Source organism: Nothobranchius furzeri, chromosome 9 (genome assembly GCF_043380555.1).
Source record: "Nothobranchius furzeri strain GRZ-AD chromosome 9, NfurGRZ-RIMD1, whole genome shotgun sequence".
NCBI lineage: Eukaryota > Metazoa > Chordata > Actinopteri > Cyprinodontiformes > Nothobranchiidae > Nothobranchius > Nothobranchius furzeri.
Window position 1 is genome coordinate 60,822,780 of NC_091749.1, and position 70,759 is coordinate 60,893,538.

Here is a 70,759-nt window from a genome sequence, read left to right on the forward strand (position 1 = left end):
GATTATCTTTTTTTTTATTATTATTCATGTTGATTCATGTAGCTTTATTAGCTTTAAATGACATGTTTAGTTTAATTTGTAATTAGGCATTTTAAACATCTTGGGAGGTACTTTCACTAATAATAAAACACAGAATTTCTCAGGAACAAAAAAAATCACAAACTTTCAAAGCTCTGGATGTTTTTTGTAAGGAAAACATCAAACAGGCCCACAGCTGTGCTGCCATTCATTCTATCAAACACTGCAACACAAAAGTTTAACAAGAAATAAAACTTTATTTAAACACTAAAAATTAACGAGACGAGAAGACGCGAAGCCAGTAAAGGCGTGGTAATAAACAACAAAAGGAACTAAATAGAGGAGACTGATCGCCAAGACAGGAGGAGACTGGAAAAGATTCTTTGGATAAATATTCCTGTCAGTTCGGATGCCTGTTCGGGGAATATGTCGTGTTTGGGAATCTTTGATAAATTAGACAAGTTCACCTTCTTAAGCAACAGATCTGATTGCAGATCCTTTAGGGTGAAGTTATTAAATCAGTCTCCTTATGGTGTAGTGCTCAGCGGTCAGCCATCAGAACCAGGTCCCTGACAGAAGACCTGGAGGAGACCCGTCAGCTGCTGAAAGAGGCTCAGGAGAGAGCTGGTCACACTCAGAGACGCTTCACAAAACTGGTAGCAAACATCAGAGAAGTTCACAAAATAACACAGCTGCATTTCTATTTTGAGCTTCTATTTACCTGCTTTTTGTTTTTTAGACCAGTGAAATCGATGATCTAAAGGGTCATGTCAGAAGACTTGAAGACAAAGTAATGTAGATCTTTATTATTAGATCTATGTTTGCCTTTGAAACGTTAAAACTTATTGAATTTTATGTCACGTTGAAGTTATTTTTTATTCACACAGAACAGAAAACTCGCCTTTGAAAGATCACTGATGGACGAGAGTCTGAACAACCTGAGGAGGGTCAACTCTGAGTTGAGGGTATGATGGAACGAGCATCTGCGTGTTTGTATGGAAGAGCCTGATTTCCCTGTGTTTGCAGGCCGAACGTGAGAGAGCCCTGCTTACATTAATGCTGAGAAACAGAGAAGTAACCAAGGTCAAATTTTTTTTATAATTTAAAGAAAAACATACGCACTCATAAGTGTCATTTGTGTTTAGTTTTATAAGAAATGTTGTTGTTCAGAGAGACATTGTGATGGAGAAGATGAAAACCTCCCACATGGAGAATCACAAAATGATTAAGGTACGTCTGCTCATTACAGAAGTTTGCTGTTGTTTTGTGTAACAGCTGATTCACAACTGCGTTGTTGTGTTACAGGGTCTGCAGTCGGAGCTGACGAGGTTACAGGAACATTCACGCCAGATTCTCTTCAGGTACGTTCTTAAGCGTGGTCTCACTGCGCTGTGGGGCTTTTCATTAAAGCACATTTCTTTCAGAAGTATCTGAAATTAACCAGTTTGTTAATATTGTACCAACTGTCAAAATCAGTAGCCAAAACACAAAATGTATTCATTCATTTATTTGTTTATCATTAACCCTCCCACTGTCTTCACGGGTGATCCCGCGAGGAAAGTGTACCATTGAGCAGGATGGATGGTTTATCCCTTGAGGTCCACGTGGCAGGGGTGAGGAGTGAGCACCACCTCACCCCTGCCACGTGGACCTCAAGGGATAAACCATCCATCCTGCTCAATGGTCATCTTTCCTCGCGGGATCGCCCTTGAAGACAGTGGGAGGGTTAAATGCTTGTGGATATGAAGAACAACTAAAACATCTTAAAGGCACACTTGGCAGTTTTGGCTTGCTTTAACCACCCCCTAGTGTCTGTTTAATGCAGGCCCCCCTAGTGTCTCTGGAGGTTTCTTCCTGTTAAAAGGGAGTTTTCCTCTCCACTGTCGCTTTATGCTTGCTTAGTATGAGGATTGCTGTAAAGTCACTGACACTAGTCAGTGACTTGATGCAATTTGCTGGGTTCCTTACATAGGAAACATTATTTCTGATTGGCTTAATGAACTGACCTGAATTGGAATGTTTATTATGTGAAGTGCCTTGAGACGACTTGTCATGATTTGGCGCTATATAAATAAACTTGAATTGAAAACTTGAATTGAAGTTTAGTAGAACCAAAAGTGAAACTCATCTCCTTGCTGTGCGTTCATCTTTTTAACGCCTTAATCTGAAAGCTGGAAGTCTCCACAGCCTTCATTAGTGTCTACAGGAGCGATTCATCACTAAATTAAACATATCAACTGTGCTCATTATCTAAAACATGCAGGAAACATGCTGGAAGCAAACTACAGAGCCTAGTATTTCAGCTCCATTTATTCTAGATCCAACAGGTGGTGGCCTGTCACTCTGAAGTTGCAAGTGCAATATTCTGGCCACGGTGGTGGTCCCACAGACATTTCATTAACCCTGTAAAGGGTTATTTTAGCACATACTGGCTCAATAAAATGATTTAAAAATAAGAAAAAGTTACGTAGTATGCCTTTAAAGGTGTGGAGCACTAGAAAAACCATTTTGAAACGATTATTTCAGAAATATAATAGCTCTCCGAGTTTGTCATTCAGACTGAACATGAATAGCTCCAACACCCATCTCCTGCATTGGCTTCTGATAGAAAAAAGTCGGTGAAACTCTAGGACTAGAAAAGCCTGACAGATCTACGTCACACTGTCACTTTACATTCGAGGACTCACCCATCTTGACTTGCGATGGGGAAGGCTGTTGGTTTACCATCCAGGAAACAGCAGAGAACGTCTCAGCTAGTAGAAGCTAACCGCACTCCACAAAACAGCAGAACTCCTTCAGGCTTGATTTAGTTGTGAAGATAAAACATCAATGTTACAGAGTAGAGTCAGTGGTAGATGTTTTGGTCAGCAGTTTCAGAAAGTATCACATGTAGACCTTTACTGAGCTTTATTCAAACCTGTGTCACATGCAGGCCCCCACAATGCGGCTTTAAAATTGAGTCAAACCTGGAAGTAAGAAAAATTGCAGTTCCACCCTCATCCACTAGGGGCTGGTGTCAGAAGCGAGCAAATCCTCATTGACTCCCATGTTAAAAATGTCAATTTCACAGCAGAAATAAACATGTTTACAGCCTGGTACCAGAACATGTTTTTGTTTAAATGATCTAGTTAACACTCATGACAACTCTGGGGGGGGGGGTGAATTTTTTCTCACTCTTCTGTTTAAGTGTATTAAAAGCCTAAAATTCTGTATAATTAATGAGCATCCGACACACGTGACCGCCGCCTCAGACCCACGTGACCAGCTCCGTAAAGGCCTCAGTAGAGCCTCGGCCTGGCTTGGAAACTGCTCCGGGATTTTGAGTCTCTGTGTTTGTGTATTCTTGTTTGGATATTTTTTGTGCAATTGTTGGACAAAATGACTTGCTGTGGCATTAATTGCACTAATAGAGCGTCCAAGGAGTCTCCACTTCATTTTTTTCGGTAAGTAAAATTACATTTATGTATTTCAGGTCACTGCCGAGCTGAGCTTAGATTTTAACATGTACTGTTTAACCATGAAACTTAAATGCAATAGGGTGAAACCCAGTGCATTTAACATAATGCTGCACTTTAGAAAATAGGTTGAAATATAACATGTTGGTGGAGCTGGGTTCCGACTATCGGCTTGTGGAGCTCTCGGGAGACCAATGTTTTCCACCTGGAATGCCGGCTGTTTCTCCCCGCAGCCCGGTCCATCTCTGTCTGATCGCGGCTCCTTAGCTCCGCGGGCTGACGGCTGGTTCTCCCAGCAGCTCAGCGCATCGCTGTCTGATCGCGGCTTCTGTGTGCTGCGCGGGCTGACGGATGGTTCTCCCAGCAGCTCGGCGCATCGCTGTCTGATCGCGGCTTCTGTGTGACCAGGTCTCCGAGACCTCTGTGTTCCACCCGGTTTTACCCAGCGGTGAGCCCGGCGTATCTCTGACTCAGAAGCTCTGGTGTTGTGCACAGTTAACTCCGGTTGTAGCTAGGTTGCTACCTCCGTTAGCTTAGCTCCCACCTCCGTATTAGCTTTGGGTTAGCTTCAGGTTAGCTTGTAGCTAGTTCGACTGGGTGTCGTCAGTCGATCCCAGCCTTACAGCCCCACCCTCAGCCCCACCCTCAGCTCCTCCTCTCTTTCCTTTTTTGGAATTGTCTGGGCTTGATGGAACCTGAGACACGGTCAAAATGGCGGTGGTGGCCACCTCCCATTTGGCCTCAAAAAACTGATATTGGAGCCTATGGAAATTAATTGTCCAGTATATATGTCGATGGTCACATGTAGCAGTCTCAGGCATCCATCTTAACTCCCTACACTTCTTCTGCTTACATTTTCCAATCCTATACTGCCCCCTTGTGGTAGACACAAAAGTAGAGTTGCATTGCTGTTAGCCAATCAGAGGCAAGATATTCTAATATCAGTAAATAAGTCTCCAAAACCTTAAGCTACTTTCTCCTCCAGCTGAATCCTCTGTGCTGATTCAGGCACTTCTGGGCAATTTTTCCTCCGAGTTCGACTTACAAGGCATTCATTCCTACTTGGAGACCACTGTGTTTAGACTAATTACTGCTCTGTTTTCCTTAGTGCATATAAAACAAACAAGCAAGAAATCACAAAGTAAATAGGCAAAACACGACAGACAAAGATAGCACAGTAAACTGTTGGAGTTCATTATTAGACTACACAGACTTAGTCTTGTGTATCAATCAGAAACATCAAAATTCCCAAACATTGGTAAAGAAACGTATTTGCATCAGTAGAACTTTAATCAGTTAGTGTTCTGTTTTGAGGTTGACGTCTTGATTTTTTAAAAACATAATTTTTCATCCATCTTGGTTTTCAACACCTGTTCTTATTATGGTTCCTCTGGTTCCAGTCCACAAACTCATGGATTGCTCTCCACAGAACAAACATCAACATATTTATAGAAGCTCAAAAGGTGTTTCTGATGAGTGCAAACACGTACAGAGGAGACAATAATCATAATAATTGGTGCTGAATTCTAACAGGTACGACAGAGAGCTTGTCAACCCTCAGAGTCGTCCCTGTCGCTCTCTGCTCAGTGAGCTGCTGGACGTGCAGCAGGTTGGTTTTGCAACCTGGGCACAATTTACTCATGTACGTGAATGCTTCTTTAATAGCTGTTTCTTTTTCTGCAGCAGCGTGACAGAGCTCTGGATGACAAAAGTATCCTGTCCCTTCACAACAACACCAGTGATGTTCAGAGCACCAGTCTCAAGATTAGGAGCGATGGATGTGGTCTGCACACCAAACGTCTTGGGAGGGTGAGGAGGCCGTGCACATAAGAGCAGAGCAGTGTTTACATACTGTAACAAATATGAGCCCTACCTGGTGGGTCTCGTGTCTCACACAGGACTCCTCTGCTGCTCTGAGGCCCTTTTCTCGCGCCCAGCAGCAACACCAGTTTTCTAACACGTACGTGAGTTTTTACCTCTCGTTCTCCTGTTATGGTAACAGAAAGGAAACGGCTGATGTTAACCTCCTTTTTCTTCTCATAAGCTAATAAACCACTGTCTGGCTTTGACAGAGTATTTATGATCATTTCCATTAGGAGTTACTACCTTCTTTGAAGGAAACTCTACAAGGGATAAGTGCACTTTTAGTGCCCCATGGTAACTACATAACAGTGTGTGAAGCAGATGTTTATGACGTTGTGGTGCTGGTTTTAGGCAGAAGGAGCAGGCCAAGGGTGTGTGGGAGGAGAAAGTGGAGGAGCAGCCGAGAACCTGGGAGAAGGAGGAAAAGGAGAGCCAAAGTGGAAGCCAGAATCAGAGCCAGGGGGCCCAGGAGGTGACTGTGGTGAACCGGGGGAGTCTTCACATCACTGATGAGGGAAAGACCTGTACAGATGTGTCACAGGAGCTCTCTGAGAAACAACCAGGGCTGCTGCAAGCAGAGGATGCGATGAAAAAGCAAGCTCATCACCGAAGAGGCTCTATGAGAACTGGACAGGAATGTTCATGTGAAGCTCCTCACACTGAAGAAGACACAAAGAGACAGGAATCAGAAACTAATGTGGAGAAGGATGCAATCGTGATTTCAGAGTCAGGCTCAGAAACGCAGCTCCTGGTGACCCTCGGGAGGATCGAGGCGATGGTCAGCAACGCCCTGGAAACAGCCGAACGAGTTAGGCAGGGCGAGCATAAGGTAAGCCAGGTGAAGCAGAGGATGGAGAGCATCACTGAGAGGGTGGAGGAGGCTGTGGGGCGAGGAGACAACACCGATGAGAAAAATCTAAAGGTCAGTTTCTGTTAAAAATCATAATCTGTTTATAATAAAATCATTTCAATTACAATTTTTTATGAAAAATCTATATACACTGAACAAAAATATAAACGCAACACTTTTGTTTTTGCTCCCATTTTTCATGAGATGGACTTAAAGATCTAAAATTCATTCCAGATACACAATATCACCATTTCTCTCAAACATTGTTCACAAATCAGTTTAAATGTGTGATAGTGAGCACCTGCGCTTTGCTGAGATAATCCATCCCACCTCACAGGTGTGCCACATCAAGATGCTGATCTGAAATCATGAGTAGTGCACAGGTGTACCTTAGACTGCCCACAATAAAAGGCCACCCTGGAATGTGCAGTTTTGTCTCACAGCAAAATGCCACAGATGCCACAAGCATTGAGGGAGTGTGCAATTGGCATGCTGACAGCAGGAATGTCAACCAGATCTGTTGCTCGTGCATTGAATGTTCATTTCTCCACCATAAGCCGTCTCCAAAGGCATTTCAGAGAATATGGCAGTACATCCAACCGGCCTCAAAACCGCAGACGACGTGTAACCACACCAGCCCAGGACCTCCACATCCAGCAGGTTCACCTCCAAGATCGTCTGAGCCCAGCCACTCCGACAGCTGTGGAAACAATTGGTTTGCATAACCAAACAATTTCTGCACAAACTGTCAGAAACCGTCTCAGGGAAGCTCAACTGCATGCTCGTCATCCTCATCGGGGTCTTGACCTGACTCCAGCTCGTCGCCGTAACAGACGTGAGTGGGCAGATGCTCACATTCGATGGCGTCTGGCACGTTGGAGAGGTGTTCTCTTCACGGATGAATCTTGGTTTACATTGGTCAGGGCAGATGGCAGAAAGCGTGTGTGGTGTCATGTGGGTGAGCGCTTTGCTGATGTCAATGTTGTGGATCGAGTAGTCCATGATGGTGGTGGGTTTATGGTATGGGCAGGCATCTGTTATGGATGAAGAACACAGGTGCATTTTATTGATGGCATTTTGAAAGCACAGAGATACCGTGATGAGATCCTGAGGCCCATTGTTGTGCCGTACATCCATGAACATCACCTCATGTTTCAGCAAGATAATGCACGGCCCCATGTTGCAAGGATCTGTACACAATTCTTGGAAGCTGAAAATGTCTCAGTTCTTGCATGGCCAGCATACTCACCAGACATGTCACCTGTTGAGCATGTTTGAGATGTGCTTGACCGGCGTATATGACAGCGTGTACCAGTTCTCACTAATATCCAACAACTTCGCACAGCCATTGAAGAGGAGTGGACCAACATCCCACAGGCCACAATTGACAATCTGATAAACTCTATGCGAAGAAGATGTATTGCACTGCATGAGGCAAATGGTGGTCACACCAGATACTGACCGGTTCTGAGTCCCCAGACCCCCAATAAAGCAAAAAACTGCACATTCCAGGGTGGCCTTTTATTGTGGGCAGTCTAAGGTACACCTGTGCACTACTCATGATGTCAGATCAGCATCTTGATGTGGCACACCTGTGAGGTGGGATGGATTATCTCAGCAAAGCACAGGTGCTCACTATCACACATTTAGACTGATTTGTGAACAATGTTTGAGAGAAATGATGATATTGTGTATCTGGAATGAATTTTAGATCTTTAAGTCCATCTCATGAAAAATGGGAGCAAAAACAAAAGTGTTGCATTTATATTTTTGCTCAGTGTATGTAGAAGACTTTTACTTAGAAAAAAATGCACAAAACAAATGTTTGTATAACGTGAGATCTAAAGTCTTGGCATTGGGTTTAAACACTTGTTGCCAGTGTTTAAACATTTTCCACTTGGGAACCTCAAATGTTTTCCAAATTTGGCAGCCTTGCTGTGACTCAGAGGACCAAACATTAGGTTGGCAGGTTGCCCCCCCGATCTATAATGTCCTTGAGCATGACAGTCATACCAATGTTTTTTTTTTTTTTTTTTTTTTAGAAAATATTAGTTTTCCATTGTTTAACTGAAATGTCCTCTGTTCCTTAAGTCACTAGTGCTGCCAGCTGTTCCTGGGTCAGCCACTGCAGGCCTCAAGGAGACAGATAGCTTGGAGCGTCCCCCTCTGTTTCCAGATTTCCCAGAAGTCACAAAGCCTCCACAGCAACCCATGAAATGTACGACCACTGCATGACAGAAACACATCAGTATCATGGTAATGGGGTACACGGCGGGCAGCGGTTTTATATATAGCTGCTTCCTTTTCTAGTGGTAATCTCGGGGGATGTCTGAAAATAGACAGATGTTTGCGTTGCACACAACAGCTGGAACAGAGAAAAGTTAGTGTGTGTGTTTTTATCTGACTGGGCCGTTGGGAATATTAGTGTGGTTTAGAGTGATTTTTATATCACAAACAAAAGAAGGCATTTCCAGCTAGATGCACTTTTATAGTAAAGGGTAAAAATATTTGGGATTTTTAAAAGCTCGTTTTTCTCCGTTCTTAGTTATTCGTCCTGTTTTAAAGAGAAGTCAAGATCTCATTTAGGCACTACATAAGTTGTAATGATTCAGGAAACTTAGTTAATCATTTATTTTTCTTTTTACATGTTCCAATGCGATGGTTGAAATTGTTAAAATATGTTATTTCTTACAACTATGTCCATTAAAAGTAGTAGGAATTTTTTTTGTTAGTATTGAAAATAAGAAGCTAATGTAAATTAAGAATAGATTAGAGGAGATAAAATGAGACTAGGCAAGACATGAGAAGTCAAGGCAAGTTACACAGCATGATAAGTGAAGACAAGAAAAAACTAAAGACTACAAAACATAAAACAAGACAGGAAACAATACGATACGATGGATGCGATACAATATAATACATTACGGTTTGGTACAGTATTTTATAGTACGATATGGTAAAATACGACATGATACAATATGATACAATGCGTTATAATATGACGATATGATAAGATACAGTACGATACAATATGATACGATGTAATACAATATGTGATAGTATGGTATGGTACAATACTATATGACAAGACGAGAAACACTACGATACAATACAGTACGGTTCCGTATGGTATGGCATGGTATGGTATGGTATGGTATGGTATGGTATGGTACGGCATGGTATGGTATGGTACGGTACGGCATGGTATGGTATGGTATGGTATGGTATGGTACGGTACGGCATGGTATGGTATGGTACGGTATGGCATGGTATGGTATGGTATGGTAAATGACAACATAATACTGTGGTGTGGTAAATGACGACATAATACAATATTATATGATGCAATGTAATGTGTTAATGCATGGTATGGTAATTTATGGTATGGTAAAATATGACATGATACAATACAATACACTAAAATATGATACGATACGATACAGTACGGTTCCGTATGGTATGGAATGGTATGGTACGGTATGGTAAATTACGACATTATACAATACGATACAATGCACTATATTATGATACGATAAGATATGGTACAATACGATGTAATACAATATGTTACAGTATGGTACGGTACAATACTATATAACAAGACAAGAAACAATAAGATACCATACAATACGGTTCTGTATGGTTTGGTATGGTATGGTACGGTATGGTAAATTATGACATAATACAATATTATATGATGAGATGTCATGTGTTACGGTATGGTATGGTATTTTATGGTATGGTAAAATACGACGTGATACAATACAATACAATATGCTACAATATGATACGATGCGATACAGTATGGTATGGTACGGTACGATACGATACAATATGTTACGGTATAGTACGGTACAATATTATATGACAAGATGAAATGAGATGAGTAAAGTTAAAATAAGATGGGACAAGGCAAGATACAATGAAATACAGTCCAGTACGTTACGATATCATACAAAGCGTAAGAAAAAAATCATGGAAATCAGTTTCCTCTCAAAGTGAGTAGAAAGCTGTTGGTTAAGAATATGTCTAGTACCTCTGTAACTATCACAACCTACGCATATTTCAAATTCTTTTTTCAAATTCTGTTGGATTTTCATTCATGTATTTTTCACACCAATACTCACCTTGTAGATCACGTTTTCACAACAGAAAAAGTCACCTTAGTTTTCTCCTCCAGAACAGAACTTGTTCAAAAGGCCTGAAAGCAGTCCAGTAGCTAACCACCAGTCTGGATTGTTTGTTATTTGATGTTCAAGAGAGTTTAGAGTCTGTCTAAGTTTCTGAGAAACACGGAGGTTCAGCTGAAAGGGAAAAGCGGCTGTTGTGATTGTATTTAGTGTTTTATTATACAGTCCTCTGTCTACAGTTTACATTGTGGTGTGTGAGACTGATGTTAGCTTGTTTTCGCTTAGCAAATGAAATGAGTATGGTATAACAAACGGGTTTTATTACATCATTAATTACAGCTGTTGCGTAGAGTTTCAATTTGGTGTTTGTTACAGTCCAGAATGCCTTGTTATCCTGCTGTCGAGGTACTTCTGCATGCTGGAGTTAGAATTTTTAACTGTATTTAACTCTTTTCAATGGTAATGCCTCCTATTTGAGTAAGCTGTAGCCGTGTGGTCTCTGTTAAACTCTGAAAATTAAAAATCCAGGAGTTGTTGGTTTTTTGTTCTTTGCTTCTTAAGATTTTCACTGACAGCCTCTTAAACCAATGACAAGAGCTTTCAACCAGCAGATCAGGCACCTTGTGAGCTTGAGATGGTTGCCAGGTTATTGTTGCCCCTGGTTATAGAGGTGGGGTGGGTGGCATACTTCCTGAAACGAGATACACAATGGTTTCACCAGTCAGATGTTGGCCCCACTGAGAGCATCAGCCCCACAGGGAAAAAAGATAACTAAATTAAGGTTCTCACTTTTTGTCTTTAATGAGTCACAGACATATACAGTCTTTTTATTCATTGTTCTGTTACATTTGCATTGATCACGCCTTGCAGTTAAATGCAAATCAGCTGTTTTCACTGTGTCTTTGCTTTGGCAGGTGCCACAGGACGAGGCAGCTGCAGCAGCAAGGTAAGACCACTTTTGCTGCTTATAACTGTGTATTTTGGTCTGTATCAGTGTTTATGAATTTTCTCTTGCAGATTTAAAAAACTCAAACACATCCTCACACTGACTGAAGCCCACATACTTATTGCATGTTGCACAAAAAACCGAAGTTGTTTAACTCTGGTTTTCTTATCAGTCAGATCATTTTAGGACCAGTTCCATTTAAAGGGTTTATCATTTAGATTTAAGGAGCTACTCTAGCTGACCATAATGCAAAATGTTAAAATTTTCACTTGAAATTTTTCAAGAAAGCTAAAACTTTTATTCAGATGACCCATGCAGAGACAACTTATCAAGTGTTGAATCGGAGAAAGTGTTATATTTCTGTAGTATCAGATTAGGAAGTGATGCATGGTCAGTCGCCACTTCCTGAAGTCATCGTCGGGATCTTCTTTTCTACGTTATATGTCAGAGGAAGGTGAAAGTCCTCATGGGCCTCAAAAATGGGATTTTTTAATTGTATGATGTTCTTAATTTTACTGATCAAAGACATATTGCAATTATTACGTAAAAGTCAAAAAGTGCCAGTCTACAGTGATCCCTCGCTACTTCGCGGTTCGTTTATCGCGGATTCACGACTTCGCAGATTTTTTCTTTGGAGCCTTATTCAAGGGAAATTCACCGATTCGCGGTATTTTTCACCGATTCGCGGTATTTTTCTATGCGAAATATCAAGAAATTCCTGGTTTTTTTTTCATCAATTTCATCATAAAATGCACTTTTTGTAATAAAACTATAAAAAAAACAAGTAAAAAAATTTTTTCTCGAGTTTTACCCACAAAAAGAGAATGTGATCATACGATAATTCAATATAGTACTGTACTGTAAATATGGTGTCCCTACTTCGTGGATTTTCACCTATTGAGGCCAGGTCTGGAACGCATCTACCGCGATAAACGAGGGATCACTGTACATCAATTACTTGCTAGAGAGAGACAATTTCACCATTCTAGAAATGCAACGTAGGGGCTGCAAAAAAAACCCTCAGAGGGCCTCAAATGGCCCCCAGGTCTACGTCGGGCTCGTTCCTGGTGAGTTGGACTCCGCCAAGGCTGCCCTTTTTCATCAATTCTGTTCATAAATTTTATGGACAGGTTTTCTAGGTGCAGCCATGGTGTTGATGGGATCTGTTTTGGTGGCCTGAGGATCAGGTCTCTGCTTTCTGCAGATGATGTGATCCTGTTGGCTTCATCAGAATGTGATCTTCAGCTTTCGCTGGAGCGGTTCTCAGCCGAATGTGAAGCAGCTGGGATGAGAAACAGCTCCTCTAAATTCAAGACCATGGTCTTGAGTCGAAAATAGGTAGAATGCCTTCTCTGGGTCAGAGATGAGGCCCTGATGATCGGTCTGTCGTGGTGAAGAGAGAGCTGAGCCGAAAACCAAAGCTCTTGATTTCCCGATCGATCTAAGTTCCAACCCTCACCTATGGTCACGAGCTTTGGGTAGTGACCAAAAGAATGAGATCATGGATACAAGTGGCTGAAATGAGTTTTCTCCGCAGAGTGGCCAGGCTCTCCCTTGGAGATTGGGTGAGAAGCTCGGTCATCCGTGAGGGGCTCGGAGTAGATCCGCTGCTCCTCCACATCGAGAGGAGCCAGTTGAGGTGGTTCAGGCATCTGGTTAGAATGCCTCCTGGTCGCCTCCATGGGGAGGTTTTCCAGGCACATCCAACTGGGAGGAGACTTAAAGGAAGACCCAGGACACGCTGGATAGACTATGTCTCTCAGCTGGCCAGGGAACGCCTTGGGATTCCCCCGGAGAATCTTGGAGAAACTTGCTGTCAAAAAAGGGTTTTGAAACAGTAATTTATGCTTTTATTACATCAAGGCTTGATTACTGTAATTCTTTGAACCTTGGTGTTTCACAATCCCACCTCTCACGTCTTCAGTTGGAGCAGAATGCTGCTGCACGGCTGCTCATTGGGACGAAAAAGATGGAGCATGTTACTCCTGTCCTGGCCTCACTGCTGTAGCGTGATGAATTGTCCATTTCTGACCTAAAGGCCCTGCTCTATTTGCTCTGCCCAAGCAAAACCACAGGTTTCTGACACAAGCCTAATCTTCAAGATATGGGCCAAGGCCACTCATGCTCTGTGCTCTTATCTAAACTGGTGCATCCTCGGATCGCACAAGAAAGAAGAAAGATGACAGAACTCTATTAAATAATAATTAAATAATGTCTGTTAGTCCAAATATGCACGAGAAGCTAATGTTCAATCAATCTGTGAAATAAGAATATTAATTACTTGATATTATAATCCTATGATAGTATATAATAAGTAATATAACTTTAAATATTTACACTAGACTATCACATGTAATGCTAAAGTCACATGACACATTTCCTTTTCCTGATCCAATCAGAACCTTCCAGATCTGACGCGAGGTGTGGTTTTGATGGTGCTTGGTAAATCCCCTTTTGTGGCAAATTCTGATTCGACCATAAATCAAAACATCCAAATTATGAAACTATGCCCCACGTCATCTTAACTTGAGTTCCAAGTGTTCTAGAGAAGTTATCGGAGTAGCCAATCCGTAACTTTCCTCTAAAAGCCGAAAGAACCTAACGACGAGCTGGATTAAATCTGTTGCATGTTCCACCTGCTGCAACGGTTCCTTCAGAATAAAAGCTGAACCATCACGACCCCTTCAGGGTCTCACTTATGCCAATAAACTGTCGTGACGTGGGAGTAACTCAAGACTGGAAGGGTCGGCAACCACTGCATATCTTCAGGCGTCGGTTCCAAGAGGGTCCAAGCTGGACCCCCGACATTCCGGATCTAAACGGGGACTTCCGTTGGGGTACGTAGACCGACAGATGGCATCTCAATGTGTGTTATAATCTCCAACCTAAAAGCTTAGAGCGAAACACCATTTCACTCCCATCAGAACTAATAGTCTCTCCGGATTTGCTGGTTCTGAACATATTTCACACACACACCATCCTCAGTCTTACTCCACCTTAGTTACATCATACACATAATGTTTAAAGTTAGTCTTGTTTAAACTGTTTAGAAATAAATCTTTTAACTTTTTAAACCTGACTCTCTCTCTTTCTTGGAGTTGATACGAAGTGTTGCTCAATCCCTGCAATAAAAAGATCCGATCCTCTGGTTAAATTTATTGAAAGATCCATTAAGGTGATATTTCATATTTTATGATATTTCACATTCTATCGTTTCTAATTAAATGTAAGAACATCTTCTCTACACTGCACTGGCTGCCTGTTCGTTTTAGAATCCAGTACAAGGTGCTTTTATGGGCTGCATGGCCCTGCTCCAGATTATCTCTCGGAGCTACTGGTTTTTACTCCCCTGCACGGTCTCTGAGGTCGGCTGATAGGATGCTCCTGGAAGTCATATCATGATAAATGACCCGCACCCGTAAAGCAGCGTTCAGAGTCAGAGGACTCCAAAGCATCCATTCACACACACATTCACGGTGATGAGCTACAATGTAGCCACAGCTGCCCTGGGGCACACTGACAGAAGTGAGGCTGCTGAGTACAGGCGTCATCAATCCCTCCGACCACCACCAGCAGGCAAGGTGAGTTCAGTGTCTTGCCCAAGGACACAACAGCAGAATTCTCTCTCTGGAGCCAGGATTGAACCTGCAACCTTCCGATTACTGGACAACCCGCTCTACCTCCTGAGCTACTGTTGCCCCAGTATCAGCTGAACATTGTCTAAAGACAAGTCTCATTTGCATGCGATTTAACAATAAACAACATGTCCACCACGACTGGCACCATGGTCTTGGATTTAGAGGAGCTGATTCTCACTCGGAAGCATTATTTTTTTAGTTAATTAATCGTAATTAACATGTTAAATTCCCACTCTTAATTAATACACATGCTGGCTAATAGGTCGTTTGCAATTTAACAAGAGGATCCTTTATTTATTTAATTTTTAGAGCAGATTGTTTTGGATAATATATAAAATTATCATTTTAAAACTGTACTTTTTATTAACTATGGGTGTTTGTAAGACATTTAAATTTGTTTTAGCTTTAATAGTTAAGAGGCTGCCTGGTGGAGGTGTTGGTCACACCAACTGTAGCCTCGCAGCAAGAAGGTTGAGGGTTCAGATCCCGGCTATGGTCTTTCTACACAGAGTTTGCGTATATGTGTGGGATTTTCTGGTTTCCTTCTCCCCTGAACGTAAACAGACTATTGCATGGACTGTAGAGGTTTCACAGGCCAAGTTCTTCCCAGACACATTTAGAATTAATATCAAATATCTTTTTCTGCTCATATGGTCCATCATCATAGTCCTACTGTTGTTCATTTGAAAACCTCTGTAGCTCTTTCCTCGACCACATGCTGTGTAAACTTTCTGTTCTGAGAGAAATCAGTGAAGAAATAGCAGCTCTGAAGACGGGTATCCGAGTTGTGTGTGTGTGTGTGTGTGTGTGTGTGTGTGTGTGTGTGTGTGTGTGTGTGTGTGTGTGTGTGTGTGTGTGTGTGTGTGTGTGTCAAATAGATATAGTTTACTTTGTGTTTATTTTGGGGGTGGAGCCCTGCAAGAGATGGCCGTCAGAACAACCTATGTTCAGAGAAATAGAGATGAATGCTCAAAGAGAAGAAGCTGCAGCAGCTCAAAAAGCACATTTATAGCATCTAAATAACTTAAACCAGAAGCGTGTTTCATTTAATTATTTTAAACTTTTCCACAACATTAGACTGTTTTATTTAAATAGATTTTAGGACACAGTGTAACATTTCCTCCAGCCAAAAGGGACTAAATTCTCTTAGCGATTTGCCATCGCTGCTCATTTTCTCTGTGAAAGACACAGTGTTTGTAGCACAATCCTCTAACCAGCAAGATGGAGCACTCATGTCAGAAGTTCCGGCAGAGCAGATTACCAAATAATAATGGATCTCAAGTGCTTGGAAGTGGATGCATGAATTCCACACAGCTAGCCGAGTAAACACAGATCAGACAGATGCCATCTAACCGTCTCTAACCCTAACCCAGATGCAAAACGACACGCTGAAGTTTCCTCCACAACGAGCTCGGAGAACTAAAACCATGCTCTGACTTTACTCAAGTCTGAGTGGAGGGATGATCAGATGCTGAGGAGCAGATGCCTGAGAAAACACACAGACACTTCCACTCCACAGCAGCCGAAAGAGGCACACTGAGCCCTTCTCCTTAAATGGTAAAAGCTCCAAGGAGAGAAAGAGACTGCTGCTGCTGAAGTGAGACAGGGATCGGAGGGGACGGGAGAAGGAAAGAGAAGCCCTGCAGATTCAGGAGTTTTTGGTGCAAAAGGCTGAGAGTGACCGGGCGGCTCTGGGAGTGTTACTGCAGCGATGTCAGGTAAAGAGCACGTCTTCTGTGGACAGGTTCAGATGTCCAGCTGCACGGACACTTGAAGCTCAGTGGTTCTGTGAATGTGTCAAGCGTGTGTGAGCGTTTTCATGGACAGTGAAGCTTCCTGACAGGTCGGCTGGGCTGAAACCAGAACTTACTCGCATGTCTGTTGGAGGAATCTGCTGTCTCTGTCCATCCCATCATACGTGTTTTCTCACACTTCCTCTGCCCTGTTATCTCAGATTGTGCCTCTATGGTAACCACTTCCTCTGCTACTCTGCACTCTGTGCCTCACTCAACCAAATTTTAAACAAATCTGGCAACAGGGAGCAGCTTATGCAACAGAGACAGGAAGGAGGGTGTCCTTCGCCTTCGCTTTCAGGACAGCGAGAGACCGAGCTGCACGTAAAACTGGCTGAAAACGAAGTTCTCCTTCTCGCTCGTTTGAAGAAAAAAAGAAAAATGAGTTGTGTTCATAAGGTTATCTGTGCTCGGGGTTGCATGTTCTGTCCTCCCGTCCCACAGGAAATAAGTGGAGCGATTCAATTACTCTGCAATATTTATCTCTGTGTCAAACTCTGCAGGAGAAACCAGCACCTTCGTTTAGTTTGAACCGTTCTCAGGTTGTGCAAAGTTTCCACTGACTTTTAGTGGTTTGTCAGCGGGGCTGGGGACTTTTGGACACATCCAGCTATTTTGGGATGCTTGTTTGGGTAATATTATGTTATTTTTGGTTATGGACTTAAAAGGAAAGCAATAATTTCTGATGACGGAGACAAAAATACACGTGATCAGAGATAACTGACCCTTTTGTTGTTCTTCTGGTTTCATAATATTTGATATCTTGTCTGAAAAGGGAGCTGTAGCACTGATAACAGAGCACAAAAATACTTTAAAATCACAAGTGATGCATGTAGTTGTTACCAGATTAGCTCTGAACTTCATTTTGGATTTAAATTTGTTGAGGCGGAAAACGCAGAAAAGGTTCAAAGTGTCCAAAATGAGGTTTTCTTAACCTTGATTTTGGCTTTTAATTGAATTTCATGATAAATATAATCAAAAACCTCCAATGACATTCACTAAAAATTCCCTCTAGATACAGCAAACATGAGACTGAACTAATTTATTTGTCATTGTTGAGAAAACAGAAAATATTTAATCCAACAAATCGAGGGTGTTGGATGAGTTCTTTTGACAAGGAAAACACAGACGACCCTTTCATTTTTCTGATTTTCAAATCCAGGTAGAACTGAAGTGTTTTTATTTTTCACAAGTATTTTTAACTCGATTGTCTGTGTTGGTGGATGCTGTCATTATCTGTATGCACGCTTCTTCTCAAAGCCACACCAAACCCTCTGTCAGGAATCTTGGTGTGGCCTTTGACCCTGCTCTCACCCTGGATTCTCATGTCAGTTCTCTTCCTTCTTCCATCTCAGGAACATTGCTAAGCTGAGTCCCATTCTGTCCCGCTCTGAACTTGAGACTAGACGCTTAGATTACTGCAACTCTCTTTTCACGTGTCTGAGCAGAACCTCCCTGAACCGCCTACAGGTGGTTCCGAACGCCTGTGCTCGGCTTATGACCAAGTCCTCCAAACACACCCGCATCACCCCGCTTCTCCTCCAGCTTCACTGGCTGCCAGTCAACTTCAGGGTTCATTTCAAGATCCTGGTTCTGGTCTATAGAGCCTTAAGCCTGTCGCACACGACAGCAAACAGCTGAGCAAACAGCCTCGAATGACCATTTGCTCAGCAGATACCCCGCTGTGTGCTCCTAATTTTCACAGAATTTTCTGCCACTAAGTGAGCTGCCAGCTGAGCTGAAATATTCGAGTGGCCAAAAAAAGCACGTTCTCCAGTGGCGGCTGGTGAAAAATATTTTTGGTGGGGCTGTGCTATTTTTTATTTTTAAACAAACTTGTGCTTTCTGAGCTTTGTGCACAACTTCACTATTTCCTAAATTAAGCACAGCTCTTTTATTTCCTGTCTTACATTATTGGACAAACTGATTAATCCAGGTGTGTCTGACTATTGGCACGCTGCCTTGCAGACCAAGGTTGAAAAATACTGCATTAAATTGCACATAAAATAACACGACCATAAATGGTAAATAGGCAATGCAAGGGGCAAGTAACAAAAACATTTTGTTTAATTTCAACATTTGAGTGAACACCAAAAATTATGAGCAGGTCACTGTTACAGTAATGGTAGTAAACACCACTTAGACAAAATGCCAGAAATTTACACTGTTAAATATTTCTGGAGTGTTGTGCCAAGGTCAACTTTATACAAAGATCAAGTGGATGCATTTGTGTGTGTGTGATACCTCATTTGTACAGAAATTTTGCCCTTCTGTCCTTCTGAGTGGCAAAGCTCTCGATTAGCTTTTTATTGAAGTCAGGAATGTTTGTGACAAGCTTTTTTTTCCATGGAGAGCATGGCAAGAGCATTCAGCCCATCCTGTGTCATGGTGTTCCTCAGGAAAGTCTTAATCCTCTTTAAAGTAGAAAAGCACCTTTCTGATTCAGCTGTGGTCATGGGTGTGGTGACAAGAATCTTCTTTTGCATGACTCAGGATGGTGTGAAAAACCTGTCATATGATAAATAAAAAACAACAGATAAGTACATAGGAAACACTTTCATAGGAAATAATGGCATCAGTATCCTCTTACAAATGTCATATTTCCCAGTTTTTGGGACAATAAAACATTTCTGATTCTCAATCAGATGTTTTTACATTTGAGGCACACACAGCGAGGAATCTGCTGAGCAAATGTCATTCGAGGCTGTTTGCTTGCAGTTTGCTCTTGTGTGCGGCAGGCATTACATGGACAAGCACCATCTTACATTGATGATTTTCTCAGTCCCTACACCTCCAGCAGGCAATGGCGCCCCCAAAATTGCTGGGCCCCCCAGCAAAAGCCTGTGTTACTAAATCATATTAATGTTCACTCAAACCATAAATTGATCGTATTTATTCAAGACATAATTGTAAAACAAGATAAAAATAATAGAATTAATGAGTAAAGAAACAACCAGAATTTAAAAAATACATACGTTTCTGCTGCTCACATGTTAAAAGAGTTTTTATCGCCATAGTTTTTTTTTTGTGAACACAGCAACAGGTGAATTAAACAAAAGTAAAAAAAAACATTTTCAAATTAAATATGAAATAACGTTTTAAATAACTGAAATGTATTTTTCAGAAATCTTTGTGTTTGTAAAATTTAGGTTAAATGTTTTGGATACAAACTGTTTTTTTTTTTAAGAAAAACAAATAAAGGAGCAATGCAATACACTGCGATGGACTGGCTCTCTGTCCAGGGTGTACCCCGCCTGATTGCCCATTGACCGCTGGAGATACCCCACCCCCCCCCACCCCCCGTAAAGTGCCTCATGATTTTTATCTTGAGAGATGCTGTATAAAAGATCATTTCTTCTTCTTCTTCTTCTTCTTCTTCTTCTTCTTCTTCCTCTTCTTCTTTTTCTTTTTCTTCTTCTTCTTCTTCTTCTTCTTTTTCTTCTTCTTCTGTCCAATACAAGCCAGGACCTCCCAACCCCAATTTCTACCCGCATGCACACAATTAAAAGTGATTAATTACAAACTTCATAGAGACTTTGATTATACTGCTACATGTTATTGGGATTTTATAGATACGATTTTTATAAATATAAACTTGGTAACCTCAACCTCAGTAGAGACAAAATTGTGGGGATCCCCTGCCATCTTGAGGGGACCCCAGGTTGTGAACCAAAGACAATAATTTTAAGGGTAGTTACAGCACCTGATCTACATAAAAATATCTATGAACAGAGACTGGACACAGCTTTTATTTTAAAAACTTGCCTTTAAACATTCACACGGCCATTTCCTGTGCTGCAGCCATCATCTTTACCTGGTCAAACAAACAATAAATACAAACAAATTAAATAAGAAATCACATTTTGTTTCAGTTATTTTTAAACCTTCTGCAGACATGATGAAAAGAGAAGTGATTAATCTTCTGTAAGACACTGTATTCTAGTCAGGAAGTGTTCCTGAAGCTGACTGGGAGACAGCTAAACAACCCACTTCCTCCCCAGAGACGCTCAGCCGTCTTGTCCCTATATGTTCCCAAGCACTTGTCATGTTTGTAATAATGATACTGAGCAGAGCTCACTTTTAGACTTCAGTTCACTCAGAAACGGCTTTTCACTTTTAACGCACACACGAACACAAGTCCTGCCTGCAGCCACACCTGTGCTGCTCATGCATATGGAAAAGCTGCTATTTCTGGGGGAATTAATCAAGCTTGTGTGAAGCTCATTAGCGTCATAGCAGCTAACCTCTGACTCAGTTTGTTCCTGTGCTTCATCAAAGCACAGGCACAAACAAAATTTGCACAAAGGGTTGTAGTGAAATTCCGTATAATTCTGTATGAAACTAGATTTCTGCCAATTCTTCAAATTTACTTAATTTAATGCCAGCTTTGGTCCATTCAGACTCTATAGTGGCCGTTTGTCCGCTCAGTAATCTTCTCAAGTTTCTTTGTTTGTTTTTCACCATCCCAGAGGGACTGGTTGCCTCAGTCAGCCTGTGAGCAGTACAGCGTTTAAACAACCAGATGCATCTCTGTGTGTGTTTGTGTCAGAACAACAACTGCCTGAAGTCAAAGTGTGGGAACAAAGCAAATACACAAAGAAGCATTAATTGTCTCCTGATCACCAGCAAAGCAGAAGGAAGGTTTTAGTGTTTAAGTCTGCTGGATGAAAATGTATTTATTTAGCTCCGTTCTTCAATGAATGATTTGCAAAATTCCTGCAAAATCCTTAGAGAAAGGGTGAGGAGCTCGGACTTTCGGGAGGGACTCGGAGTAGAACCGCTGCTTCTCCGGATCGAAAGGAGTCAGTTGAGGTGGTTTGGGCATCTGGTCAGGATGCCTCCTGGACGCCTCCCTGGGGAGGTGTTTCAGGCATGTCCTGCTGGCAGGAGGCCCCCGGTTACCACATAATCTCTTCTCCTCTAGCGTAGCTGTTACTTACCAAATGGCCAGATTTCTAAAGGAAGTTTAAGTTTGCCAAACCTACAGCCATTTTCCTTCTGTTTTTCTCCGTGTCTGGTTCGATGACGTCACTTTTGTGGTGTGCATTTGTAGTCCTGGACTTATTTTCACACAAAACCTAACCCCCCCCCCACCCCCCCCCCACCCCACCCCACCCCCATCCCCTAAATTAAGCACGTTCTTGGTATCAACATGTGTCTTTAAAATTCACGGACGTCATATGTGAAATCCTTGGCACATATCAAGCTGAATTAGAAAATAGCGTTTTTAGCCCCGTTGACTTGCATTCGTTTTTTCGTTCTTCCGTGTACCGTAGTCCGGAAGTAGATGAGTGTGAAGTCACTTCCGCATCATGGGTCCCCGGAAGAACGAAAAAATGAATGCAAGTCAACGGGGCTAAAAACGTTATTTTCTAATCCGCTTTGCCTTACGCCCTGGATCGCAATTATGTTGTACTGCGATTTAAATGAAAAGTAATGATGGGTGTCTTTGGTGTGTTCTTACTGTGTTTAATTTCTAATTCCATTTTTGGTTCTTAGCAAGGTAAAGAAAAACCTTTCCTTTGTTTTAAAAAGAACCAAAAATGGAATTAGTAATGATGGGTGTTTTGACCACGCCAGTCACGTACTTTGAGATTTATTCGCTTGTAAAATGTTCGTAAACAGCACGACTACAAACTAGAAATCGGCACGTCGCATATGTGATGTCACCACATAATCTCCTCTCCTCTAGCGTAGCTGTTACTTACCACATGACCATATTTATGATGGTTCTTTCCTCCTGCGGGAAGTTTGCTGAACTTACAGCCATTTTCTCTGTTTTGTTTTTATTTTATTATTATTATTTTTTTCATTTACAAACAACATGGCATAAATTCCTTTGACATTCCCAAGGATCAGGTGCGAAGAATAACAAAAGAGACTTTGCATAGAAAGCAAAGAATATTTGTGAAAGAAAGAAACAAACAAAAATAAATAAATAAATAAGAGACAAAGAGCTAGGGCTTTGTTTTCAAATCATACTTTTCTAAAAGATTAAGGAGTTTCATTGCATGTTTACTTTTCATGAAGTTAAGGGCTTTGGAGAAAGAAATACACTCGTTATGAAATGCATAGAATCTAGGCGTCACTTTTCCATTTGTGATTGTAAAATTTAGCTACAATGATTATGTTATTTACCAGAAAGTCCCATTCAGTGTTATCTAATATGGCTCCGTAAATGACATCGTTCTCAGAAAAGGGTTCAATACGCATCTTTGTGCATAGCCACTCATGGATATCATTCCAGAGAGCTTCGGAGTAAATGCATTGATAAAATAAATGAACAGAGGTTTCTATATCATCACAAAATACACACTTGTTTGTATCAAAACCACATCTCTGTCGTAAGAATTCCCCAGATGGGTATACGTCATTTAAAACTCTAAAATGGATTTCTTTGGCTTTTGGAGTTATAGAAAATTTGAGGTATTTAGAGCATAATGAGTACATAATAGCTATGGAGAAATTTTGTTTAATGGAATTTCTGAAAGGCAGTGAAGGGTGTGAAATATCGTCAAGCATTTTTCTAATTGTTTTATTAGGAATTTTAACACTCTTAAAATTGAAGTTTCCAACTACTAGATGAGGAAGAGTAGGGGAGACTGAATAAGAGTTTGAAACAATTTCTTGAATTAGATTTAATGTAGGAATAGGGGTGGCTCTTATTATGGAAGTGAATAAAATCTGATCAACTGTAGCATTATATTTATGACAGAAATTCTCATGGGTCATCACATGCCTATCTTTATCAGTCAAATGAATTAGGCCCTGTCCACACGTAGCTGGGGATCTGCCAAAACGTAGATATTTTTCTACGTTTTGGCCTGTCATCCACACGAAAACGGAGTTTTTTCACACGAAAACGGATCAGCATTTTTTTGTCGCGGAAAGGGACGTTGCGGACCTTAAAACTCCGGTTTTCTCTGTCCACACGTAGACACCCAAAACGGAGTAAACGCAGATCTTCACTTTGGCCGGAGTTTTTAAAAAGATCCATTTTCGTGTGAAAAAACTCCGTTTTCGTGTGGATGACAGGCCAAAACGTAGAAAAATATCTACGTTTTGGCAGATCCCCGGCTACGTGTGGACAGGGCCTCAGAGAAGGCAGCCGAGTATATTTGCTGTAGAAAGAGGTCAATTCCTTTGTAATTAAAGTTGGATCTGTACATATTTGATTTTGAATTAATAAAGTTTTAATTGAATTTCTTTCTTGCCTTCTTTCTAATTGACAAAAATAAGCTGTACTATTTTTTTCTCTCAGTTTTCTCCGTGTTTGGTTCGATGACGTCACTTTCGTGAAGCGCATTTTTAGTCCTGGACTTATGTTCACACAAAACCTAAAATATCGTTCCCCCTGTTCAAAAATAAGCGCGTTCTTGGTACCAAAATGTGTCTTTAAAATTCACGGCCATCATATGTGAAATCCATTGTACAAAACAAGCGGAATTAGAAAATAAAGTTTTTAGCCTCATTGACTTGCATTCATTTTTTCGTTCTTCTGGGGACCCATGATGCGGAAGTGACTTAGGCTCCTTTTAGTATCGCTGTAGCTAAACAGGCAATCACATTTGGTTGCTAGGGTAAACTGGAGAATTATAGGCCGATCAGCATTTGGGAATTTAATGTTTCTGGGGCTGGCTGACAGCGCCCCCGATACAGAAAACATCTACAGTAGCTAGCATGCTAGCAGGTGCTAGAACTCATTTTCACTCTCTCTCACTTCCTAATTCACACACACTCACTGTTGGTTTAATATAGAGATGAAGTCATAGCTGTTGCTGTAAATTGTGTTTATTTGTTCTCGTTTTATGGGATTATATTGTTTAATGCCGCATATCAAATTCAGTTTGCATGTCGTGTCACTGCCACCTACTGGCCAAACAGAGTATTTCGCTTTGAGGTGAGCAGCTTTGAGCAGATGATTGAGGCTATTGTGGGATGTGTTAATGTGTGACTTTCAAGGTCAGCTCTGGCAGCTTTGGGTAAAGGAGGATCTTCCTATAATTTAATCTGTCCCATTTGTTCTCTCAAGCTAAAATACACACATTCATGTTTTTTATACACTTCTGGTTTTGCAGCTCCAGCGAGAGGAGAAGTTCTCACAGCAGGAGGAGTTTTCTTTTAAACAAGGAGACTGTAATCAGTCCCCTTTTACTGCTGGAAGACCGTTTCTCTTCCCTTCCGCCTGCCCTCGCCCCTGTCTGCCCTTCGTCATGCCCACGCTGCCCGAGGAAGAGGAGGACTCTCCAGAAGAGCTGGACAGCTCCTCCAGCTCTCCCAGAACAGTGAGTGTGTTAAACACTGCTGCATTCAGCTGTTAGCTAAAACACTCAAAACAATGACTCATTTGGAAACACTGATGGAGATAAAATTCCATCAGTGTTTCTGCTCAGAAATTAGTTTTTTCTTTGAATTAAAATTAATATTTAGAAGCATGGCTGACCTCTCCTCAGTGAGAGCACAATGTACTTTTCATGAGTTAATCATTGTCCTCTGGCGACGGCTTCCTACTCTTCAAACTGAGTCTCATTTATGCAGAAAAAAGCAGAAGCTACAATATTTAGTGCATTTATTAGTTTTGCTCTGTAAGAGTTTCCTTAAAAAGGTTGCCAAAAACGTCTCTGGTGTGTTTCAGTATGAGGGCACACACTTAGATCTGTGAAAAAGCTGAATCGTGACTTTTTCTTTGGCAACAGCTTTAATGAAACAGAATTTTGACTTTATCGTGTCATTTTCTTACCCCAAATTTCACGAATCTTTTTTACATGGAACATGTAACACATATTAACTTGTTATGCTGTTATTTTTTTTTTTACTAGTTCCTGTTAAAGCAGCCACTGAGAAACTTTTAATTTATCACTTACTTCCAAGGAAAGAAGTTTGTTTGGACCACACCGCAGCAGTCTTTTGACCCTAGTGAAATGTTTGTTTATTTTTCAAACCGATCATGATGATGATGATGATCTGCAGTCAGTCCACTCAGTTATCAGAAGTTATTAAAATATGTGGCCGTAAACTTTGACTCAGGATGCAAATCTCTGAACTTTAGACCATGTTTTCAGACTTTTTACAGCCGCTGTAGTTTGATTATTGATGCCCACTAATGCACTACATTTTGCCTCATTTTCAGAGTGAGTTTCCAAAAAAAAAACATCCAAACGGTTCCTTTACTGGTGTTTTCTGTTGGTTTTTGCAGTCCATAGTGGGTGAAAGCCAAGCCGTCATTATGCCTGCCCCCACCATCATCTACCCACAGCAGGCCATCATCTTCCAAAAAGAAGGACATCCCTTTGATCAAAGCAGGTAATCGACTAATGTCTCAGACTAGGTTTGTCTTCTATTCTGTAACCAGAGTCTGTTCTCTCCCCCAGGCCACACAGTCCCAGATCTCGCCAAGCCAGAAACTCCACCGGAGGACCCCTCACCACAGTCGGTGGGTAGAAAAATGCTGCAAATGTAAAAGTCTAAAAATAAACATCATCATGAGAACTATTTAGTTATTTCTGCTTAAGCTGAGCTCCAAATTAGATCATAAGTTTCAGGCTGGAGAGGTTTTCCGTGAGTTTGTTGTTTCCTGCTTTTGTGATCAGACAAACTTGCTTCTCAATCCAGTCTGTTCCTGTCTTCTGTTTTTAGCCTGACAGTTGAATGTGTTTCCCTCGTGACTGAAATCATGTTGGAGCTTTGATCACCTTAGTGTTTATTAGTAATACTTTATTAAAGCCAGTTTTAGTTAAACAGCTGACTACATCTCATGTCAGGAGATTTCTTGCATGACATTTGTGAGTGGATATTTTTTTTTGTCTCAGCTGTTCAAGGGACTGTTTCTGCACATTATGCAAATAGCTTGTAGGGGCGAAAAAAATGACAGTTGCATGCATCAGGTGAGTCTTTGCAGAGAGCATGTCATCACGTGATGCTCGTCTCTCTCAGACAGCACCGGTAACGTGATCGACCTGCTGAAAGATCAGCTGCCGGAGCTCCAGCTGTCTGAAGAGGATCGGCAGAAGAATCTGGAGCTGCTAGAGCAGGCCAAGAAGGTCAGCGACCGCTTTCTAACACGCCGAGGACGCCGATCCTCCAGCAGCCTCACCGAATCACCCACAGGTAATCCGTGCACGGTCTCACACGTGCACGCTGACACAGAACCACTGACTCATCAAACAGGGGCAGGAGGTCACGCATGATCTCACTGTGTTTACTTGGAGTTTTTAAAGCGTGCTGCTGGTATTTTGAATTGCTTGTTTCACAGGTCTCTCTCCGCCTCTAACGCCATCATCCTCACCACGTTCCTCCAGAAACAGCTCAGTAATTGGAGCTCCTCAAACAGGTTTGTGCTTCACTTTGGGTCCTTCAAACAAATTAATTCACTTTAATTCTTTATTTAAGCTTTGTTAGGATTCTGCTCCTGGCAAGGCATCAGTCTTTGTTGAGCTTCGGTTATTTTTAGATCTGACAAATTTAGGTCCCAGATCAAATACTTCTGATCCTTCCACCTTTCTCAGTGGCCTCCACCTTCCTCAGTGGCCTAGTGGTAGAGTGTCCGCCCTGAGACTAGGAGATCAGGGGTTCGATTCCTGGTCGGGTCATACCAAAGACTTTGAAAAAATGGGACCCAATGCCTCCCTGCTTGACACTCAGCTTTAAGGGGTTGGATTGGGGGGTTAAACCACCAAATAGTTCCCGAGCGCGGCTGTGTCTGCAGCTCACCGCTCCCCCAGGGGACGGGTCAAATGCGGAGAACAAATTTCGCACACACACCTGTGTGTGTGACAACTAATGGGACTTTAACTTTGATGTTCAAGCCTCTTTTTAAAAGAACTGGGGGAATTCTGTGTCCAAAACTTTCTTAAGACAGAAAGTTTTTGTCTTTGCAGCTGCAGGATCCCCAGAGACGACTTATATCAGCTCACAGTCACTCAGTCAGGTAAAGAATACTTATTCCAATGGTGATTCAAATGTTCTGCATGTAAAGCATTCTTTATTTCAGTATCTATCATTTTGCCTGAAACAAATAAAGATAGATCAGAATACTAACACATGGAAACTGCTGTTTTCTGGCAGCGTCTGGAGGTTCCTTCAGCGAGGGAGCAGCCGCCAGACTCAAGAAACCAGGGCCTAGAGGTGAGGCTCGCCTATCAGTCATGTAAAGAAGCTAGTGATTAAAATGTAGATATTGAATGATTTTTCAAAATGTGTAGGATGAGGTCTTGGTAGACTGGAAACCCACAGAGAAGAGGAAAGTGTCCTCTGGAACGCTAACGCCCCGGTTCGCAGCTCAGAAGGAAAACTGTCATCCTGCCAGGCCTAAAAGTCCTCAAGCTACTAGTAAAGAGGATGAGGTTTCAGCGCGAAACCAGAGCCCGGCCCCGGCCACAGGGGTGGCCAAGCCCGTTCCCAGACCTCCCACCCAGCAGGCCCCCTGCACAGCAGAGATCAAAACCATCGGGGCCTTTCCTCCCCTGATGAGAGCCGTTTCATGGGACGCTGTGAGCAGCCTTAATTCAAGAACTGGAGCTCCAAGTTTCCCCTCAACAATCAAGGAAACGTTTTCAGATAAACACAGAGATGCCTTCAGGTCCTCAGGTTACAAAGACTTTCCCCTTCAACCAGGCAGCAAACTGTCGAAAATCAGAGAGGTGAAAGATTTTGTTCAAAGAGCTACGCTTCAACACCACCCTAAGTGTCCTCTGATGAAATGTTGTGGGAATAAAACTCTTTATTCTTTTTTTATTGCGCAGGAGCACAAGCTGATGCGCAACCAAAGCATAGTCGGATCCATGTTACCAGATTTGAGCGAAGCTGCTGAGCAGGACAAAGGTAGCTGCACTTGATCACTCACTGGTGATATGAGACAGAAATCACAGTCAGCAGGATCGCCAGGGGCGTGCACTTCCTGAACCTCAGAGAAAATCTCTCGTTTACAGACAAACACAGAAAAGAAGCGTCGTTTCTTTTTTCCATCAGCAGATGGCATGCGTGTGAAATCATGTGAGGCAGTGGCCGCTTGACATGAAGGAATCATCATTAATATTTTTATGTTTTGAGTGAGAGACGGACCTGAATGCATTCATTCAATGGCTTCAGATGTTTGTTGTGCTTTACTGCTGTTTGAATTATTCAGTCTGGGTCATTCAGACCTGGCTGTTCTTTCAAAAGATCCGTTAATTCTCCTGAGGACCTGTTTATTGTGTCTGCAGGACCGTCGTTCTCTCTAAAGTCAACAAACGCTGAGGAGTCGAAAGAAAAATCTGATGCTATGCCAAACATTTCAGATGTGATGCTGAGAAAACTCAAGCTGCATCGAGGCCTGCCTGGCTGGTTCGTAACAAACTTCTACAAAAACAAACTTTTATTATCTTTAAACCATCTCTTTTCTTCGTACAGAACAACATTTAATTCTGAGTTTTCTCTCTTTTTGTCTTTCAGTGCTCCTCCTCTCACTGAAAAAGAAGTTGAGGTTGGTATCCATCTGGAAGTTGAGCCCTTTAAAAACAACTAGACATCTTTCTGAAACAGAAAGAGCCATTTCTACCATCTCTTTAATATCGAAGGAACCAAAAAATCTGCTTCACCCATAAAATTCTTAGAGTTTTGGCCAATAGATTTGCATATCCACAAGAGGGAGCTGTCAACCAGATCCAAGAATGCGCTCCAGTTCCCAGGATGCACTAAGAGGTGACGCACTGCTGCACCTCAGTCCTGGCACACCAACCTAGCTTTAATGCTAACTCAACCTACAATGAATTCATGTCAGTCTGTAAGCTTCAAGCTAACTGTGGAAAAAGAGGGATTTTGTGTTGGATTTAAATGATAGGTGTAGCATTCCACTTTAAAATGAGTGATTATTTGCAGAACCCGATGATGCAGGTGCTACAAGGCCACTTGTGTGCACATGCTCAGTATGAAGTGTGGATTTCTGTATGAATGCAAAAATTGTTTTTGTATGACTAGTTCAGTTTGGAAGGCAAGCAGTTCAGTGTTGGGGAGATTTAGTTGGAGGTGGTGGGCTTTCATCCATGTCAACGTGTCAGATTCTCAGATTCTTGCTGGGACGGTGTGGTTGTAGGGTGAAAGTGATGGGATGCTTGGTATCACGTCTGCTTGGCTTAATGACCTGGCGCCTCATTTATCAAGCTTGCTTACGTACAAAACAGCGTCGGAAAACTGCGTAAGCAAATTTCCACGCAAACTTTGGGATTTTTAAAAGAAAACTTTGCGGGAAAATGTACGCAACTTTAAGAAGACAAAGGACTTGGCTCATTTTGGACATGGAGAGCACCTGCAGTGCTGCTGCTGAGAAGGATACAATTATGAATACCAGCAGCATTACCACATGTACCACTTTGTGTGCACACACAGAACAAGCCAGCTCCCTCTTCACCTGACATCTAGAGACAGATAGGTGGGAGGGGGAGGTAAATGGGGCAGCAGCATCTCCAGACTTGGTTGAAGACAGATTTATAGAACCAGAAGAGTCCATGACTGCGTTGGAGGACAAAAGAGCTGGCGTGTGACAGGAAAATGTTGGATGAGAGGAGGATGGGATGTCTGATTGGCTGGGGACAGGCGAGGAGGATGCTGGGTTTGTTCCTGAACTGAACCTATTGAAGAACTTGTTCAGTTCATTAGCTTTGTCCAGGCTGCCATCTGTGCAATCCTTCCTCTGCTTGAAGCCTGTGATCTTCTTCATCCCTGACCAGACATCTCTGATATTGTTCCTCTGTAGGTTGTTCTCCAGCTTCTTCCTGTATGCCTCCTTGCTGTCTCTGATCTTGATCTTCAGTTGCTTCTGTATACTCCACAATAATTCCCTGTCTCCCTCCTTGAAGGCTCTTTTTTTCTCACTTAGCAGATTCTTCAGTTCACTGGTGATCCAGGGTTTGTTATTAGTGAAGCATCTCACTGTTCTGGTGGGTATTATATTGTCCACATAGAAGTTTATATAGTCAGTGACACATCCAGTCATGGCATTGATGTCCTCTTCATATCCTTGGCAGAGAGTCATCCTATCTGTGGTCTAAAAACAACTCTGCAGGGCTTCTAAGAATATGGAATGCTGAATATCAGCAGGGGGGCAGATTGGGACAGAATGTCATGCATCCTGTCACTGTGACCTGATTGATCATGCGCCCTGGCTAACAACATTAACACTCTGATACTGTTGTCATTTGTTAGTTGTACTGCAAATAGCTTTCAAATTGCTTACCTGCCCTTCTCATAGCCGTGTGTCTAAAAAACTGTGCAATAAAATGCCATAAAACATTTAGCAAACCCTTACCTATGAGAAAGTGATCACTGCAAATTCTGGCATTGTCTGATTCTGCTCCTCCTGTTTTCAGCCGGAGATTGTTGATCCACTTCTTCCATCGTCTTTCAGTAAGCTTTTGTAAATTAAGTCCCTGGTGATGCACAACTTTTGGAACACGAAAAAAACTTTTGTTTTTTTTCGAGATTGGAGCGATTGCTACAACCATAGACAGCACAGACTTTGGCCATTTCGAGGCAGAGTCAACAAAGCAACAACGTTTCTGTTCAGCGGCGTCTACTTCCTGGCCCCCACGCATGACACGCCCACAGTGACGTAGATGCAAAGTAGATGAAACATCATCTGAAACCCAGCAATGGCGGAGTGCTGTAACGAGCCCCGGCTTATGTATATGCATGAGATCCACAAGGCACTTTGCATTGACCATTTATGGCAGAAAGTGGGCGTGTTGAGGGCGGGATGTGACTAAAAAGCAGCTGAGAACCTTTCTCGTTTTATAAAGCGGAGGTTGCGTGCAGCTGTGCGTACTCCATGTTTTATATGTCACAAACCTACTTGGCGTAAGTAAATTTTTTTGTTGAGCGTAAGTACGGTTTTAGCAAGGATTCTACGCAGTGTTTTATAAATGAGACCCCAGAACTGTACTGGAATGTTTACTGTGAAGGGTCTTGAGATGAGTCTTATTTATTGTAAATAAATTAACTTGAATTGAATTGGATTATTGCTAGGGTACCCAAACGTTTGTACGCATTCATAAGAAAAATTTCTAAACTCCAAAAGTTGCAAAGCTTTGGAATTATAGTTTATATAATCGAATGTCAAAAAAGTTGTTCCCATTTTCCAATAAAACCTATAAAATTTAATGTTCAGTCTGTTAAACTAATTCACAGCTGTTATTTGTAGTCACGTCCAGCAACTCATTAAATTGCCTGCCAACATCAATTTGCTTGCTTTGAACATTTCATTGTGTTCAAACACCGTATCCAACGCTGGAAACAGATGGACTGGCTGAGCTGCCATCCACATGTTTAGAGTAAGCTGCTTTGTTGCCAAAGTGCCTAATTACATGCTTGTCAGACAATCGCCTGCCTGGGTTTGGGGATGTTTTGTCAACAGGAAAAGTATTTTTTTCTTTTCCGTACCAGACCAACGACACTTGGAGTGATTTCCTGTTTCAAACATTTGTGACGCTGCTGAGCTCGGGCAGCACCTCCTCTCGCTGCTCCCTCTAGGTCGTGTCTGAATCAGCACAGTCAAAGGTCCTTTGTTTCCGCCCTGCGGTGGCCTGTACGCTGGAAAATCGAGCAGAGGTGCTTTGATGAACACGACACATCATCAGGAGGTCAAATGTCAGGCTCACAGATTGTTCCCGACGCTTCTGGTCACTTGATTCTATCTCACATCTTGTGTATCTTTATGCTGATTCTGCATGTGTGGGTAGCAACACATAATAAAACCTGTTATTTACAATGTAACTATATATATGTATGTGTAAAATGTAGCTATAACAGAGTACTTTATAAGTACAGTTTATATTTGTATGTGTGAATTATATTGAAAGGTATACCTGGAGAACATATTGGTGTTTTGAGATGCAAAGTCCTGTGCAAAAGTTTTAAAGCGACAGTTCTCTCTGTGTATTTTGCTTCCGATGAGTCAGACTTACCTGTAAGTAGGTTTTTACAGTGTTCTTCGTTATTTTCTCCAGCTTTCAGGTTTTCTTAGGACCACAACACAGTGATGTCCAATCCTGTCCAATGTTTTAGAGATAACCCTAACACACCTGATTTTAAAGGTCACCTCCACTGAAAAAACATTTTCTAATTATTATTTCTGATTATAATTGGTCACTCAGTGTTTCATGCTGAACATGAAAATTGTCTCCTCCACCTTCTGATGGAAAATCGACGATAAAACTTTAAGATTTGAAAAGCCTAAAAGATCTACGTCACACTGTAACTTAACATTCATGGAATCACCCATCTTGACTTGCGACGGGGAAGGCTGTTGTTTTAGCGTCCAGGAAACAGCAGAGAGCATCTCGGCCAGCAGGAGCTAACCATTAGCATTAGCAACTCTACCACATGACAGAACTCCTCCAGGCTTGTGTTATTTGTGGAATTAAAACAGTCATTGGCAGTCATGTCAAATATCAGGAAAAAAGACTCCAAATCTCCTCTAGCTGACTTCTACTTCCTCAATTTATCGCTTGAGGTGGCAGGGGTGATGAGTAAGCACCACCTCCTAAACCATCAATCCTGCTCAATGGTCAACTTTCCTTGCGGAGTCGCCCATTAGGACAGTGGGAGGGTTAAAGTAAAAGGCAAATATTCATTCAATAAAACTTTAGTTTAACTACAGCAGAACTTTCTATGCAATAGTAGTTATGTGTACTTCCACCATTTGCGTCTTTATGACATGTATAAATCTGAGAATGTAATCTGGACTACTTCTTTTCTGCAGAATGCTTTTGTCCAGCTGTCTCTGGCGTTCCGTAACGACAACTACACTCTTGAGACGAGACTGAAGCAGGCAGAGAGAGAGAGGACCCTGACCGAGGAGAACACAGAGAAGGAACTGGAAGAGTTTAAAACAGCTCTGAAGGTTGGTCCTAAAAAGCTAAAGCGACGAAGGTTGTTCGACTTTCTGCACGTGTGACAGAATCTCACGCGTGTTCCGTGATGTTCTTGTGTTTTCTTGCAGATGACTTCTCCACAGTGGCAGAACATGGAGCAGCGTGAGGCCTATCAGCGTCTGGTTGAGACGGTGGCGGTTTTGCTCCGACTCACCACCCGACTCTCCAGTAGAGCAGAGATAGTCGGAGCAGTTCGACAGGTGTGGGTTCTATTAGGACGTTCTGAGAAACTCGAACCCAGTCGTTTACAAATAATGAAACTGAAAGAAGTCCACTTGCCTTCATCTGAACCCTTTTGGGTTACTTATTTTTGTGCTGCAAATATTTGATATGGGGTTCTTATGTTGACAGAAGAAAATCAACAAACCCATAAATAACCATTCAGAAGACTACTGAATCTCATTTTTTTTCAATCTTTTATTTTCATTTATTGACATTAAAATAAAAATACAGAACTAAATTGCTGCAAGCCAAAATGAAAAAGGGGACAGAAAGAAGAAAAACTTATGTTGTCTGCCCCTTTTAACTAAAATAACATTAATACAAATGAAATAATCATATGATTCTTAAAGAAATTGAACAATATAGTTCCTGGACTTGTTGGCCGACAAAATCTCAACCCATGAATTTGAGAAAAAAAAAAGAAAACAATTTACACAGAAAGAAGCATTAAGTTATAGATCTATATATATGCATATATACACATACGAATACATACTAGGTAATTTTTTTTTCCTTTCATCCCCCCACCCCCCTCCCCTCACACATTTATGTAACGGATCTATATAAGTTAATCATTTTATGTTTTATCTCTTTTTGATCAGATCCCCTTTAAAAAACATAAAAAAACACAAGAAAAAGCATTCATGACTCCATGTGAAATTTAACACATGAGAACATGTCATGTGTGGAAAAACATGTGACAACACAGGTTTTGCACATATTTCCCATGTGAATTTTTATGGTAATAACCTGAGATCTACAGAGACTGGTGTGAAGTACATACTGGTACCAGGTACCACATGAATAAGCATTACAACACATGTTCTTCACATCGAATCACACGTTATCTCTTAAGTCACCCCCTAACACAGTTTTACTCCACTCCATTTCCTGTTTGAAAAATGCACCACAAGGAGGCATTGCCTGGCAGACCAAGACAGTGGAGCCGCTAACAAATACATCCACACACAGGCTCACAGCAGCATTGTGACATCATATGGTACCAGCTAACATCGTAGGGTACCTTTTAGCCAATGACGATGGCAGATTTAAATTCAAATGTAGTGCAGAGTTTTCACCTGAAGAGGGCGCAACACCGACAGTTTTGGCAGAATATTTAAACTTTAACTAAGATGCACTAAAATGCCAAATTATTGACTACACGTGTCTACAGCACAATTCGACACTCATTTATAAGGTTTATCAGCAAAAAAAAAAGTTGATTTGGGGGTGACTTGCTCTTTAAGGTTATGCAATTAGGAAGAATCAACTTTATGTTTCTGATCCAAAATGTCAAAACCTAAAACTGAAGAAAAAAGTATCCCCTGCATACAATCCTATTAAGCCTAGCTATCAATACCTTGTGAATAGATCAGTGTTTGGTCATTTTTTCCCATGCCTCTTGAGCTGATGGTTTGGGACATTTATCATCAAACAGGAGAAACGTATGAACAAAGCCACTGAAGTCATGATGCAGTATGTGGAAAACCTGAGGAGGACATATGAGAAAGACCACGCAGAGCTGATGGAGTTCAAGAAACACCAGAACTCAAACCGTTATGGAGGATCTCCAGATAATGGAGGTGAGGAGACTCAAGTGCAGCCAACATGGTGTTATAGTTTGTTAATGCTTGTAAAATCAGAATTTTCTAATCTGGCAAGTCATGTTTAAATGTACAGTGTGGGCCCGAAGCACTGAAACAGCTCACTCTTAGGGGCAGACCCTACAGCTGTCTATCAAACTGTCTCTGTACGCAACTGAACAGCGCTAGGACCAATCAGAGCAATGAGCAGCATGACATCTTTATCTCTGTAGATACCAATGTGGCAGTTTGACATACACCATCAAAGAAGAAGCAAAATCATCTTTTTTTGTAACAAATTTGTCATGCCCTTGCTCCAGCCAAGTCCCGTTTCCCCAGCAACCACAACCAGCTCACCATCAACCTCATCCAAACCACCTGCCTCACATTAACTCTTCACCAGCTCCACCTGCAACGTTCCCTATAAAACACCAGGACCAACATCAAGCCAGCGCCAGATTATTGAAAGCATTTGACAGTAGATTCTTCATCACTCTTGACCCTCTGCTCTCGCATCTCAACCCTGTTCTGGGCTTTTGGATTACTCCTTTGCCTACACCCTGCCTGAATTATCTCGTGCATCTGATTACCTGGATTTCTGACGTTGGACCTGGATCCTGGACTCTGCCTCTTGCCTGCCCCTTTTTGGAGCTACTCTGATCTCCCCGGCTCTGACTCCCGCTCTCCTCCTGATCAAGCCTCTGCTACAGCCCTTCCTTCAGACTGACATTCCTCTGTGTGTTCCATGATAAAAACTTTAAAGCGCCTTACTGTGTCTCGGCTGTCTTCACGGGTCTCTCCAGTCTGGTCATTACAAAACTGCTTCGGTATCTGCTCATGTCTAAAAGAAAGCCCAAGTTGATAAAGACGTTGCAAAGGAGCTCTGTTCCTGAGCTGACACCATCTTGTTTTTCTCCATCACAGCTGTAGCATCAATCCCGCCTAACAAATACAGAGCGCTGTGATTGGCCAGACACAAAAGTCTTTGAGCCAGTGGTAGACCTGCTGAAGCTACAATGGAGCGCGTCTAGATCGACCCGCAGAGCTAAATCTTTTTGTTACTGCTATGGTTGGTCTAGATTTCTATGCTTTCCCGCTGCACTCAACATTTTTAGGTTGTTGAATTTGTGTCTTTGTTTTTTTAAGACGACGGGGTTCCACGGGCATCGAGATCAATGTCTCTCACCCTTGGAAAAGTAAGGAATACTACTAAGATACTTCCTTTTTTTTCTTCCTCATTCACATTTAAAATAAAGTTCTATCATTTAAATGGTTTTATCTGTAGTTTGATGCTTTCATCCAATCATTCGCAGGCATTGCCCAGACGCAGAGTGAGCGTTGCTGTGGTACCCAAGTTTAATCTCCTCAACGTTCCAGGTCAGAACCCAGTCACTGCAGGCCCAGGCTCAGCTGCAGGACCCACAATAGGTGCTGCACTTCCTGTCCTGGTAGGTCTTCCTGTGCGGCTGTGAAGTGTTGGGAAATGAAACATCTGATGTGAAGACACAGACAAGCCGACCCAAATGGAAGGTCACAGTTGGGTCAGGAGCAGATTCAGCCCATTTTGGACAGAACCATTCATATCTTATCAAAGCATTATGGGTAATTTTGTTGTCAGGTTTCAGTAGTCTTATAAAACACATCTTATTAAAACAGTTTCACATAACTCCGTGTCACTTTATTTATAGAGACATTTAAAATGATGAATCTGCACAGAATAGAATAAAAGATCAGACGTTTATTGTCGTTACACCCAAAGGCACCATACACCACACATAAAACAACACAAAGGTGTAACAAAACATGATAAAGTTTGATAAAAACAAATAAAATTGTGCAATATTCTCTCTGTTACTGACATCTGATATATGTGGGGTCCTCCCTTCACATAAAAGGTAAAACGAACTTATTTTAGATAACTAACATCACATATATCCTGTCTTACTTAAACTTTATTTGTACAAAATATGACAACTTCAGTTAGGCCAGTTGCGCCAAACAGAAAAAAACACAACCTCTGATTTGTCATGTTTTGACATTTTGAGTGAGAGAAGAAGTAGCTGAAGAGTTTGATGCGTGTGGTATGTAGGTGTTTCATTAAGAGAGTAAAAACCAATACCGATATTTTCTAATGTTTCAATCTATTGCCAAGATCGACCGACAATATCGAACATCCCTAATGCAAAGCAAATGAAAGAACGTGCATTTAAAAAACATTTTAAAGACAGCTAATAAAAGTAATGAAAGGAACGAAATACAAAAGATAAGTTCATAAAATAAAAACCAGTAAAAATAAACAAAAGTAGCTCTACTTCTTAAAAGTCCTCCAGAAAGTTAAGTTTCCTAAAAATAAAATCAAAATTTACTATTAAAGGTTGAATATTGAACAAGGTCATAAAAAGCTGCATTTAAAAAAATAATTATACCTCCACGGTACGTTTAGAGGTGTGCAGAATAAAGGTTCAGTATTTCCTTTAAAAGCTACATTTTAATTGAAAAATAATCCCAAAAAAATTTCTGCGGGCACTACACTGGGTTTATGGGTGTTTCTCAATGCCAAGGAACCTTGCCTTGATGTCTTGGCCCCGCCTCGGTTGCCTAGGAGACACGTCATCGGGAGCCGCCAAGGCGTGTTCCAATGTTCATGTTCTACTGAGGCGCGTGTTCTCCGTTTGTTAGCCGTTTAGCTAGCTGAGCGAGGACACACGTGAGGTGTCTTGTAGCCTAGCCTTGATAAAAAATTACCCAAAAGGACGGCGGATCAGAAGCCGGCAGCTACTTTGGAGACAGTTTTCAAGTTTAAAAGCAAGTCAACTAATTTAAAATGTTTTTTTTAGATTCAAAGAAGTTATCTGTTGTTGGTTAGTTGCTTAGTAGTTGCAGCTTCGGTGGCTAGCCGGTACTAACTAACTTATATATTTAATTTAACAAATATATACACAATTTAAAAAGTAAAAGACTTCTTATATATTTATATTGAAACTAATATGTATAAAACGTTATCTCCCGTGTCACGTGACGTTACATGACCGCCGTAGAAGCCGCGGTCACGTGATGCAAGTCTGTTCCATTTAACTGTTTTCTTTGATCAATGAAGGACAGTGTCCTCGCAAGGCCAGTCACCTTGACATTGAGAAACACCCTATGTTTATGTCTATCAGCCACTAGAGGGCTCCATTGTGTGTTGCCAAATACAGTAAACTCTCCGCTTGGCACAGCAAGACTGGCACTGTGGAAAACGATGGACTCAGCAAGTCAAGTAGCTGCTTCTGAGCCCAGAAGATGTTCAAACGTTAAAAACTGTTGTGAAATAAACTCATTAGCAGAAATTAGTCCTTACCCTGTACGATTTGTCACTTGGCATGGTGATGGCTGATCACTTCACGTATCGGCAGTGACCCTGGCCTCCCGATGGCTGGAAATCTTGTTCTATTGTTGCAAGTACAACCTCCACACGCTAGATGTCTCTGTGATGTTGGTGTTCCATATTCAATCGTTAAAGGGAAAATATGCTACTTTTTACAATTTTTAAATGATTTTATTGAGCCAGTATGTGCAAAAATTACCCTTCACAGCCGGGTATTCCATATCAGGCCTGGAGGGCCGGTATCCAGCACGTTTTCGTTTTAACTCACCTGATTTCAATAAGCAGGTAATTAAGAGGCTTCTGCCGAGCCTGTTAGCTGCTGCACAGGTGACTCAGCCACTGAATCAAGTATGCTTGAGCAGAGGAACCACCAAAACATGCTGGATACCGGCCTTCCAGGCCCGGGAATGAATCGGATTCAGAAAGGTTTTATTGCCATATGTGTGAGAATCACAACATTAGGAAATTGCTGCGGTACTTAGTGCAGAACATAAAAAATAAACGATAAGGTAAACTTAGAATTAGAATATAAATACAATGAAATGATGATAATATAGGGAGGCAATAATTAGAGAAGCAGCTACTGAATACTACAGAATACCCCTGCTTTACAGGGTAAATTAAATGTTTTAGGTGGTGAACACAGCTGATTTGTTTGATTTAGTGATGGACTGCTCCGCTAGAAACTAATGAAGGCTGAGGAGATGTTTCTACCATTAGATCAAGGTGTTAAAAAGACAAACTCACAGCAAGAAGTTTCACTTTCGGTTTAATCACAGGGAATTAATAATGGACACTAGGGGGTGCTAAAAACAAGCAAAACGGCTAAGTATCCTTTTAACTGTTTGGTAGTTCAAGTGAAGTGACATTCTAAAATGCTGTTTTCTTTAGTGTGAAGCAAACGATGTGAAAGGAAGTCCATCCACCGAAGCAGCACCACCATCAGCAGCAGAGTGGTATGTTCATTTCTTTTTTAACAGAGTCTTTTTTTATTGGGTTTGGGGTTATTAACATTTTTAAAACACAACAGCAAACATCCAAACAAAACACCCCTAACCACCCCGCTACACTGAATCAAAGAAAATAAACATCACAACAGGTTACATGATACAAGTTAAAACACAAAAACAAGTTCATAAGAAATATTTAAATTAATAATCATAGAAAACTATTAACCGGCACATCATCAGAATAGGACATAAAAGAAAACCAGACCAGACTTAGAAACCAAGCCCCTTGAAGTGTGCCTAATCTTTTCTAGGTGTATGTGTGCCATAACCTCTGTAACCCACTGATCATACGCGCTGGGCCAGAGTCTTTTCACTTGGACAGAATGATTTTTTTAGCCAGCAAACAACAAAAGGTGATCACACTCACCTGGCACGTGTCCAAAGCAATCACCCCCCAAAAACAAACTTATTCTCTATACTCATTCTTGGAGCACATCCTGTTGCTGAACCTAGACCTGACCAACTGCAGCAACCCCAGATCATAACACTGCCACCACAGGCTTGTACAGTTAGGCACTAGGCATGACCATCAGTCTGGAACAGGGTCCAACTGGACTCATCAGGCCAGTTTTTAATAAACTGTTGGACAGTTCTTAACCCAATTTTAGTCATTTCTACAATCTCCTTATGTTTTCTCTGCATGACGCACGCCAACGACCTGACCCTTCTCAAACAGACTAACATCTTTTCCACAACCACCAGTTGGGGTTAAATAACTTGTTGCAGCTGAAAGATAATCACCCATGCAGTAATTATCCAAACGGAGGCTCGTATTAGGTTAGTTACATCCAGCTGGCAACTTTATTTGGACAAGCAGTGTATTTCACGAGAAAGCCTACACATTTAATTCTATTCTTCTTTAGCTGCATTGGTGTTTTGGCTTGTATGTGTGACCTGCAGATGCTTTGCAAAGAAGGACCCCAGTGAGCCAAAACCCAGTGAGGCTTTTGCTAATCTAAATGTTTGTGAGGAGGCTGAAAAAGTCCAGGCCAAAGGCTTCAGTCATATTATGAGCCTCAGTCATCTGAGAACAGTAATAACAACTCAACTTGTAAGCTCAACTTCTTCTGTTTGCGCTCAGCACCTCTGCAGTGGTGTTGATGCACGCCCTCCCTCGGCCGGAGCTGCAGCGTGTCCTTTACTGTCCATGTTGTTTTGATGGAATCTGAACTTTTCTAACATGTGCTGGATGATCGGTGGTGTCCAAGGCTGACTGTTCTCTGCTTTCCTATCTAAAACAATGCAGTGGAAAGAGCGTGTTGGAGCAGGAAAGCGAGCCAGCCAAACCTGCAGTAGATTTGGAGGAGATCAGAGCTGAGATCAAGGCAAAGGTCCAGGAGGAAGCGTACAATAAAGGGTGAGGCCAACTCCTGCTCCTTGATATGTAAAAAACTCTCTCTGGTGACATTTTTATTGCTCATAATTTATCACTTGTGTGTTTTTATTCAGTTTCCTGATCCTCTAAGAGGACTTCTCATAAAATATCAGCTTTACTGTTGATGCAAACATAAATTATTGGTCTGATATAACAAAAAATATCTGTACTTCTAAACAGGTGCCTGCTATACAATCTAAAAAATGATATTTTAACCTAATTTTGCTCCAAATACCATTTTATATAAAATAAATCTTTGAAGTTTTATGTGATATTAATATATATATATCACTTTATTTTTAGAATAAACAGCCAGATTCCTTTATATTGGATTAGTTTATTCAGGGTTAATCTATAATGTCTCCTGGATGTAAAAACGTGACACGTTTGATCTGCAGCTACCAAGAGGGGCTGAAGCAAAGCAGAGCACTCCTGGAGGAGAAATGTGAAGATGACAGCGAAGCAGAGAAGCTGCAGGAGCTGAAGCATAAGGATGAAGAAAGTGGAAAGAGGTATAAAAGCAACAGGTAAACAGAATGTACTTCTATTTAAAAAATAGCACATTCTGTAAATTCATTTCACTATTATTCACAGATGTAAAGCTTATGTTAAGTTTATAACAAACATAGAAGAATGATCTCTGAACACTAATTTAAATGATTTAAAAGTGTGGTAATGCTTTCTTTTACTGTCCCCTAACTACTAAGTACTTACTCAAATTCAAAGATACTTTATTAATCCCAGAGGGAAATTAGAGTTTCAGTACACACAATTCTGAGATCAGACATATAAACATACATCAGCATAGACACATGACAAGAATTGGTGACTGTGGTCATTCGCAACAATTAGATTTATTTTTTGTTACAATTTAATGTTAATTTAACATGTGGATGTGTTAATATTTAACATACAAAACAAAAATAATCAGTAAATTATCATATAGATAGTAAAAACTTAAACCAAAACAGGAAATTGATGTTAACTTTTGACCTCATTTTCCACCTATGAACGAGTGAAAGGTAGAGCTAGCGGTAAAATGGATCGGTTTTTGTTGCCCAAATTTCCACGGGTTCAATCAGAAACGAATGAATCTTTGGAAGTGATCTCAGACCCACAAAAACCTACGGATCTGGATGAAGAGAGTCAAACCTCAACCGCCGCAGCAGTCGAGGGTTTTGCCGCTGGAAATGCTAACACTAACATTAGCTAACCTTGCAACACTATAGATGGTTTTCTGTGTGGCTGTATGTGTTTATGATTTCATGGAAAAGTCTGCGATTGTTCATATGTTTTTTGATGTATATTAATGATTGTTTCAGGTGTTGTTGAGGTTTTGTGCACGCATGTGTATCTGCTAGTGTTGAAGGTGTTTTAGAGAACAATAGGTACGCATGACCACTTCCTTCATAGCACCCTCAATAAAAAGACTAGCTCCTTCATAGCACCTGCAGGAAAAAAAATTCTGGAGCCGCCACAGACCAGGAGCCCCTTCTTCCATTCTCATTGTTGAAAAAATCTTGTCAATCACGTTGAGACCAGCTGACCAGGTCCATTTTTAATCATTTCCAGTTTACAGAAAAAATGCAGAAGCGCCGTGCACCCAAAGACAGACAAAGAGCCTTGGGATAAGATAGGGAGGAGAGGAGGAAAAAAGCATCTGTACTCTCCAAGAACTGGAAGAAGATGAAAATACATGGTAATTACATAGTACGTTAAAGTGGATCATTGTTTCTGAGTTCTTAAACAGTTATTACCATGTGACGCAGTTTCAATTGTAGTTTTTATTTTTATTAATCATTCCCAGTAAATATTGCTTTACACAATAATTACACTTTCATTACACAATAATACTTTTTAACTTCTGATGTAATTACCATGTAAGTACTTAGTAATTAGGGGACTGTTAAAGGAAGTGTTACCAAAAGTGTTTGTTATATTTGAAACACATATAAGTCATTAAAGAGACATTGTGCAGTTTTTACCATTAACTTATTCACTGCCAGCCGATTTCTGATCAGAAAGCCTCTGACTGCCAGCGCTTTTGATCATTTTTACTGTTTTTCAAGAGTCACAGAATATTGTGCTCTATGACCAAACACCAAAACTACCAAAAGAAGGAGTAGACTCACATCTTGCATCAGGAAAAATCAGCGTGTTTCTAGCTGTTTCCGTTAAGTGTGAGCTGCCGAAGCTTTTCCGGTTTGCACCTCGCTTTAAGCGTAGCGGCATCCCAAAACAATCTCCTAATTCATGGGTTGTCTGCTTCCTGATTACGTGACGTGTGACACACACGGATGAAAATCATCTTTAGAGCTGTGGTGTTTACTCTCAAGATACAGGAGCTTGTTCCCAAGCCTGCCCTGTTGAAAAAACGCAACTGACGACTTTAGTCATCAATAGCTGAATGAGTTAATCTCTGGGAAAATACATCAAAACGTTGAAAATGAATTCAATTATGTCCAGTTGAAAATTATTGGCGGCTTTGCACCAAAAAACATAAAAATTGGTCTAAGGTTCACAGGGTGCGGGACTAGTGTTTTTAAGGACGCAACATTAGACGCCATGTTTCCTTCTGGCCGACTCGGGTTCTTTATCTGTCGATGACGTCACACTAGATGACTGGCTGGATGTATGAATTACAGAAGTTACCATGTTCAAAAACATTCAGGTAGTAAGAAACGCAAATTTATTAACTAAACTTCTAAACTCTTTCCAAAACATGCGTGAAAGAACAGAATTGAAAAAGTGATTTATTATATTATGGCTGAGCAGTATTGTCCTAGTATGATGACATCATCAGCAGGCGCAGGGCCCCGAGCAGATCCAGACATTGCAACGCCAGAAAACTACAATCGGCGTTCCATTCTCTCGATCAAATTAAGTGAAGGACCATCAAAGTCTGAGGAGTCACGCCGAGGTTGCATGCTTTCTGCTCCAACGTTTACCGTAATGTTTTTCAACTAGTAACAGTCACGGCGATATGGTGTAAAACTACCCTGAAATGTGTGTACTGCCCCCTGGCGGCAGAAAACTACACTCTCCCACTTATTTATTTATTTATTTATTTATTTATTTATTTATTTCATAAAAATAAAGAATAAATTATTCCTAAAATCATTCGGAGACATTTTTTATATAAAATGTCTCAACTGAAATTGTATTTTATTTTTGTATTATTCCAATTTTTCTTTAATTGAATAAAAATTGCATGGAAATTTTTCATATTTTGCAGACAAAATGCAAATCATCTAATGATAACTGATAAATGAAAACAAAGTGTATTTAGACAGAAATCATAAAGTTTACATCACCTTATCTGGGGGCTTTTTTACTGCCTAATCTCAATAAAGTACTTTACAATGTGTGATAGTGTGAAGGAACATGCACAACCTGAAAAAAGACTTTTGGGAGTAATGTTACCATAAAACTGCATTTAAATGTTGACAGTCATATGAGAATTCCCAAACTCAGATGTCCCACAAAATTTGGACATCTTGATTGAGTGATACATTAAGGAATAATTAGATTTTTGGGGAAATTCTATTAGCTAATGTTTTTATTTTAACTATATAAGAAATACGTGCAAAGTCTTGTCCTGAAATCATACAACGAACTAAAAAAATAAATAAATGCTACTCAATTGTCACTTGTAGTATTTAAATAATTCACTAACGGTAGAAGACATGTAGGATTGGACTCCCCGTGTTGTTACAGGAAGCTCTAATCCTGCTAAAGAGGCTTTAAAAAAAAACTGAGATAAGTGAACCAAATCAAAGCCTCTGGCAATCATAGGGTTGAATGTAATAATGGAACTCAAGCAACACATTTAGCTGTTGTGATGTCGTAAACAGCACCTTGGGCCTCCACGAAGATATAGGAAGTTGCTATAGAAATAACGATGAACATTTTCTCTATTTCTCTTCTCAGGAGGATGGTGGAGATCCTGGCTCTTCTCGATCAGTTTTGTCCCAAGTTCTCGGTCATGCGGCGACTCCTTTGGATCTTCCTGTCGCTGTTAGTGGTGATGTGTGTGGTTATCAGTATTTTCACCTTCTTCAGCGACTACTACAATCGGCGCGATGACACGTAAGATGTCAGAGGCTGTTTACCAGACACAGCAGAGGCCACTGGACTGAAAGCACAACTAAAAACAAAGAACACCACAAGTCTGTCACGTTGTCACATCGTTACACCCAGACTCACTTGAATGGACCGACCCCGACACTTAAATCAGAGGAATGTTGGGATTACAATGAAACTTTTCTGAAGTAAATAGACTCATTTGGGTTTAGGGACCAATTCCACAGGAAGATAAATCATGTTTTATTGATTTAGAGGCTTCTGTGAGGACACATTCTGGTACTTTGAAGGATGACCATAGCTCCAAATGCCACAGGAGACAAAAACATATTTATCTACACACTTTTAATACAAAACTACGCATTCAAAGATTTTAAATTTATATTTTTTAACTGTATTATTGTTATTTTCCATAGAAGATATTTAAAATTTAGACAAACACATTGAAAGTAGTTTCTTAAGTGCAATATTTTTGCAGTTGTGGTTTGTGTTATTTTGGATTCTGATCACTGGCAGATTTACTTTCTTATGAGAGCACTTTTCAGATGGTTTGAGTGTCTGTGTTAAATACTTTTTGGAAGTTGTGCTTTGCCTTCAAATAAAAAGTGTTTAAGAATGTAATCTTTGTCATTTGAATGTAATTTGGGGGCAGCAGTAGCTCAGGAGGTAAACCGGGTTGCCTCATGATTGGAGGGTCGTGGGATCGATTCCAGCTCCCACCAGGGGTATTCTGCTGTTGTGTCCTTGGGCAAGACACTTCACCCAACTTGTCTGTGTAAGTGGTGGTCAGAGGGGCTGACGGCGCCAAATGGCAGCCTTGCCTCTGTCAGCTTACCATCACTTGCAGTGTGTGAATGTGAGAGTGCATGAAAGTGTCTTTGAGTGTCCTAAAAGGCGTTTAATAAGTTTGATGTATTATCATTATTATTATTGTTATTATTAATATTATTGTTAACAATAATAATAATAATAATAATACTGATGATGATGATCTAGTTGCATAGCACAAAATAGAGAATTCAAATATTCATTGTCTTGGTTTAGTATAAACAGGTTTGTTGTAACGGTGGCGTCTATGTGCAGCAGGTGTTGGGTTACGGTTAGGTTCAGCAGATATAACTCAATGACTTCCCCCTGAGTCAGTCCAGTGACCGAAACAGTTTAATTAGGGAACCACTGGCAGTGCACGGGCCGCCGCATGTCACTCAGAAACCCCCTTCCATTGTTGGACTTTCCAGAGTGAGAGAAAGAGCGAGAGAGAGGGAGAGAGACAGAGAGAGAGAGACAGCAAAAGGGAGTATAGAGACCAGGTAGCAGAGGTGGCACCGTGTTCTTACATTCAACCACAACTGAGCTGGACTAGGCTTCACCTGGCTCCCCCTAAACCCTCTCCTGATTAAAGGAGAAGGAATGGGAGAGTGAAGAGAAGTGTAAAGGAGATTGAGATGTTTTGTAGTTTTGGCTATGATTCAAATTGAAGATTTTTTTGTTTTATCTATAACCTAATAGATCTTCTTTTCTATGCATGATGAACCAAGGTTATGGTTAGAGTTGAAGGTCTAGGGTTAGGGATGTGGCCCATCTAAGGTTTAAGACGTGTTGTCATTCATCCTTGGTTAGGATTAGTGTTAGTTTATGGTAGAGGTTAGATTTTGAGGCCAAGTGCCTTTAATGAATCTCAATTAGAGCTAAACTGATAGTTCTCGGTTCCCTAGTTGGGGTTTAGATGTATGGTAACTACATTACCTTCCTACAAATTAAATTTATACAAATTTCGGACACATCATCAGCAGTAGACCCAGAAATCATCGAGTGTTTCGGCCATTACCACTGAACACTCTATTCTGGGAAAGCCCGCCAAGGCGATCAACTCTCGGCGTGTGTCCGTTGTGCCCAATTAGGTTTCGTAAAATCCTATTTGAGGTTACGCAAACCCATATTGAGACAAAAAAAAACTAATAACGGCAGTATTTTTTATTTTAGTCCTAAGTGAACTTGTACTTTAAGATTCTGTTTTAGGCTTATTAATATTGAGGATTTGCTGACACCTACAGTTGCCAGTGTCCAAGAACCAAGTCCACAGTTGCAGACTCATGAGTTTAAACACTAGTGCAGTCTATTTGCTTTCACTGTAAACTGACACGAACCCTAACCCTAAATGGAAACATATTTAATTTTCAGCGAGCTAGGGGTTGTCCGTTTTTGTCCTTTCAAAATAGAGGACGGAGGGACATACATAGCTATTGTTTACCATTAGTGAGTGTGGGGCTGCTGTGTCTCCAGTGAGCTAGCGCTGCAGCGCTGGCATTTGTAATTCGACTATGAATGGCAAAAAGCTCCAGAATTATTTAAAGAACAAGGGTGACCCAAAAACTATTTCTTGTGCCCTTAAGAAGCCACATCATTTTGTTGTTTTACTCTACTAATAGCTAGAGGCTAACGTTGAGCTAACAATGCTAACAGTGATTTAGAAGCAAATAGTTGGCTCTAAAAATATCTCAAGCTACATTTCTAAACCAACAACTCTAAATTACAGTGAAATGTGTGTGTGAAGTAAATAATGAGACAATTGTGATGCTTTACTTCCTTTAATGAGTCGTTCAGAACTTTAACAGCAAGCTAACAGCAACACTGTAAAAGCAACACTTCCTCTACACCAGAGGCATATTATCGTAGTAAGTGCTCCCTACCATAAAACACTGAAGAGTGAACATCATATGTAACAAATGTGCATTTATCTACTTATCAACTTACTGTGCATGACTCGTCTTTGCTTGTTATCTAGAATCTTCTGGTGCTGATCCGTAACTGGCAACAACCATGAAACTCAGGAGCGAGATTGTGATTGCAGGAACCAAATTTGACTACAGGATGTTTTACAGGTCACGTGACGATTCAAGTGATGAATTAGTTACGGATTGAAAATTAATTTAGCTGCTTCAGATTCAGATGTCAAGACATTTTTATTCAAGGTTTCCCAACATGTTCAAAGTCTGCTATCACAGAGGGGTTTCGTTATCTCATTTGGGATCCTTCAGTTTCACCCAAAACCCAAACATCCGTTCAGATTTGTCCATCTTTGAGTTGTTGTGTGTCACGCTCACTAACCTCGCTGACACCCGACAAAAACACAGCAAAGCCTTCGTCAGCACACTGCGTCATTTACTGCCTTCGTGTTTTGTAGAGGGATGTGTTTTTGTTGAAGCGCCAAAGGCCCATTGGAGGACACCAGAGATAACAAGTGCATTTGTGATTGAGTAATGTCTCAAGAGAGGAAATCCTAAGGACAGGAAGGAAATGAACTTCAGTCTCACAAAAAGGTCAACCAGCTTCTACACTGCTTTGTCCGAGTCTTATTGTTGGTGCCTAATTATTTTTTTCTCAATCACACGTTTAATTCGAGGACTTGTGTCTGCATTTCCTCACACCTCTATCTCTCCTGGAACATAAGATGCTCATGTTCTGACCTGTGCTCTATACTTCCTCCTTCCTTTTCCTTTTCTCTCCGGCTATGACCGAGTCCACACACCCCAGAGAACACTCATCTCTATTTAACCGAGTGAAATCCGGCCGCGCTGGTTCCTCCTCGGCATATTCTCCGCTCTCAGCATGAACATCATCTGGCTTTGCATCACGTCAGTGTTGTGTTTTACTTCAGTTTTTTCTGATCAGAACACACGCCACATCAGAGGTAAGTCAAATTCTCAGTAGAATGCAAAAGGGTTTTGACATATCTGAAATGTCATGCTGCACCCAGTTTTCCCAGCAGAGAACCAGAGCATAGCTGGAGTGGTCCAGGTGAGCTACGCGGACAGCCGTAACCAGCTCCAGTATGCCTTCAATGCCTCTGAAGCCCGGAAGTTCTGCAGGTCCCTCAGACTGAGCATCGCCTCCAAAGCACAAGTAGAAGCAGCTCTGAGGAGAGGTTTGGAAACGTGCAGGTGAAAACGTAGAAGGTGCTGCATGAAGCCTCCTCAGCAAAAACAAAAAAGAGAAAAAAAACACACTGTTCTGTTTGGTTTAGGTTTGGATGGATTGATGAACATTTTGTAGTCATTCCTCGGAAAATGGCTCTTCCTAACTGTGGAAGAAACCGGACTGGGCTGGTGCCATGGAGAGTCACGGTCACAGCAAAGTTTGATGTGTTCTGCTTTAATGAATCAGGTACACCACCTCTTGTAGCTTCAATGAAAACAATTGCATTTAATATTAATTTAAACCAGAATATGCTAAATTAGATTAATGGTAATAAACAGAACTAATATTTTTTATAGCTTTTAAAATATTATTTTAATTTAATCTGAGTAGTTTAGTTTTCAAAGGTGTGGAATACTCAAAAAAACATTTTTATGATTATTTCTGATTGTAAACAGCCACTTTGAGTTTTTCAAGCAGGCTGAACATGAAAATAGTCTCCTACACCTATCTCCTGCATCAGCTTCTGATAGAAAATAGGATTTAAAAATCCTGACAGATCTACGTCACACTGTCATTTGAAGCCATACTATGCAACTTTTTCATATTTTTTAATAATTTTCTTGAGCCAGTAAGTGCTAAACTGGCCCTTTACAGGGGTAATGAAATGCCACCCAGACCCTATCGCCCTCTGTGGCCATAATATAGCACTTGCAACTTCAGACTGGTGGGCTGCTCTGTTGGGACTTGGAAAAAAATTGAGCTGCCATATCTGGTGCTGCATCTGCTTCCAGCAAGTTTCCTTCATGTTTTAGATCAACACAGCTGATTTGTTTAATTTAGTGAAGAATCACTCCTGTAGACACTAATAAAGGCTGGGGAGACATTGTAGCTGTTGGATTAAGGTGTTAAAAAGACGAACGCACAACAAGGTTTTGCTTTCGTTTCTACAAACGGACACTGGGGGGGGGGATAAAAACAAGGGCTCCCCTTAACCATTCATGGACTCACCCATCTTGACTCATGACTGGGAAGGCTGCTGTAGGTTTAGTGTCCAGGAGACAGCAGAGAATGTCTTGACTAGTAGAAGCTAACCATTAGCGTTAGCAACTCCACCACACAGCAGAACTCCTCCAGGCTTGTGTTATTTGTGGAGATAAAACATCCGTGTTTCAAAGCAAACAGAGGCAGCGGTAGAGTTGCGTTTTCGTTTTCCAATCCAGGGTGAGATGTCCAAAAATCAGGATATAAGACTCCGAATCCTGCCGTGTTAAGCTCTCTGCTGAAGTGGCTCACTTCTAGTTCCTTAAACAAACGCATCTCTGCTTTTTTAACCTTCTGCAAGGTATTCATAACTACTAGAGACCACTGAAATGTATTGACTAAATGAGAGTGCTATACCTTTAAAATTAGGTAAGAAAACATGTTTTTACAAGTTTATTTTAAAAGATTCTATCTACATTTATTTTACTACATAACTTTCCACAGATGCAGCAGAACAAATGACGGACGCATCAACCCAAAGCAGCGAGTTTTACTCAGAAAGCACTCAACCTTCTTCTGTGGTTTTAAACTCCACCCTGACTACATCCTCAACACATTCCACCTCCCCCTCCTCTCATCCTCCTCCTTCTTCTTCTTTATCAACTCCTATAACTACGAACAATGAGGTTGAAGCCGCCCGATCTGTTGGCAACACACACGGATCAACAGGAGGTAGGAGACTCAGCTGTGGCAAAACTTCAATAAAAACCAGCAACGAATCACAAATAAGTGTTGATTTTTCATTTTTGCTCCAGCAAAAGCTGTGCTCATCTCCTGCACCTGCGGTCTTCTGATCTCCGCAGCTGTTCTTGCTTACATGAAACTGTAAGTAATCAACTCTGAGTGTTCTGAACTGTGAAGGCGAAACATGTTAAAAATCCCTTTCTCTGTTTCTCCTGATGAAAAAGGAGAAGACGTTGCTCCGACAAGAAGCAGCAGAAAGACTACATCCAGACAGAAGAGTGGACGTGCGTGAAAAACATAACAGAAACTAAGACAGCTGTTCAGGAAGATTAGGTAATAGAAGTGGGAGACGGGTCAAAACAAGGTTTTTTTCTATGAAAACAAAACTTTTTTTTTTCTCTCCCTCTCTTGTTTGAACAAGAATTTGTGCCTTGATTTATGTTCAAAACCATACTATGCAACTTTTTCATATGTTTGAACTGTTTTCTTGAGCCAAAATGTGCTAAAAAGACCCTTCACATAGTTAATGAAATGTCACTCAGACCCCCACCGCCCGCTGTGACCAGAATGCCGCACTTGCAAATTCAGAGTGATGGGCTGCCACCTGTTGGAGTGAGCTGACATAACTGGCGCTGCAGTCCTGCATACATTTCCTGCATGTTTTAGATCATGAACAGCTGATTTGTTTAATTTAGTGATATATCACTCCTGTAGACACTAATAAAGTCCAGGGAGATGTTTTAACTGTTAGATTAAGGTGTTAAAAAGCAAAAGCACAGCATTATAACGGACACTAGGGGGTGCTAAAAGCAAGCAAAACTGCTTAGTATTCCTTTAAGTAATGGGATTAATTTTATTTTGTGTATTTGTTCTTCATCTTTTGCATCATTTAATGAAAATGTTTGAGATCTAATATTTAGGTTCCTCATATAAAAAGATAAGCTTTTGTGCTACATTAGGTTGTTTTTTTAAAAATCTCGTAATCCATGCTGAATCTTTAAAATAAAAAATGAAACTTTCAGATATCACACATCTATGTTACAGCTATAAAGCGTTCTTTTTTTCTGTAAAACAACTGAAATGTGTGTTTTTTCAATGGCAAAAACAAGATCTGACAAGTTTATTCCACGCCTTTGTAAATTGAATCGTAAAGTATGTGTCTTCTTTATCACTTTGTTTTTCTAACAGAAAATATTTGGTGTATGTTTAGTTTACCATTAAATGCAGCAGGGGCATCTTTCATAATAAAGTCAGCTGATCATCCACATCTGCAGCATGCTTTGATTGGTTCCCTTGTATTCCCCTCAATAGGAGTCAATGGCCTCCGACTGCACAGAGTCCACTATAAAGCTGAGCTCATTGCACAACATCTCGTGTCTGTAGGCCGTACGGATCTGGGCCACGTTGGTCCGGCGAATGTTGTTGCCTTTGTGTCCATCTTTTAGGTAATTCGACCCCAAAAAGAGCTTTTTTCCTTAAAGAGATCAATAGAAATTGATCTAACGGTTGAATCCTTTTCCAGCTGATTTGATTGTGCATGGAGAAACCGCTACCTGGTGACTCAGGCCACTCTGCAGCACGCTGCTCCTCGCTATTTCACAAACATCACAGGTACTGAGGTTCCACACCTGCGCTGCAATAACGTACTCCTCCATCAGCGGTTCCTAGAATCTATGGATCAGAACTCTGATCTCTGCAGGACTAAACCTGACTGCTGCCCTACGGTGTGTTTTTCCTTGGTGTAGTGAAACTGCATGGGATCGTCTGTGTACAGGTACACACACAGACCTTTGTGCAGGAATTCTCTGAGGGTTTTCTTGGAATATTCCAGGAAAAGGCTGTTGTTGCTCAGTGGAGACATAGCAATAGGCATCTGGGCCAGGTAGCACAGGTGCTGCAGCACTGGACTCTGAGGGATGTTTAGAAACATAAATTCTTTAATTCTCACAAAAGATTGTCCCTTCCCAGAAAATGAAGCTAAGCTTAGATATGTCTGTAAAATGATCAAACTTATCACCATAAAATCTTTTCAGTATGTTGACATTTATCTGTCAGCACAGCCGTAGTGAGGCTGTGCCAATTCTCTTATTGTCAGGTTTAAACCCCTAAGACATCACACACAAAGAAGGAAAGAGACACAAAAGTCAGAATTCTGTTTTATGCTCGAGGAGAATGGGAATAAGGTCCAACCAGCACAGTCTCCACTGCACCGGCAGATCCTCCAAAACCACTCTGCCTTTGAAATCCAAGCATCCTCTATTACAAGCTGGGAGTTTTTCATTTCATTTATTTACTAGATTCCCATTAGCTGCTGCTTTGTACAGCAACTATTCTTCCTGGGGTCCAACACCACAATACAGCAACCAATATTTACATTAAAATTCACTCAAACATTCTCACATCACAAAAACAAAAAATACTAAAAACATCTGCTCAAATTACACAATAATTACAAACCATGGCAAAAGCTGCATCAGCCATTTCGGACATTTCCTTCACATGTTCAGTCACAATTCCCATAACTAAAACATAAATCTAAGGCTCTTCTTAAGATAGTAACACATTTACTGCTGTCTCAACAAAAATATATTTAACTTCTTTTTGTAAGTAATTAAATTATCCTCCAATACTAGAAAGTTAGGTAACGTGTTCCAAGCCGCCATTGCTCTGTTACTCACAGTTTTTTGTTTTAAAGTTGTTCGACACCTAGGTAACACAAACCTATAGAGTGACGTTTGCCTAGTGGAATGAATATGTATATCTGAGAAGAATAGGAATTTTCTGTAAAATAACTCTGGTGCTTTAGTCATCACTACTCTCTCAAACAAAACACAAAAGTGAATACTTCATTCTATTTCCACATGCAGCCATGATAGACGAGAATTCATTACACTTATACTAGTGCTATATGAACACTGCAAAGCCAGACGAGCCACTTTATTCTGAGCTACCTGTAATCCGGCCAAGTTACCCATTGATGTACTCGACCAGACTACAGAACCACAATCCAGATATGCAAATACTAAAGCTTGGACTACTTGCCTTAGCAGTTGATTAGACATAGACTACCTGCAGTATCTAACTACAGCAATCCCTCTTCCCATTTTCATCAATACCTGGTCAACATGATTATTCCATGACATTTGGTTATCTACTATCACCCCCAATAAATGAACATCCGTGACTTGTTCTATTTTTGTGTCACCTACCATCAGCACTAACCTTGGGTTTTCTTTTAAGGAATATTTAGATCCTAAAATAATACACTTTGTTTTTTTCTTATTCAAAACTAATTTATTTCTTGTCATCCATGTGTCTATTACTGCTAATTCCTCATTTAGAATCCTGTTTAAATCCATATCTGTATCTGCAGAGGCATGGATTGTGGAGTCATCTGCATACATTGTAATAGTAGTTTGATGTAAACTAAGAGGTAAGTCGTTGATAAAGACTGAAAACAACAATGGTCCCAGAGCGCTCCCTTGTGGCACCCCACAGCTCACCACTACTTGCTCAGAATAACTTCCATTGAAATATACTATATTTTTCCTATCTGATAGAAAGCTGTTCATCCATGTTATGTATGGAGCTAGGATTGGGACAATATTCAATGTAACTTGTACCAATCCTAGCTCCATAGTGATGGCAGTCAATTCAAATCGATAGCACTGCAACTTATCCAATAACACATCGTGATCTAGTACATCGAAAGCTGCACTTAAGTCTAACAGCACTGCACCAACTAATTTTTTATTATCTATTTCTGTCTTCCAATCATCAGTCATCTGCGCAAGAGCAGTAGCCGTGGAGTGCCCTTTCCTGTAAGTGTGTTGATATACTGAATTGAGTCCATTTATACAGAAATATTCTTGAATTTGTTCACATATTACTTGCTCCATTATCTTACCAAGAGCTGGTAGTAAACTAATGGGTCTGCTATTTTCTCCAGAAACCGGTTCTCTATTGTTCTTTGGTATTGGGATTATTTTGGCTATTTTCCATTCAAATGGATAAACACCTGCTCCTAGACTTGTATTAATAATGTGAGCCACAGGTATTGCAATTCAATCAGCTACTGACTTTAACAACTTCATCTCCAATTCATCAACTCCAGCTGGTTTTTCTTTACCATCCTGAAGTAATTTTGCTATTTTATCTGCATCTACAGTCACAAAAGAAAATGTACATGTCTTGTTTGCCATAATTTTCTCTCTCATTAATTCACCAGATAATCCTGCATCTTTATCCACAAAACCAAGTCCTTCCCTTATATTTAGAATTTTATTACTAAAATAGTTGCTAAAATAGCTAGCTATTTCTCTCGGCTTGGTGAGAACTTTCCCGTCCACTTCTTAAAAAGATGCTGTTACCCTTCCTTTTCTTCCCATTAATTCATTAATCGTATTCCACATTTTTTTTATTATCCCCTTTTACAGAATAAATTTTACTTTGATAAAACACTCTTCTTTTTATTCTATTTAATTTAGTGACTCACTCTTCGCCGAAAATGACACAGACCCCTCCTTTTTCGGCAAGGATCATGTCGAGAGCAATTTGGTTCTGAAAGGCCTTGAGAGAGGGTGCTGCCCAGCTGTCCATGTACAGCCTCGAATCCACTCTGCGTCCAGTTGCCGAGTCTCTGCACATTAAAATGAATATAATTAATTCGATGAACATTTTTATTAATTGTACACCACCACCAATACAAAGTAGATTCAAATCCTGCAGCTACTTGATCAACTAATTTATACTCATCAGGGACCCCTCGTGGGGACCCCTCGTGTGTGTGTGTGTGTGTGTGTGTGTGTGTGTGTGTGTCCGTCCGTCCGTCCGTCCTATTCTGCACTGTAATGTGGAACTTTGGCCAAGTATCTAATTCATGGTTACTTTGGAGAACGAGCACCATGGTTCATTCATTCATTATCTCACTGTGAAACCCATCGGATGCCATTAGCGCACCACTCAGCCACATCCCAGACCCATTTCTCTGCATTCTCCTGTTTTAATCTGGTCTCACATCTTCTGTCTCTCTCTTTGTCAAGGCTGTATCTCAAGGATGGGTTGACAACACACGAGAAAGCCTTTACCGCTTTACCGGGAAAGTATTGAGAAAGAGAGAAGCTCACTTGTTCCCAAAGAGCCACTGGACTGTTTCAAAAGAGGCGTGTCTCTTCTTCTCATCTTCCCCTGTGGCCGGGCCCTGGAGATATCTATTAAAAAAAGTCAGTCTCGAGTCAAGTCCAAGTCAAAGACAACCAAGTCCAAGTTAAGTCCAAAGTCAATGATGTGGAAGTCCTGTCATGGTCTGCATCTGCGTCTCCCCTCATGTGTCTCCTTGTGTTCTCCATCCCTCTCTAGGTTCTCCTTTTGTGTCTCCTATCACCCTCATGTGTCCTTGTCTGCATCTTCCTCATGTGTCTCCTGGTGTTCTCCATTCTTCCCCAGATCTCCAGCCCTCTAGGTTTCCCTCAGGTATCCCCCTCCCAGGTCCTGTGCTCCCGTGGCCCCCTTTAGTCACGCCCCTGTAGTTTTTCTTTCTGTAGAGTTTTTCCTGTAGTTTTCAGCTCCCCCTTAGAATATTAGTTATGTTTGCTGCCCTTCTGGTCTTTAGGTTTTTCCCTTAGGTCATGTTAGTTTCCTCCCTGATTAGTAATTAGGTTCACCTGGTCTCTCTCTCCCCACACACCTGCAGCCCATCTCCCTCTCATCCTCCCCAGTGTATATAACCCTGTCTGTATCTCAGTCCTTTGTCGGTTCATTGTTTCTTGTCAGTCTCGTCTCGTTTGGCTCTCTAGTTTCTAGTGTTTTTTTGGATCTCTGGTTAGTCATTTGGATTTTTTTGTTTTTGGCTCCCTGATTTTTGGATTACTCCTAAACAGAGGATTTTATTTTCATCATCTACCTCCTGCCTCGTTCATCTGGTTTCCTGCATCTTGGGTCCTAAACTTCCTCCTGCCCTACTCGTGACAGGTCCAAATCAAGTCCAAGTCCTTAACATTGAATTTTCAAGTAACAATCAAGTCATCTGTTCAACTTTAATTTAATGACGATGATAATAAATAAATTCCAGAAATGAAGCTTCTTAAAGCTTCATTTATTTGCTCAAACAAGCAGGAAGTGAAGCTGATTGTAAACAAAGTGCTGCTGAATTTAACAGTACAAGATCAAACCCAGAACCAAGAATGATTCATGATTTTAGTCCATGCCGCGCTACTCTTGTGCTAAAATATCAAATATGCTTAAGTCATCATCAAGTCAACAGATACAAGTCAGTTCAAGTCGCAAGTCATTAGCATTCATGTCTGAGTCAAGTCGTAAGTCTTTATAGATTTTATCAAGTCATGTCAGAAGTCATTAAAATAATGACTCGAGTCCAAGTCTTGTGACTTGAGTCCACACCTCTGCTATCTACATATCTAATATCACACATTTTAAAACTTTAAAGGGATATTCCGCCCTAAAGTTTAATTTAGTCCGTTGCCATATTCTCCAGAGTTGGATAAGTGGGTAAAAGTTTTTTGTAACCAGCCCAGTCATTTTCCTAATCTGGCAGTATTCTGCTAGCTTAGCATAAACACTGTAAGTGAATGGTAACAGCTAGCGCTGCTGTAAGCCGCTGATGAAGGCTACAAGAACATTATGCAGCGGTGTGACGTCTGGCAGACATTATCACTTCTGAGTTTGCTGTGTAACATTTACAATATTTTACCCTAATGGCAGTAAACAGAGAGTTTGGGGCCGCTGCGTCATGTCCTTGTGCCTTGCAGCAACGGCATCCGCCCATTTTCAGCTGCTTATCCGGAGATGGGTGTCGGGGACTGCAGCCGAAGCTGAGAGGCCCAGACTTCACGTTCCCCAGGAACTTGGACCAGCTCCTCGAGGGGAATCCTGGGAATGTCGAGAGTCCACCTAGAGCGGGTACTGCATGCCTTTGTAATTTCTAGGCTTGACTACTGCAACTCTCTCTATGCAGGGTTGTGTCAGTCAACACTGCGTCGCCTACAGGTTGTGCAGAACAGCGCAGCCAGGTTCCTGACTGGGACCATGAAACGGGACCACATCAGTCCGGTTCTGGCCTCCCTGCACTGGCTTCCGGTTTGCTATCGCTCGCAATTCAAAATCCTCGTCTTTGTTTATCATTTCTTCCAGGGTGGTGGTCCCCCCTATCTAGCCACACTCCTGAACAGACATTCCCCATCACGCGCTCTGCGCTCCTCTGACCAAGGCCTGCTCGCTGTCCCTCATTCTAGGTGTCGTACCCGTGGGGACCGGGCTTTCTCAGTCCTAGCACCGTCACTCTGGAACCAGTTGCCACCCTCAGTTAGGCTGTCCCCTTCTCTGCCAGTCTTTAAGAGTCGCCTAAAAACACACCTCCTCCGCTTGGCGTTTCCAGAACATGTTTGATTTTGGCCCTCTTTTATGTTGAATTTATTTCACAGTTTTCATTGGTTCACTTTATCCATTGTTTTACACATTTGTCCTGTACCAGAATGTTTAATCTATTTTGTAATTTGAATTGCTTTTATTGTTGATTTATTCAATATATTTACCTACAACTGAACCATGTTCAGCGCTTTGGGCTTCCTGACAGGGTTGCGGAAGGCGCTCTATAAATAAAGCTTTGATTGATTGATTGATTGATAATCCTAAGGCGTTCCCTGGCCAGCCTATAGTCCATTCAGCGTGTCCTAGGTCTTCCCTTGGGTCTTCTCCTGGTTGGACGTGCCGGGAAAACCGCACCAGGGAGGCGTCCAGGAGGCATCACCTCAACAAACTCCAGTCTAATCCCTACTTCAATTTAAGTTAGGCAAATAAAAAAGTGCTATCTTTGTTTAGTCAAACCTCAGATCTGTCGTGTTTTTGTGCTTTGAGTGACAAGAGAAGTAGCTGAAGCCATCTAACCCAAAAAGGAAAGTAAAAGTATGAAATTCAAGCAAACTAACAAGAGCAACAATGCCAAGGTGTTTGATCTTGGACCTTGAGGGCCACCATCCCTCATGCTCTAGTTCCTTTCCTGATCCAACACAACAAATGAGTAGGCGAATCACCTTCTCTGCATGGCCTCAAAATCCACTGCAAACCAGGTGTGTTGATGACCGCGCCTGTCATTCAAGATCAAATCACAGTGTTTATAACACATGTAGAGAAGACGAAACAGTGTGACACGGTCGGCGCGGCTCCTTACATCACCTCTGCAGACCCTGATCTCATGGTGTGGCTTTAAGCAGCAGGTGGCCCACTGATTTAGCCCTGCAGTGATTTGGATTATGAGGCTAATCCCCTCAGATTAGTTTTGGGAGTTAGCTTTAGTCAATTTACTCTTAGTCTTGGGCCTGTATCAGTTTGATTGACATCAGTTCTGTCCCATTTATTCATCTGATTATTCCTGCAGCCTTTTGCTCTCTTTCTTGTCTAAAAGCTGTGTTACAGAGCAGTGCAGCAAACTGTCAGCGAGCAAGCATTCGCCTGCTCTACCTCCATTCGGCCTTTTTTAAATTTTTTGTAGTTATTCTGTGACTGTAGACACAAGAGTGCTGCGAGAATAAAAAAGCCTTAAAGCTTACCACACTAAGTTCTTGAATGAACGTATTGTTTTTACTCGTTGACCCAGACTGATCAGTTTGATGATGCTATCAGCACGTCAGTGGCGTCACCAGCTGATTGGCTTACTGAAGGAGTGACACCTTCACACAGCTAGAAAGTACACTGAGTACGTCCATTCATCCTATTCCTGGACTGATTTTACCTGGACGACAAACACTGTTTGTTCATTCTTATCTTGATGCTTTTAATCCAGAAGCACAAGTGTTAAAAATACATAAGAGTAGGCTACATAATATTTAATCAGCCACTAGATGTCATGCTTGTTGTTTTTCCCCCTGCTATGGAGGCTTCATCTCATGCAATAGTGAGACAGTTGCTACAAATCATGGAGACTTAATACTCTGACCACTGGAGAAAATATGCAGATGAAGACTAAAACATCTAGGATGCAGATGAAGTGACTAAAATGTGTATGCAAAATGAAAATGTTATGGAGCGCACATGTGGCTGCCAACTTTCACTTGCACTAATGCAAAAATCTAAAGTTCAGCAGATTATTCCGATTTGATTCAAAAATGATGTGAACTCTGAAAGCCTGTCGTCAAACAAAACAAACAGGATTTTAGCCTTTTCAGTTCGCTTTAACTAGTGAATAAGATTTAATTTCTTTATTTCTGGGCGACGGTGGCACAGGAGTTAAGTGCTCGCCCCGTTATCAGAAGGTTGCAGGTTCAAGCTCCGCTCAGTTTGTTGCTGTCGTTGTGTCCTTGGGCAAGACACTTAACCCCCCTGACGTGCTGGTGGTGGTCGGAGGGATCGGTGGCGCCTGTGCTCAGCAGACTCGCCTGTCAGTGCGCCCCAGGCCCCCCAGCTGTGGCTACAATGTAGCTCATCACCACCAGGGTGTGAACATTTGTGTGAATGACTGATTGTGTTGTGAAGCACCTTGGGGGGTTCCAGGACTCTAGAAGGCAGGCCATTTACCATTACATCTTAATAAATTGCAAATGTTTCTCATCTGTATGGGGATTTCATATGAAAACATCATTGAGTTGCATTAAGTTAGGTAATAAAACATCTGTTTTATTTCTGCCCTTTTTCCATCCAGGGTCTCTAGGTGGCGACAAAGATTGAAGAATTGCACCTTTGGCTCCGAGTTTGTTTCAGTGCGACCTTCTTATTTCATGGGTATGTTTCGGATAATAGAGTGCCTTGGGTATTAAAGAACCTTAAATTAGTTCCCTGATTTAGAATGAAAATCATGACAGAATTTTGTTCCTAAGCAGGATGGGAGATTTTAAAAAGTTGAACATATCATTTTTAATAAAAGTAAAGGAATTCCTTATCATGTGTCATTGGTGGAAAAAGAGATCTGTGACTTTCCCATTTGGGATGCTCTGACAGGAATGTTTGACCGGAACACCCCACCACCCCCCTGCGTTAGTCTTCATCTGTCCCAACCACGTACCATTGAACCCAGATGGAGCCAAATGTTCATCCTCCTCCTCTAGCTTTAGGGCTGTTCAGTGGTGATGAAGGGGGGTGAGCCAACAAATGTGAGCTGAACCTATCAGGAATGTGCTATTCCAGGCGCCCTGTCTGCCCTTCTCTTAAGCTGGAGGTTGGGGGTCATAACTGGGGAAGGATGTGGTAAGAGAAGCCTCTAATGAGAACCCTACCAAGTTCTCAACGCCCTCATTCCACGTTTAATGTAGAACAAAGCAGATGACAAGGTTCAGGTTTTTATGCAAAAGGTTTAATAAATGACATTATTACTGCATTCGCACAAATAAAATAACACATTTGCAAATATAAAAAACATTATAAAAAAATACCAGTTTGCAAAGGAATAATGGCAAATAGCTACAATGCCCATATATAGAATTCTTCCTGTACAAAAATAGCTTTAAGTACTTAATGTAATTTCTATATAATATTTAAATAAAGGAATTCATATTTACATATATTCAAAAAATAGATAAAACATTTGATTGCACATGTTTTTTGAACAGTTTTCAAGTATATTTCAGTCCATCATGGACTGGCACATATAGCGCACAGGATCTAAGGCATCTTCTCTTTTACAGTGTCCAAAACCCAACATGAACTGAACGTGTCGGAGCTCTGTAGCCTGTTTGGCAAAGTGATGAGGAATTCTTCTCCTGATGATTTGTTTTCTAAGTCCAAAAGAAAAAGTGCAGACAGTTTTTAACAGTTAGATTGGACATGGTGGTATAATCCTTTGAGGATAGCACTTAAAAATAAGTCTTGACCTTGAGGAACAATTGTGTAAAGTCTTATAATGTTAGTGTCAAGTTCCCTCTTTAAGCCAGAAGATGTGCTCACTTTGACACTTTGACAGGTATTTGCACTCTTCCTTTTTCTCTGCCAGGCAGAGAGCAGCACCTGTAGTTCATTCCCCCACTGTGCCGTCCAGTGTCTTTAAGCCAGCTGCAGTCAACTGCAGCCTCCGCCCGTGTTGCTGAGCTGCAAGGCTCAGCCTGCAGAGAAGCTCAGCTGCAGCCAGTCTGACTGCCTCATGCCTGGAACAAATGTGCTGGAGTATGCTTGGCAAGAGTCTGAGGTCTGAGGCATTTTGTGAATTCAGGGACGCAGCAGAGAGGACACAAGCTTGAGTGCAACTCCCTCACTTTTGTTCCCTGCTCCTCTCCCAAAGTCCTTCTCATGTCCTCCTGAGGAGAGCCTCCAGCTTGTGAACTTGAGAGATATTTGTGCTCCAAACGGGTCTCAGCCTGCCCTTCTCCAGCCTCAGTGTGACTTGCCGCCCTGGAAGAGACCTGCGCCTCCGGCCGTATCCCGTAGGGCCGAGCTTGGTAGCAGGGGCGGTCCCGGCCTTTGCCTTGTTGTTCGTGAGCTCAAACAGGCGGTGTGCCAAGTCGTGCACTGCACAGGTAGCCAGTGAGCAACCCTGCGGTCTGGACTGGGGACCTGACCTCTTGGTTCGGATGTTGATGTCAGTGCTGGAAGAGAAAAGACAGATATTATTAAGAGCCATTCATCCCAAAGTATTTGGAACTGAGCCTATTTCTTCAAACATTTACTTTTCCTGATTGGAGAAGCATGAATTACCTGGAATGTGGCAGCAAGGTGTCCCTAATGTCCTGCGGTCTGACGAAGGTCGCCGACTCTGCAATCTTCTCCACTTCAACGCCCCGTCTCATTCTGCTCCCTAGCCACATGCTCAATCTGCAAAAGAGAGAAAAACATTAAGTGGAAGGTTCGGCAGGCAGAGATTGATTAGACTTTGCATCTGATAACAAAATAGAAATGTCTTTGCAGTCGACTCACCTTTTTCTCAGCTCAGGATGCACCTCAAGCTCCACACAGTGAGCTACTGAAGCCAGCAGACAGCAACAGATGAAGGAGTGGATGATCGTTTTCATTTTGGCTCCTGTAGGGAAAAAAAAAAAGTTTTTCCATTAGTTAATTAGTTACTGAAAAAAGCATTAATGATTAGCTGCAGAAAAGTCTAAAGTGTCCCCATTTGCATGTAAACTACCTTGTACCCAACCTCGTGAGTACAGCTGTTTTTTTTTTTTGTTTTTTTACCCAAGAGTCCAAAAGCCACGCAATTTGCACACATCATTCATTTATTTAAAAAGTTAAGCAAAGGTCAGAAATGTCTCAGCTGAATAAATCTGCAACCACACTTTGGGCCATTAGCCAGCCATGTGAAGGACACCATCTACCAACAGAAATCTAAAATAAGCTCAGCTGAAATGTATTAGATGGCATTATTGCATTTGCAAAAAGAGACAAGAAGTGATGCAGGTGATTGCTTCACACACGTTAAGAGCTGAACTGCTTATATAACCAGACAGATAACCTGCTCTTACACACTTGTGCCTTGACCTCAAAAAAGCAAAGGATAAAGCCATCAGCTGGCAGCACAGTGAATGAAATCAGCCTGCGCTAAAGCACAGTGCACATACCTGGTGTGTGACTCCGCTGGGTGAGAAAGCGCTTCTTCCAAAGTCAGCTGTGAAAGAAAGAAGGAATACTCCACAAGTTTCTTGAATTTGCTTCTGGTTCTGTAAGGCAGCTGTATCACTCTTCTAATAGCTTCTCCACGGCAGACAGGGAGCCTTTATACTGCAAGAGAGTGGGCGGAGCTACACACATACACCCCCCTTGGTCCCCATCCAACTCCACTGTGCTGCTCTTGGTGCAACAACACACACAAAAAAACATCTTTTATCATTTCAAAAAGCTGTACTAAACAAAGATTTATCAAAAAAAAAAACAGATCTCATGTACCAAATATCATTCTGTGTTTGTTTTCTGTAATTCTTCATGTTTTAGTCATAAAAAACTTTCTAAACAAGTATTTAGTTGTAGAATGACAACTATGACAGACTAACACTGCAAAAACTGATTTCTAAGAAAGTAACAAACGCCAAATATTTAGATATTTTATCGTATTTTTAATATAAAAGGAAAATAACTCAAATAAATCAAACGTTTAGATTATTCCGCTAGTTTTAAGATTTCTAGCCAAGCAACTCTTGCTCACCCAATTGCAGATTTTTTACTCAAAACAAAAAAAAGTTTGATCATATTTAAGAACGTTTACCTTATTTCAAGTAACGTTATTTTTCTAGAGGTGAATTTGCTTTTCTTTGGGTCTTTTTTTAATGTTCTTGGAAATCAGTTTTTGCAGTGTATAATTTAGTTGTTTGGCTCAAACACAGCGCACCCCATTAGGAATACTACATTTTTGTCTCAGCTGCTTTATTAGAAACCTTAATAAGAGCTGTTCATGTTGTGATATTTAAGCTTTGTTTTTATTTTTTTTACACATAGTTTTTGTTTATGCTTCTTTCAGCCCCTCCAGCCAGTGGTAGAAAACAGCTTTAGTGGAATGTTCCAGCTCTCTGGTTTTCAGGGCACTCCTCGACACGGTGAAGTTCCATTTAAAAACCCCATGACTGTGATGTAATTAAGGCAAAACACAGCAAGTTACCCCAACTGTAAAAACAAAACACTAGATGTATTTATTAGTACAAGGAAATGTTGACTTTGGACTCTTGAGTGATTTATTTAGACAGTTTTGTTAATCTGAAAGGGAATTTTACAACCAGAAGTTGAGCTGAACGGATAGACTTTGAGGTATGAACAGGATTTTTGGAGGTATTCGTAAAAATAATTGATCTAATTAGTCGTTTTTGGAATATAAAATTAAATTTCAAAAGACTCATCTAACCTTCTCAACCTCCTGTTCCTGGGTGAAACTTGTTTTAGATGTGCTTCTTTCAAAATTAACACGAAAAGTAAGTTATTTCAAATAAAAGCACCAGCCAGCAGCTTTGTGAGGACTTGTATGCCTCTGAGGACAATGCATCAGACTAAACTCTGACTTAATGAGACAGGTTTGTTGTTTTTATCTCAGTCTTCATCTTTTACCTGATCAGAGCGGTCACACACACACACACACACACACACACACACACACGCACGCACGCACGCACACACACACACACACACACACACACACACACACACACGCACACGCACACGCACGCACGCACACGCACGCACGCACACACACACACACACGCACACACGCACACACACACTCAAGTTTAATATCTCATATACTGAAAAAAAGACTGAAATGTGTGTCCAAGGAGGGTGAAACCTGAAACCGTCACTCATTTTATGAAATGTTGTAAAAACCGCAGAAAAAAAAACATTCTGTTTTATTAGCATAGGAAAGTCCCATGTAGAAATTTCCAGAAGGTGAAGAAGTGTGAGCAATGCTTTCACTTTTAAATTTTGTTTCACTTTCATTACTTAGAAGGAAAATCCGGTAATAATAAGAATAACCTTTATTACTGTTATTTAGTGCATAATTAAGCATTAAAGGTGCGGATCCATGAAAAGAAATTTTTAATGATTAGTTATTATATTTTTTATGATTAGGGATACCAGTATCGGTATCGGTAACAGTCAACCAATACTAATGCAGCTGCCTGAAAGTAGCTTCACTGTAACTTGTCATTTCTGTTCACCTAATATTTAAGTTTTCTGATCATTTCTATTAATAATCTACCTCACAGTCTTTTCCTGTTGAAAGCAGAGAAGAAAATAAAACCTGTATTCCAATTCATTGCACTTTTTGTTTGGTAGAAGTATCGGCATCTGCAATTGGTATTGGCGAGTACTCAGATCCGAGTATCGGTGGTATCGGTGCATCCCTATAAATATATAAATTAATCAATTATTTCTTATTATAACTGGTCATTGAGATTTTCATGCAGCTGAACATGAAAATAGTCTCCTACACCTATCTTCTGCATTAGCTTCTGGTGGGAAATAGATGGAGAAACGATTTGAAAATCCCGACAGATCTACGTCCCGTTACTTAACATTCATAGACTCATTGATCTTGACTCGTGACGATGAAGGCTGTATTTGCTTTAGCGTTCAGGAAACAGCAGAGAACGTCTCAACTAGTAGAAGCTAACCGCTAGCATTAGCAACCCCACCACACAGCAGAACTCCTCCAGGCTTGTGTTATTTGTGGGGATAAAACATCAACGTTCCAAAAAAATAACAGAGTCAGTGTTAAAGTTGCGTTGCTGTTAGCCAATCAATGGCGAGATGTCCAAATATCAGGAAATAAGATGCCAAATCCTGCCGTCTGAAGCTACTTTCTCCTCCAGCTGAATTCTTCATGCTAATGCAGGCGCTTCTGGGCTATTTTACCCCAGAGTACGACTTATGAGGCATTCATTTCAACTAGAGACCACTGCAAATGTATTGATTAAACCAGTGTTCAACACTTTTAATGAACTAAACCTTAGGGACACTTAATAATTAACAATAATGGTAACGGTAATAAAGGGACCCTTGCTTCATAATGTACTAAGTAACATTGATAAAGGGACCCTTATTGTAATGAATGAAATGAGGTTTACTTAAGAATTGAAATTCACGTGTGACACATCAAACTTCCAAAAATTCCTGTGATGTTATTAAAAAAAAATCCATCTGAGTTTATTTATATCTCATGCAACCCTGGTTCCATGGGTGGTGAGGTATTTTCAGCCCCAATAAATGACAAACACATGCAATGTGAACTTGAAAATTTTTGCGAGCACATTGTAGGGATAATTGGATCCAGCGGACGACTAATCCCCAAACAAAAGATTGTAACAAGAGATGGTGAAATCGTGACAGCAGAACTCTTCCGTTGCCGTTTGGCTCCTTATATAGAAATCTTTCCCCTTCGTCTGAGAAGCTGCTGCCAGAGGATGACTGACAGACTTTGTATCACCTTCCTATTTGTGTTTGAGCAAGTTCATCAGGCCGAACTCATCCATGTTTGCTAGGAAATAAAGGGCCTGATTCATGATTATTGTAAGCTGTGATGAACCCATGTTGTGCCCTTTATGGGGTCGCCTCAAATTCCCATCATTCTTCTGTGAAGACACATGCAACAGGAAAAAGTGCTCGTTTTCGTGTTTTGTTGTGGATTCCAGTTCTTCCACTACTCAGTCTGTATTTTCTTTTAAAAGCAACACGTGAGGAAATTAGAAAGGCGCTGAAAACACAGCCGGCGTGTAAGGAAGTCTCTTTCTGTGTTCCTGCTTTTGTTGAAGGTGAAGGCAGCTTGTCTATTTGCCTCACACGCATTAGCTAATCTCCACGTGCTGTACCTTGTGACAACTTTTCCTGTTTTCAATGATGTTCAGTTATTTTGCCTCTGGGGTTACAGTTCTCCACACTTGATGTCAAAACACACAAACTTCAAAACAAACCAAATAAAGTCTGCCAGTAATAAGAATGATGCATTTTGGTGGTACTAGAATAAAATTTAAAGAATGAAAGTAAAAAAAAAAAAAACAGAATAGTGTGTGTGTGTGTGTGTGTGTGTGTGTGTGTGTGTGTGTGTGTGTGTGTGTGTGTGTGTGTGTGTGTTGGATATTCCTCTGTAGTGGTGACAGGCATGATTCGTTGTTGGTTTGTAAAAAACAGGACTCAACAGAGGTTATGTAATTTTTTTTAATGTAACCCCAACCCTAACTCTAAACCAGGGGTGTCCAGACTTTTCCAGACCAGGGCCAGAATTGCCAAGTTAATAGTCTTTGCAGGCCATAAATATGAGATTTTTTTCAACATATAAAATGCAAAAATAGATTTCATTGTAGTTTGTTTCCACGCTGCTTCACAAAATAGGTCAAAAATAAGCATATTGGTAAAAATCTGAACATAAAAAATATTTGAAAGTGCAACAACCTGCTGGAAAGACTAAATTAAACTTTCTAGAAATGCAATTTGGGGCCACAAAAAATCACTCAAAGTGCCACGAATGGACCCTGGGCTGCTCTTTGCACGTGCTATGCTCTAAACAACACATGTAAGCAATTTATGCTGATCTTTATCTACAATGACAAACATCTATTTTAAATGTATTATTATTATTATTATTATTATTATTTATCTGTGTTTTTTCCCATGAGAATATTTCATGTCCTACAGAATCTTGAATCATGTAAATTCAAGATTTAATCCAATTTCTATCCGTTTCAAGCAGAAATCCCAGACTTCATTGCTCTCGGTAAGTATATGAACATTTTGTAGTATTCCTGAGTGGTGAGTGTGTGTTTGGCGATAGAATAAATAACAGGATCTTGCATTTTTTTTGTTTTTATTTATTTATTTATTTTGCCAAAAACACGCTGCTAGGAAGACTTTGTGTATTTGTATACTTCAGGGCCCACGCCCATGGATGGATCCCGCTCCCGCGCGCAGGCGCACTGGCACTCCTTCTGTCAAACATGGCTGTTCTCTGGAAGAAGGAAAAATGCTGAATTGTGTTGGTATATGTTGGGAAAAGCAGCAGACATGGCTAGATTGGCGGACTATTTCATTGTCGTTGGATATGACCAGGAGAAAGCCGGTGAGTTTATTCATTTTTTGCTTGTTTTCTTTTGTCGGGGCGGGCTTGCAGGCTGAACTGAGGTCAGTTTGTGATGATGTTAATGCTACTTAGCTTTGCGCCTAGCATAAACGTTAGCCACACGGCTAAAGGCGAGCCTGGAAACACTTTGTTTTTCTCCCATTAACCGCCCAGATGTTTTAAACCATTCGGGGGTCACGTGTTTACTCAACAGGCACACATTTCATGTCGAGTCCGTGGTTTCTTTCGGCAGGGTTGGGATATTTGAATATGACTAAAGGAAACTTTTTCTGTGGAATACAAAATCTGTCACATCCTGTCCATGTTGCTCGCACTCCCCCTTTTCTGGTGTGCTAGTTAACGGAACACGCTTGAATACTGCTTCTGCATTTGTTCATACGTGTTTTGATCTGATTCATTCCTCATCTGATTTACCAAATTAGTCTAAAAGGATCGTGTTGACAAAATACTTTCAGTTTTTGTTGCGTGGTTATTTTTTGCATTTTTGGATGTCCTATATCTGGGTCTATTTTTACCTGCTCCAGCCCCGTGTGTGTGTTTATATTTTTCCTGAAGAGTGCCGAACTTCATCACGATGGGCGTAACGCTGTGCAGCTGCAGCGACGAAAAGCAATCGTGGTGCTAAAGTTGCGCCTCACCCCTCCTCTCCACTGTTGTTCTGCTCAGCCCTGGAGCTGGGACAGGAAGCCCCCTCATGCCTCCACTTATGTTGTGCCTCAGGTCCAGCCTCGCATTCCTTTCATCCAAGACAGGAAACAGCTTTGTACACACTTCTAGTCATTCATAGATAAATAGATGAACACTTTTTTGGCACGTTCAGGCTGTGATTTCGAATAAACTTTTGCAACTTATGACCAATCTTGCACTTTTAAAGATGGATTATGAACTGACTTGTTGCAAGAGAACATATTAAAGCTCACAACCAGTTTTTGTGGCACCCGTCCTGCTAGAGAAGCCAGAGCAGCTGAATCCTCTCATTCACTCTAGCATGCATGCACAATAGGTAAACAGTGTCTTTCATCCGCTCTATGCATCCTCACCACAAACTGATAAATGAACATTTTGTGCACCATGAATGAAATGTTCCTGGCTCTGCTGGGGAAAAAAAGATAGTGATATTTTGATTGTTTAGCTTCTGCTCTCTCCACAAAGGAATGGCTGCTATAGCAAATTTGGAAAACAAATTCACTTAAAAAATAGTTTCATGCCTCTTAACAATGTTCTAACATAGTATAGCTATAAATGTATTGTGGCGATTAAAGCTGTAAAACACTGAAAAAACATTTTTTAAATCTTTTTTATGATTATAATCTGTCACTCTGTTTTATGCAAGCTGAACATGAAAATCGTCTCCCACACCTACCTCCTGCATTAGCTTGTGATAGAAAATAGATGTTTGAAACTCTAGGATTTGAAAAGCCTGACAGATCTATGTCACACTGTCACTTAACATTCTTAAGGCTCATTCATGCTTCTCCATCAGCTCCGCAAGGACAGACACGCATGGACTGACAGAAGCGTTTTGCTCTCATACTTCTCTGTCTCCTGGAGAGTGTTGCAAAGCAATTCCCTGGCAGGACAACAGAGGGCGTAGCGCTGATCTGTGGCATCCTGTCACGTATCCGGTCCAAGATAGTGTGTTTATATTGTGTTTTTTGTATATAAGAGACTTTTTAACACAGACAAATTTGTCTCTCATTCTCCTCCACCTCTTCATGCGCTCACCACCTCTAAACCCACGTTTCCTGTCATTTCCGTCCACAAATGAAACACTTGCTGCGCATCTTTTCACTCATCGAGTTACGGGGAATTAAACGTTCATATGTTAAGAGTTTTTTTCGAGAGGTATTCTTCAAGCTTCTCTGTGTCTGCCGCTAGTTATCCTCGGCTCTGTTTATGTTTTTGAGGGCGCAATGGCAGCGGTGTAGACGACAGCGGTGCCCTGGCCAATCACAAGCTTGCGTTCATTGTCTCGTTCGACGGATGTTTAAAAAAGTGGGCTCGACTCCGTACGTACTTGCATGCCTGCCGGGGCCCTATGCAAGGACGGATAGTGGCGTTGCGTATCTCCGCACTGACGCAGACGGAGAAGCATGAATCAGCCTTTAGACTCACCCATCTTAGAGCCTGGCCCACACAGAAGACAGATGCGCTGTGCCACGTCACGCCTGCGCTGTCATTTTAAAAAGAAACCATTATGGTTACTGAAAGTGGCTACACGGAGAGCGCAACGCCACGTCCCAGCAACGCCGGTCCGCACGGTGGCGCTGAAGATAGGCGCCAGTTCTATTTCAAGCGCAGCTGTTTACAACATTGTGGAGTACTTTACAACAGACATTATGACGCGGAACGGCTACACTTCACAAACCCAACCGCCAAAACATGGAT

General features: G+C 41.1%; 5 protein-coding genes and 2 long non-coding RNA genes across 10 annotated transcripts in view; 6 read left to right on the top strand and 1 right to left on the bottom strand.

Moving 5' to 3' along the window:
- The window catches only part of LOC129153281 (inositol 1,4,5-triphosphate receptor associated 2), a 3,714-nt gene extending 2,516 nt beyond the window's left edge, over positions 1-1,198 (top strand). Inside the window, exons 7-10 of the mRNA XM_070554445.1 lie at positions 557-674; positions 758-808; positions 906-983; positions 1,045-1,198. Coding sequence (XP_070410546.1) covers positions 557-674; positions 758-808; positions 906-983; positions 1,045-1,119 — 322 coding nt within the window. The 3' untranslated portion in view covers positions 1,120-1,198. The remainder of the gene's footprint in view (positions 1-556; positions 675-757; positions 809-905; positions 984-1,044) is intronic.
- A 123-nt stretch (positions 1,199-1,321) lies between these two features.
- LOC139071821 (uncharacterized) lies at positions 1,322-5,434 on the top strand. Its single transcript, XR_011521641.1, has 4 exons — positions 1,322-1,379; positions 5,007-5,082; positions 5,157-5,282; positions 5,372-5,434. It is a non-coding gene; the product is annotated as an uncharacterized lncRNA (long non-coding RNA).
- Positions 5,435-11,175: 5,741 nt separating this feature from the next.
- On the top strand, positions 11,176-45,858 carry mrvi1 (murine retrovirus integration site 1 homolog). 3 transcript variants are annotated; one of them, XM_070555012.1, is made up of 21 exons: positions 11,176-11,262; positions 24,772-24,978; positions 25,890-25,996; positions 26,065-26,126; positions 26,627-26,800; positions 26,946-27,023; positions 27,571-27,620; positions 27,758-27,817; positions 27,895-28,332; positions 28,435-28,513; positions 28,894-29,014; positions 29,123-29,153; positions 33,426-33,566; positions 33,666-33,797; positions 35,258-35,402; positions 36,549-36,598; positions 36,716-36,850; positions 39,661-39,725; positions 41,026-41,136; positions 41,553-41,681; positions 45,085-45,858. In XM_070555012.1, the coding sequence occupies exons 1-21, from the start codon at positions 11,191-11,193 to the stop codon at positions 45,245-45,247; spliced, it is 2,550 nt and encodes an 849-aa protein (XP_070411113.1). In that variant the 5' UTR covers positions 11,176-11,190; the 3' UTR covers positions 45,248-45,858. The 3 variants fall into 3 exon arrangements, with proteins under 3 accessions (XP_070411113.1, XP_070411114.1, XP_015808555.3); XM_070555013.1 differs by having other exon boundaries at positions 41,553-41,666; XM_015953069.3 differs by lacking the exon at positions 11,176-11,262 and adding an exon at positions 16,486-16,618.
- Positions 45,859-48,746: 2,888 nt separating this feature from the next.
- Positions 48,747-51,837, top strand: lyve1a (lymphatic vessel endothelial hyaluronic receptor 1a). The gene is made up of 6 exons (XM_015953071.3): positions 48,747-48,928; positions 48,995-49,178; positions 49,262-49,401; positions 50,641-50,868; positions 50,952-51,021; positions 51,105-51,837. Exons 1-6 carry the CDS (start codon positions 48,847-48,849, stop codon positions 51,211-51,213), a joined length of 813 nt encoding a protein of 270 aa, XP_015808557.3. The 5' UTR covers positions 48,747-48,846; the 3' UTR covers positions 51,214-51,837.
- A 364-nt stretch (positions 51,838-52,201) lies between these two features.
- Positions 52,202-56,047, top strand: LOC139071820 (uncharacterized). The gene is made up of 4 exons (XR_011521640.1): positions 52,202-52,325; positions 52,403-52,491; positions 52,580-52,654; positions 55,923-56,047. It is a non-coding gene; the product is annotated as an uncharacterized lncRNA (long non-coding RNA).
- Positions 56,048-61,376: 5,329 nt separating this feature from the next.
- Positions 61,377-63,506, bottom strand: adma (adrenomedullin a). Its single transcript, XM_015953072.3, has 4 exons — positions 63,378-63,506; positions 62,734-62,836; positions 62,515-62,631; positions 61,377-62,405 (listed from the first exon to the last, which is right to left on the bottom strand). The coding sequence occupies exons 2-4, from the start codon at positions 62,826-62,828 to the stop codon at positions 62,108-62,110; spliced, it is 510 nt and encodes a 169-aa protein (XP_015808558.1). The 5' UTR covers positions 62,829-62,836; positions 63,378-63,506; the 3' UTR covers positions 61,377-62,107.
- Positions 63,507-68,160: 4,654 nt separating this feature from the next.
- The window catches only part of sbf2 (SET binding factor 2), a 145,981-nt gene continuing 143,382 nt past the window's right edge, over positions 68,161-70,759 (top strand). For both annotated transcript variants that reach the window (XM_070555014.1, XM_070555015.1), the window contains exon 1: positions 68,161-68,350. In XM_070555014.1, the coding sequence (XP_070411115.1) occupies positions 68,176-68,350 (175 nt within the window). In that variant the 5' untranslated portion in view covers positions 68,161-68,175. The remainder of the gene's footprint in view (positions 68,351-70,759) is intronic.

Coding starts and splice junctions, on each gene's coding strand:
- mrvi1 (XM_070555012.1), top strand. CDS start 11,191: ATGCAAATCAGCTGTTTTCACTGTGTCTTTGCTTTGGCAGGTGCCACA. Junction 24,979..25,889: donor CCTCCAGCTCTCCCAGAACA/GTGAGTGTGTTA, acceptor TGGTTTTTGCAG/TCCATAGTGGGTGAAAGCCA. Junction 26,801..26,945: donor CCTCACCGAATCACCCACAG/GTAATCCGTGCA, acceptor CTTGTTTCACAG/GTCTCTCTCCGCCTCTAACG.
- adma (XM_015953072.3), bottom strand. CDS start 62,828: ATGAAAACGATCATCCACTCCTTCATCTGTTGCTGTCTGCTGGCTTCA. Junction 62,632..62,733: donor CATCCTGAGCTGAGAAAAAG/GTGAGTCGACTG, acceptor TCTCTTTTGCAG/ATTGAGCATGTGGCTAGGGA. Junction 62,406..62,514: donor ACCTTGCTGCCACATTCCAG/GTAATTCATGCT, acceptor TTTCTCTTCCAG/CACTGACATCAACATCCGAA.
- lyve1a (XM_015953071.3), top strand. CDS start 48,847: ATGAACATCATCTGGCTTTGCATCACGTCAGTGTTGTGTTTTACTTCA. Junction 49,179..49,261: donor AGAGGTTTGGAAACGTGCAG/GTGAAAACGTAG, acceptor TGTTTGGTTTAG/GTTTGGATGGATTGATGAAC. Junction 51,022..51,104: donor GTTCTTGCTTACATGAAACT/GTAAGTAATCAA, acceptor CTGATGAAAAAG/GAGAAGACGTTGCTCCGACA.